This window comes from Melospiza melodia, chromosome 24 (genome assembly GCF_035770615.1).
Source record: "Melospiza melodia melodia isolate bMelMel2 chromosome 24, bMelMel2.pri, whole genome shotgun sequence".
In the NCBI taxonomy this organism is placed as follows: Eukaryota; Metazoa; Chordata; class Aves; order Passeriformes; family Passerellidae; genus Melospiza; species Melospiza melodia.
Genome location: NC_086217.1, coordinates 6,111,967 through 6,164,792, shown reverse-complemented (window position 1 = coordinate 6,164,792; position 52,826 = coordinate 6,111,967). Strand labels below are relative to the sequence as shown.

The 52,826-nt window shown below is 46.5% G+C and overlaps 4 protein-coding genes across 6 annotated transcripts; 1 reads left to right on the top strand and 3 right to left on the bottom strand.

Annotated features, from left to right (window-relative positions):
• Window positions 1–2,923: 2,923 nt before the first annotated feature.
• On the bottom strand, window positions 2,924–9,716 carry DHRS7C (dehydrogenase/reductase 7C). The gene is made up of 7 exons (XM_063175787.1): window positions 9,577–9,716; window positions 8,942–9,097; window positions 6,208–6,320; window positions 4,906–5,116; window positions 4,572–4,664; window positions 4,123–4,278; window positions 2,924–3,196 (listed from the first exon to the last, which is right to left on the bottom strand). The coding sequence occupies exons 2-7, from the start codon at window positions 9,093–9,095 to the stop codon at window positions 2,988–2,990; spliced, it is 936 nt and encodes a 311-aa protein (XP_063031857.1). The 5' UTR covers window positions 9,096–9,097; window positions 9,577–9,716; the 3' UTR covers window positions 2,924–2,987.
• Window positions 9,717–11,461: 1,745 nt separating this feature from the next.
• On the top strand, window positions 11,462–13,139 carry BLOC1S3 (biogenesis of lysosomal organelles complex 1 subunit 3). Its single transcript, XM_063175836.1, has 2 exons — window positions 11,462–11,502; window positions 12,183–13,139. The coding sequence occupies exon 2, from the start codon at window positions 12,186–12,188 to the stop codon at window positions 12,660–12,662; it is 477 nt and encodes a 158-aa protein (XP_063031906.1). The 5' UTR covers window positions 11,462–11,502; window positions 12,183–12,185; the 3' UTR covers window positions 12,663–13,139.
• Window positions 13,140–13,409: 270 nt separating this feature from the next.
• Window positions 13,410–16,320, bottom strand: CCDC61 (coiled-coil domain containing 61). 3 transcript variants are annotated; one of them, XM_063175833.1, is made up of 14 exons: window positions 16,263–16,320; window positions 15,702–15,862; window positions 15,539–15,621; window positions 15,286–15,443; window positions 15,090–15,218; window positions 14,920–14,995; window positions 14,756–14,838; window positions 14,556–14,668; window positions 14,386–14,464; window positions 14,214–14,278; window positions 13,998–14,067; window positions 13,839–13,902; window positions 13,683–13,749; window positions 13,410–13,595 (listed from the first exon to the last, which is right to left on the bottom strand). In XM_063175833.1, exons 1-14 carry the CDS (start codon window positions 16,280–16,282, stop codon window positions 13,498–13,500), a joined length of 1,266 nt encoding a protein of 421 aa, XP_063031903.1. In that variant the 5' UTR covers window positions 16,283–16,320; the 3' UTR covers window positions 13,410–13,497. The 3 variants fall into 3 exon arrangements, with proteins under 3 accessions (XP_063031903.1, XP_063031904.1, XP_063031905.1); XM_063175834.1 differs by having other exon boundaries at window positions 13,839–13,896; XM_063175835.1 differs by lacking the exon at window positions 16,263–16,320 and adding an exon at window positions 16,081–16,234.
• A 995-nt stretch (window positions 16,321–17,315) lies between these two features.
• Window positions 17,316–22,057, bottom strand: LOC134428862 (ADP-ribosylhydrolase ARH1-like). The gene is made up of 7 exons (XM_063175879.1): window positions 22,028–22,057; window positions 20,988–21,211; window positions 20,036–20,134; window positions 19,852–19,957; window positions 19,004–19,083; window positions 18,750–18,933; window positions 17,316–17,903 (listed from the first exon to the last, which is right to left on the bottom strand). Exons 1-7 carry the CDS (start codon window positions 22,036–22,038, stop codon window positions 17,528–17,530), a joined length of 1,080 nt encoding a protein of 359 aa, XP_063031949.1. The 5' UTR covers window positions 22,039–22,057; the 3' UTR covers window positions 17,316–17,527.
• Window positions 22,058–52,826: the final 30,769 nt, after the last annotated feature.

Below are 52,826 nucleotides of genomic sequence, written 5' to 3'. Positions count from 1 at the left end.
TCAGGCAATAAATGCAGTTTGAGCTTGTTCTGCCAGCAGGATCTGTACCAGGTCAGGCTATGGCCAGTGATTAGGTGGAGCTGATAACAGAGAAGCATCATTGAATCAGAAGAAAAACCATTAGTGGTGAGAGAGAAGAGTTTATGTGTATGTATTGAATATACTAAAAAAAATGAGAGTTCCTCATTGGCAACAGGTCCCAAAACTTTACTGCTGGAATTGTACAAATTCACTGCTGCAATTGTAGAAAAACAATTTCCTGTACCAAATCAGAATGCCATGTGTTCCAGTTCGTGTCCATTACCTTTTTTATTTCTACTGTGCATATTTGAGAAGAATCTGGCTCCATATTCCCTACACCATCCTCCTAGTTGGCTGCAGATAGCAATAAGGTTTCCTCTTTAATCTTTAGAAAAGTCTGTGTTTATCCTTTACAGTGCTCTGAAAGTGCCACCTTCAGTCCAGCAGGGAACAAAGCAGTGGCCAGAGTTTGGTGCCGCTCTGTTAGAAGCATTCTCAATCCCTTGACCAAAACACAAGATCTTTATTCCTCCCCTTGTTTCACTCATTTCTCTGTGATGGATATGTTTCTAACACATTCACCAAGAGAGGAATTATTTCTGATTCCATCTGACTTTCTGCTTTTTGTCTACCCTAACTCTTATTTTACAATAGATTTTTACCCATCTCATGCTGTTCCTGGGTGTGATGGAAGAATTTCCACCTCATCCAGGAACATACTTGGCTGATGCCTGCGAGTCCTTTGAAAAACCCAATTTATGCAAGTGCCTCATTTTATTTTTCTTAGCCTGCAGGTCACTAACACAGTCTCTCCATATGCTGCTTCCTCAGGGTTGTTTCTTACAGCGGTTTGCAAGCACATAAAGTGCTGTAGGTAGGCAAGGGCTTTTTAAAATAATTTAGCAGTAAGAATCCATCCAGATCCATTATTAAATCTCAAACTGTCTGTTTTTCTCATGCCAACCATTCCAGAAGCTGTATGTCTTCTGCTGGATATCTGGTAAATAAATTCACCTGATGAAATGCAAGATTCCTGATCCCTATTTGTAAGCCACAATTTTATATTCTGCCTCTCATTTTAACTTTTGACACCCAGTAAGTCCTGGAACCACATTATTTGAAAGCAGAGGAAAAGCACCAGCAGCATTTTTATTCTGATTCATTAGATCCAATCAATTTTGATGAATTTGGCATCTCAGTAAATTTCAGACACAGATTTACAGCAGTCCTGGTTACCAGTGGAAACCAGGTATTTAATGAGAGAAATAGGCACCTCTGGGATGCAATTCATGTTATCCTGAACTCATCTTATTATTTCTTTTTCTTATAATAATATTTTTATGTGCAACATATATCCACAGGTGAGAGCAAAACAGAGATCAACAAATGAAACAGAAAACTTCAGATTAAATAATAGATTTCCCCAGAGAGAAAAAAAATATTGTGTCTGAAATACCAGTGGAGAAACCTCATCTTCAAGATGAGAAAAAGCCACTGATTAGAGAAAAGTGTGACCCATTTAAAAGGTCATCTAATCCTTCTTTTCTTTTAGGCAGGATAAACTAAAGCTACATTGCTTTTTTACAGATGTTTCATTAATCTCTTCTTTAAAGCTTCTGAAGACAGGCATTTGAAAATTTCTGTGGCAATTTATCCTTTGTGCTTAACTATTCTTAGCAGAAAATGCTGTCCCTGTAAATCTCCTTGGCAGTAATTTTAGCACATTGTCCTACTCCAGCAGACATGGAGAACACTTCAGTCCTGCCTCCTCTGCAGAACATTGCAGGGATTTGAAAATCATTCAGATACAACTTTCTAGAGAAAAATTCATCTGGGTTTTAAAACTTTCTTGAAGGGTATTGGTGTTATTTCACCTCTCACTGCCTTCTGCTGTGGTGCCTAGAACTGTTCACAGTTTGGAAGGGAAATTGTGTGAAGAATTTCTGCTGATCTCTAGAACATGCAAAATGCAGTAGAAGGATTATTCAGCTTATTTTAACATGTAATCCACCTGTTTTTACAACAAAGAAGGACAATAATAGAAATCAGAGAAATCACAGAATGGTTTGGGTTGGAAGGGATCTCAAAGAGCATCTGCGTCATTTCACCCATGGCAGGGACAACTTCCACTACCCCAAGTTGCTCCAAGCTCCATCCAACCTGGACATGAACTCTTCCAGGGATGGGGCAGCCACAAACAATGTTGGTTCATGTTTACCTGGGATGTCCTGTGATGCCTGACCCTTTTCTGATGAAATTATGCTTATTCTGCATCTTGCTCTCATGGAAATGTGGAGGACTTGACTGTTGCTGAGTACAGAAACAAACAGAACTGAGATGACAGCAAATGCCCATTGGTTTGAGGGAGCAGAGCTCTGCTGAGGACCAAGAAAATTTTGAGCAAATGATTGTTTGACTTCCCAGTGAAGGAATAATCACTCACACCACAACAAAACCCCAGTGCTACACCAGAAAATAGATGGAGCTCCAGCAGGAGCTGCAGGAACTGACCCCTCCACCCCAGACCTGAACACCTCCCTGAGCCAGGTTTCCTGAACCCAGAAGAATTCATTTAGAGCTACAGCCAAAGGTTCGTGTCCCTGCAAGTGACAGATATTCCTTTGCCCTCAGAATTCCTGTCATGTTTGGTGATTGCATTATGAATGAGGTCTGTAAGTGCTGGAAGTTTCGTCAGCAATGGGACTTGTAGCAGTTTGGTTCCAATGGTACATTGTCATAATCCCTAAAACCAATTTGAAGATTATTTAAATTTAAATTTAGGAGCTAGTCCAGCTGACCCTTCAATGGTGTTCTGCTTCACCTGAAGTTCCTAAATTTATAGATGATTGTGTGTGTCAATGATAGTGGAGTTATTCTACTCACAGCAAGCAGCACAAGTCACTGACATTCAAAACAAAAACCTTTTTTTTTTTTCAGGTCAAAAGCAAAGAAATAACTGAACAAAATCAACTTTCCTCTTCTGTCTTCAGCCTTTCCCTAATCCCTGAGGCAACAATGGCAAAAAACAGCTCGGGGAAGAATGTTCTGATGTAAACTGCTGCTCTGGGGATGGGATTGGCCATCAGCACCTCCTGCTTCTTCCTGCTCACCGTGGCAAGGACCTCCTCTGCCACCTCCACGGGGTGCACTCCATAGGACACCTTCCTGAAAAAGACTGTAAATGAGAGAGGAATGAGAGCTGCAGACAGACAGACAGAGAGACAGGCAGATACCCTGAGGGAAGAGTGTTTAAAAGGTAATCAGCTAGTAAATCAGTCGAATCAGTTTAATTTCTTTAATTTCTTCTTCTCTATGCACTCTCAATCCCTTCCCCACTCCATTCTCCTGATCAATATGTGACCAAGATCTTTTCATAATTGAGGTAAAGTTCTTACAAGTCCCTAGGGGAAGGAGCAACCTGAGTGCAGTGGAATTTTCCCTTTGGACCTTTTGTGTCACCCTGATTTTTTTAAGATTTTCTAAGCCTTCTGATGTTTATATTGTTATAATGAACTTTCTCACACACTTTATGTTAATAACGTATTGTTTTGCATTCTTCTGTGGAAGAGGAGAAATTTGATGGACTGTTGGTTTGTCCAGTGTCATTGGAGAGGTGGCACTGTCACCCTCCAATCCACTGTCACTTTTGGAAATCTATAAATGTTGGAGTCAGAAAATAAAAAGTCCCTTTTTTACCTTGGAAAGAGCAGTGAGTCTGTGTCATGTTGTTTCATGTCCTATAGTGACACTGTTGTGCTCTCCTCCCCCTCCATGTTTGATGCCCTGATATATTTATTTTCTCATATAACATTGTCTCATTCCAGGCTCCTTCTCTTTTCACCAGGCTAATATTACCTCTATACAGAGGGATATAGAGGTATTCTTTATAGATATAGAATATATCTATATATAGATATAGATTCTATACCTATGTATAAATATAGAATATATCTATATAAAGAAATATAAAATATCTCTTTCCTTTTGCTCCTCATGCTTGTTCATCCTTTTTGCCATTTCCATCATTTTTCCTTTGTTTTTTAACCCTGGAAAAGCCTTCATCCTGTTTTATGTGCCTCATCTTCACCCACCCAAACTCACATTTCCAGATTGATGCCTCCCAGTTGCCTGGTGCTGGCTGGCGATGGTAGGAGCAGATGAAGGTTGGATTCACAGTGCTGACAGAAATATCAAATTCCTCCATTTCAGCTCGAAGACAATCAAAAAATCCTACAGCAGCATGCTTGGAAGCAGCATCTAGAAGTAAAAAGCACACATATGCATGGTTAGATACATGATTGCATGGAAGGAGGTGTATAACAGAGCACAAATATTAGGGAAAATGAGCATGGAATGATTAACCAAAATGCATTTCTAAGGTAGCATTTTAACTACGTTCAACTGAGTTCCAATTTGAAAAAATTTCAGCCAAATACTGTAATAATGCTAAATTTGGATGCAAATTAGCACTTTTAATAACCTCTGATGAGTGTCAGGGACTCCTCACAGCTTATGCATTAGAATTTATGGTTTTGCAATGTATCACTTACAAGCTGCACGAAATGGAATTCCTATTTTCCCTTGGATGCTATTAATTAGAACAATTTGGCCAGTTCTTCTTGAGATCATATTAGGAAGGATGGCTGCAAAAAGAGAAACACAAGAAAGAGCCACGTAAATAAAAGTGTATTTAGTGAAAAGGAGAAAAAAAAAAGTCTAAATACTGAAAGCAAAATATCATAAAATCCAACGGCTGGGAATTGTCTTCTAGACTTCACCTGAATTCTACATGCAGAGATGGCTGCAGTATTGATTAGCACATTTAATTGCCAATGTGCTTTAAGTGGTAACAGCAAAAAAAAGAAAAAAAATATAATAAAATACCTTTGGTTAATGTTATAGGTCCAAAATAGTTGGCATCCATGATCTTTTTATCAAGCTCCAGTGAAATGCTCTGCACTGCTCCTTTCACCTTCATGCTTGCATTGTTGATCAGAATATCCACACAGCCATAGCAGTTCAGGATTTCCTTGGCTACATCTCTGATGCAGCTTATGTCTGTGATATCCAGAAGAATCAGCTTTGGGGCATATGTCTGGTGAGCAAAAGACTCATTTCAGTGGGACTTGTTAGATAAAAACTCTATTTATATTTACATTTACATTTACATTTATAGTTATAGTTATAGTTTATAGTTATAGTTATAGTTATGGCTATTTTTATTTCTATTTCTTTCTATTTCTATTTCTTTCTATTTCTTTTGATGGATGAGCTACACACCCATGGGGACAGAGGAAAGGTAGGAAGGGTTTGTTTTGCTACAGGTCATACAAATGGAGTTTACTTTTGTATGATTTCTGCAAAAACAGATTTTATCAGCTGTGGGACAGAGGAATGAACTTGAAGTTTTTCCCTTTAATGTATTAATTAGACAATTTCATGCAGAATTTTTAGTCATACTTAATATTTTTGCCTAGTTGAATCTGTGCAGGCTAACATGAACACACTACTTTTGTGGTTATTTATGCAGATGAATGAAGCCCACTGAAAAAGAAAAAAGGCAAATATTTGTAGGTCTGATGAGCAATGGCTGCAAAATTTATGTGATGCCTTCAGGAACACCTGTGCCCTGGAACAGTCAGCTGAATGTTGGTCACAGAAAGGAAGCTTTGCCAGGAGCCTCAAGAAACACCTGCCAAAGAGCTAGAGTCCTGCATCTCCACGGTCAGTGGCCATGAGGAAAAGAGAATTTTCTTTTCTTTTTTTACTCCAAATCCCTTCTATCTGTGACTTTACCCCAAATACTGAAGAAGCTCAAAATGAATTTGATCTTTAGACCTGTCTCCCACTCCTTGAGCACATGAATGATATCAAAACCTGGTGGCATTTTTCCTGCCATTAAATGAAGCATTTGGATCCCTTCCATCCAAATGATCAGGCCAATTGCTCTGCTGAGGATTTCTAGCTGGGTGGCTTGTTCAGAACACAGGAGCACTCAGATGCTTCACAGCAATAGCTCAGGAGAGCAGGATTTTGGCATCATCTCTCTCTGAACTGTTTGCTGTTATTATAATGGTGATCAAAGCCATCACTGACAGCAAATCATGTCTCTTGTACATTTTTTTACTGGATTTAAAATTCCATTCTGTCCCTGAGCAAGGTTTACCCCAGGCTATGGATACCTACCGTGCTGGGGTCTGTCACACTAATTAAGGCATCATACAAAGCTTCCAACTTCTCCCATGTCCTGCCACACAACACAAGCCTTGCTCCTCCTGCATGAAACACACGAGAACATTCTAGGAGAGAAATACATTAAAAAAAAATTATTACAATAGTGGCAAATTGATTTTGTTTATTTTGTTTGAAATGGGATGCTGGTTTTGTTAAGGTGGTGAATCCATGCTTTAAAATTCATTAATTTGAAAATAATATGAGAAAAAAGAAAGCATTGACTTGTGATAGTACATAGGTGAGAAATAAATTAAATTTAATGTAATGGGATAATGCCTGTGTTGAATGGGCTACAGAACAACCCCAGTGCTTGCTGTCCTCCAGGAAACATTTCCTTCAGATTTCAATACCTACAGGAAATCCAGTTATTCCAATCTACCCATTTTAGATTTCTTAAATGATCATGTTAGACTCCTAATATCTGTATGGAAGTATTTATGGATCCAGCCTTGTAGTTTTGCAAACCTGTGCAGCTGGGAGCTTTTCTTTAAACAATTTTTTTCATTATTTAAAAAAAGTCATTTTAAGAACATCTTCCATTTTCTTTTTTTTTTTTTTTTTTGTTTTCTAGTATAGAAGGATTTTTAATTTAATGCCCAAAAGAGTATTTGCCAGAACACTTACAGCAGAATTTTCCCTATAAACAACAGTTGAGGCAATCTTGTGGAAAAAAAGGGAAAAGACTTCTATGTGAACAGCAATAAATGTTTAAAGGAAAACCAATGATGTTCTCCTCTAGAACTTCCCAGAACTTTTTTGAGTTCCAGCACTCAGAAGAAACAGGAACTAGGTTTCAATAACAATCACAAACCATTGAAAACACCTTCAATCATCATAGATTTGTTTCTCTTTTTTAACTTTGATGAATGTTGCCTTTAGTCCAGAAATTCTGGCTTGTAGGAAAAGAATTTGTCTGTTTCCTCAGAGCCCACATCCACAGCTGGCCCCTGCCCAAAGTCCCTTTTTGGCTCTCTTGGAGCCCCTTTAGGCCCTGGAAGTGGCTCTAAGGTTTGCCAGAGCCCTTCCCTGGGATGAATAACACACTCTGCCAGCCTGGCATCTTTGTCATCTCCTCTGGACCAGGGATGCTCTGTGGCTGCTCACCCAGATCAGCTGTTTAAACAGATAAATTATTACACACCCTTGATGCCTTCAGTTTTAGCTTTTATATTTTTCAAATCCTGCACTGCATTAGTGCAAAACTCTGAAATCCATATAAAGTGTCAGCTCCTGCCTTCACATTTTGGTCAGACAAAACAATTCCTCTGAGCCTGTGATCCAAGGACACACCACAGCCTCAGGCACCAAAAACTACAAACAAAATTTAATTTGGAGGGGAGAGCAAACTGTGGGAGTATGACTTCATTAGCTGAAGCTGTAATTGAACAATTAACCTCTGATATGCAAATAGACCAAACTTATATCTGTATAAAAAACTGGTGACCATCATCCATCCTGGGTGTAGCCTCTGTAACGTTCTTGCACTGCCCAAGGTGTAATTAACTATGGAAGGCCTTTAATAAATACCCACTTTATTCTCTTAACCTTGCCCAATATATATAACAAATATATAACATATACAATAATAAAATAGGTGGGCTATATATATATATACACATTTATATAAAATATATATAATGTACATATAATAAAAATAATAATAAATAGGTGGAAAATATATATAATATATTTATATATATAAAATTTATATATATATAATATACATATAATATACATATAATATACATATAATACGTACAATAATAAAATAGGTGGATCTATTGAGGCCTTCTAATAAATTCCTACTTTATTCTCTAACTCTGCCCAGCCTCTCTTCTAGGCAGCCACTTCTTCCTTGTCCTCTGAATTCACACTGCACAGGCAGCTCAGCTGGGAGCAGGAGTAATTTGGGTGATATTTAAAATATATATAGAGGGGGGAAGGGATAAAAATAGGGAAAAAGGGGTGAGCATTGCTGTTCACAAGAAGCAGGAACTGCTGAAGTGTCTAAGGGCTGAAAAGGAACATGTAAAAAGTAAGGTGACACCTGTTTATGCAGCCACCCTGCACTGACAGCCTGTGAAATGAGATCTTACAGTAGCAACGTGCTAAAAATAGCACTCAGTGTTCTTCTGAAACCTCTCTTCTATTGAATTAAATAAGTACAAAGCTCTGCAGCTCCTATGAGTTTACCAATATTATATTTATATAATATAAATATGTAGAATAAATATAATATTTTATTTATACTATACCTATAATAATATAATTGTGCTATAGATTATATAAAATATATTTATTATTATAAATATAAAAATAAATATGTATGAAACATAAATATATACTAGACATATAAAAACATATATTAAACATATATAAACATATATTAGCCATATTATAAACATAGACTTTTATTATTATAAATAGAAATATATAAACATTATTATAAAACTAAATATAAATATAAAACTAAATATAAAACTAAATATAAAACTAAATATAAATATAAATATAAATATAAATATAAATATAAATATAAATATAAATATAAATAATTATTATTAACTTCTACTTTATCCAGCCAGTTATGAACGCATCCAAGGCAATGTGTGCATGTTTGTCACCCAGAGCGTGGCTCTCTGGCTGCTTCTGTTCTGTGCCACTGAGAAGAAATGAGACAACTCACCCTTGCCCAGGCCAGAGATGGCATCTGTGATCACCACCACCTTGTTCTGCACTGCTGACTTGGACAGCAGCCACCGGACCGACTGGTAAATGTAAATAATTCCACTGATCCCCAGGAGCAGCAATGGCAGAGCAAGCACAGAAAGGATTCCCATGGCTGTGGGAAACACAAGATCACATGAGAGTACAGTAATCACAATACACGTTGATTATTTTTCAATTATTCCAATGTTTTCCGATCTAGAAAATGTACTGGCAGCATGCCAAGGCAGCAACTTGAAACACTAGGGAGGTGATTTTCCAATCAATGGTGTAATGTTGTTTTTTAATGAACAGGGCGATGTTGTTTATTTGTCTGTTTTCCTCATCTTTGTTTGGTCTAGGCAAATCTTGGTTCCTTTTATGCTAAATTACTGTATGGTGGCAAGACCATAATAAAAGAAAAAATATATATCTGTACTAATAGGTGTATGTATATTCTATTATGCCTTGAAGCAAAACATGAAATAAACACTGAACTTTAATCACATTGCTACTATCAGAAAACAGAGAGAAAACTTTTAATCCAAATTTCAGATAAAACTCACAACACAAGTCTTTTCTGTTCTAAAAGACAGAGAAAATACAATCACTTACCATGGCTATGAAGACTCCAGACACACACAGAGCATTCTATTGTGTTTTTGCAAACTTTCTCATTACAGATTTAATTAGGATCCTTCAGAGTTTCACTGAGCACTGATTTGTTGGGGCTGCTTGCCCTGAGTGAGAGTGGCTATGTATGGCTGGGGACAGAGGCACTCCAGAGTAAATTTAGCCTGCCCAGAGTGATCTGCATGCCTGACCTTCCCACCCCACCAGCACAGAAAAGCTCCTGGTACAGAATCAATTCACCTGTAATAATAATTTACTATTTAAAATTTTATACTACTACTACTATTATTATTATTATTATTATTATTATTATTATTATTATTATTATCATTACTATTATTAATAGTAATAATAATAATATCTAAAATATTATATTTTTATACAAGTATATAATTATATATTTTTATATATAAAAATATAATAATTCTTATATATAATATATATATTGTATATTTATATAATGATATATCATTATATGTAAAATATATATTTATAGAATTATGTATTTTATATATAATATAATTATATATAATGATATATAATATTATATACTTATATTATTTTATATATAATAAAAATATTATATATATTATTTTTATATATAATTGTATTTTATAATAATATATAGTTTTATACTTGGCAAAAATTAAAATTAATATTATATGTGCTATGGTTAGAAAGTGATGCTGTATTTATTTTCCTAAGTGGTGTGTTTTAGGTTATAACATACGGTTAAAATGAAACATTTCAGAAAATTGAAGAGAAACTATGCTATGTAAGATTGGTGTTTTTTACATAGCTAAAAAAACATGAATGACAGAAATAAATATGTTTCTCAATGCAAAATGGTCACAGTGTGCTGTAATGTACATCAGTTTCTGCAAGGAAATGTAAAAACATTGAGTCATGTCAGGCCACCTGCAGAAACAGAGAGGAAATCCAATTTTTCATCATCCCTAAAGCCCCAGCTATCTTCTCTTACTTTTAAAGCATCAGCTTTTAATAAACAAATGAGCAGTTCCCTATCAGCAGCTGAGCCAGTTCGTTCCTTTCATGGAACATGATGTGTTGTTTGTTTAATTCAGTCAGGGCTCTGGAAGCATCTTTCCTGCAAAGTTGAAACATTAAAAAGAAAAAAAAAAAAAAAGCACACACTAGAGATAGAGGACTTATATGAGTTCCAAGTGATTTGTTTCCAAATGAACTAGTATAAAGGTAGAATAAAGGTACAAGAAAAGCAAAAAAACAGGACTAGGACAAGGTCAATTGAGAGAACTATATAGCCTACAGTGTGTAAGACTGTAAGGATAAAATGCTATCATGTCCATAATGAAAAATTGTAAAGGAAAGCTGCCAGAGTCAGAAAATACAGAAATGCAGTGACTGCATTAACCCAAACACCCAAATCTTCAGAAGCACAGAAACCTGACTTTCAGAAATACCCGAGAAATGTGTTGCGCACTGCCACCTTCAGAGCACTGCTGGGAACGCCAGAGGAACAAGACTATTTAAAATTGTTCTAGAGGGTGATGCCTTATGCAGGCTGGCCTAGAACAGAGCCTGGGCAGAGATAAAGAATAAAGCAGGGATTTCTTAAAGGATCTCCTCAGTGGATCCACCTTGGGCAGCACAAGAGCCCAGACAGGGCTGCACCCCAGATGGACCAAAATGCTCCAAAATGCACGACCGGGCAAGGGGTCGTCCATTTTTATCAGTTCTGCTCCATTAGTTTATTGGAGTTAACTGTGCAGTTACAGATTTAGTTTAATTAGTCCCATCCTTGTTATTTTTTTCTCTTTATTCCACCTTGTCGGAATTGTTTTTGTTCCCGGGCCTGCTGCAGCCGCCACTTCCGGGTGCGGTCACGTGGGCAGCGCGTCATGTGACCTGCGGCGCTGCGGGCAGGAGGTGGGAGCGGGACGGGGGGGGCGGGTGGGGGTGTGGGGATCCCGCTGTGGGGATGTGGGGTCACTGTGGAGGTGTGGGATCGAGGGGACCCCGCTGTGGGGATGTGGGGGTGTGGGATCGAGGGGACCCCGCTGTGGGGATGTGGGGTCACTGTGGGGGTGTGGGGATCCCGCTGTGGGGATGTGGGGTCACTGTGGGGGTGTGGGATCGAGGGGGCCCCGCTGTGGGGATGTGGGGTCACTCTGGGGGCGTGGGATCGAGGGGACCCCGCTGTGGGGATGTGGGGTCACTGTGGGGGTGTGGGACCCTGCTTTGGGGCTCTGGGGTCACTGCCGGGGATGTGGGGTCACTGTGGGGATTTGGGATCGATAGGACCCCGGTGTAGGGATGTGATCGATGGGATCGAGGGGGACCCCGCTATGGGGGAAGTGCGGTCACTGCCATGGGATCGAGGGGACCGTGCTGTGCGGAAGTGGGGTCACTGCTGGGCTGTGGGATCCAGGGGACCCCGGTGTGGCGTTGTGGGGTCACTGCCGGGGCTGCGGGGCCCCGGCATCGCCGGAGAGGCCCCGCGGGTTCGAGGGGTCTGAGCCCAGGGGATCGGGAGGGATCCGCAGGGCCAAGGCCGGGTCTCCCCCTCCCCTCGATGCCACCCCCTGACGCACCCCTGTCCCCCCCAGGCCATGGCCGCCCCCCGCCCTCCGCGGGTGGTGCCGGGCGAAGCCTCCGAGAGCGACTCGGAGCCGGAGCTGCTGGTGGAGACGGCCGGGGAGGCCCCCGGGGCCGGGCTGAAGGTGCCGGGCGAAGCCTCCGAGACGGACGAGGAGGAGGAGGAGGAGCAGCAGAGGCCGAAGACGCCGCCGGTGCTGGCGGAGGAGCCGGCGGCCGTGTGGGGGGGCGGCCCCTCGCTGCTGCAGCAGCGGCTGCGGGAGGGCACGGGCCGGCTGCGGGGCGCGGTGGGCAGCGCGCTCCGCCACAGCTACGGCAGCGCCGCCCGCAGCCTGGGCGGGCTCGGCGGGGCCCTGGGCCGGGCGCAGGTGACCGCGGCTGCGGCAGCGCACTGCCTGCGCCTGGCCCGCCGCGACCTGCGGGCTGTGGCCGACACCATCGACATCGTCACTGCGTGTCACCTCCTGCCCGACATCCGCGGGCAGCTCTGAGAGGCACGGCCGGGGCACCGCCTGCAGCATCCCCACTGAGTGGCACCAGCGGTGGCACTGACGCCTGGCAGATATCCACGGGCAGCTGCCAGCAGCACTGCTGACCTCGGCATCGCCAGTGCCACAGCGGGGTCATCACCAGCAGGACCATCAGTGCAGCATCCTGCCGAGGTTGGAGTTGTGATGACATCGAGTCATGTTTGCAGCACCTCACGCTGACCCTGAAGATCTCACCATGGTGGCGTCATCACCAGTGTACCACCAGTGTACCACCAGTGACACCAAACAGTGGCTTTGGCACAGAGACTGCCAGCCCGGTGCCCCAAGACCTGCATGATCTGGTGACATCTTCACTGCTGGTCCCCTGCCAGCTGCCGCCATCCCAGAACTGTAGCCTGGTGCTGGCTCATCACCATTGTCCCCAAATGCCACTGTTTTATGTGACATGGAACTGAATAAAGCCATGGTGGTGTCAGAGCCATGCTGGGGAGCTTGGCCAGCACTGTGAGGACAGTAGTGTAGCAGGAGTGAGCACAGAGTAGGGTGACATGGGTGCTGGTGTCACATTGCAGTGGCCTTTGAGTTCACTAGTAGCCCAGGGGATGAGCTTGGTGGCCTGGGCTGTATCCCACATGTCCCCAGCACTGGTACTGTCACCTTCTTGTGATGTCCCTGGTGCCCTCAGTCCCAACACTGTGTCCCTCCCAGGGGACACTGCCCTCACCCCATCCCAAGAAGGACACACTCTGGGGCCAAACAAGGGTTTATTTGGGGACACACTTGTACCAGAACTCCAGAGGACACAGGTAGAGGAGGGTGTGTGTCCCTGGAGGGGTCACATGTGGGTGTTGAGGCTGTCCATGTACTCCTGCAGAGCCTGCAGCCGGGCATCGATCTCAGCCAGCTCAGCTGAGGGCTCCTTGGAACGGTTCTCTGGGGAGGCAGTGCAGGAAAAAAGGGCTAACAAAGGTCTGGGTTGGGGTGTCCCTCAAATATGTAAGGGCTCAGAAGGGGCCTCACCTTTACCAGGGCGCTTGCCAGCAGCCCTGCACACTGGCAGCTTGTGGCTGGCAGCTGGGCGAGGCGCCTGGGGGAGAGGTTGGGGGTCACCAGTGACCTCCTGGTCACCCTGCTTTGGGATGGAAGGGTGGGACCCCCAAAGGGGCAGCCACTCACCATACAGGGGCTATTGCAGAGTGAGGCGCTCAGGGGTCTCCGTGCTCGGGTCACTCTCCTGTCCCTGCCCAAAGAGCGGGGTTAAAGGGTGCCAGAAGGGATGCCCAAGCATCCTGACCAGCATCCATGCCCAAGCATCCTGCCCAACCTCAGCATTACCTGCAGGGCACGGGCTCTGGGGCTTTGCTGGCAGGGCTCCCTCCCTGGCGCCAGCTCCGGGAGCTTTCGGCTGCAGGGAAAAATGGGGATGGGGGAAGTTGAGGAAGGAGCCCCAGCACACAGTGGGTGCACCCCCAGCCCTCTTGGGGGGAAGTTGAGGAAGGAGCCCCAGCCCGCAGTGGGTGCACCCCCAGCCCTGTTCCTGTTCCCACTCACCAGACGAGCTGCGCCTGTGGCTCCTGGCTGGGCTGCTGCTGCCAGAGGCCACTCCACGCCGCTGGCTGCACCCAAGGGAGATGGTGGTGAGGGGGAACATGGGGCTAACGGGGGAAGGAGACCCCCCCAAAGTACCAGGGAGGGATGGTGAGGAGCTGTCAGCACCGCTTACTTTCTGAGCTCAGCCTCCTTCTGCCGGCGCTGCCGGGCCCTGACAAAGGCAGTGGGGTCGAAGCGTGGTGGGTGGGAGCCTGGCAGGGGAGGCAGAGGAGGGGTCAGGGTGAGGACGGGGTGAGCCGTGTCCTGTCTCCACTCCTGGGTGTGTCCCCAAGTGTCCCACACCTGCAGGTGACAGGGACTTGGGCGAGGGGCGGCCCCGGCTGCTCCTGTGGCTCTCCAGGGATGCTGAGCGTCGCTCCTGGGTGCGTGGGGCTGGGCTGGCAGATCTCTGGCGGCTGCCAAGAGGACCAGCACCATCAGGGGGGACAGGGGGACACCCCACGGTCATGAGGGTCCTCCTGCAGGGTTCACCCTGGCCTCACCCTCTCCTGCAGGAGGCCAGTTCAGCTGTCAAGTTCTTCACCCGCAGCTGCAGCTTCTGCTCTGATGCCTTTGCCTGGGCCAGCTTCGAGGGGGAAAAAAAGGCTCAGTGTGCATCTGGCAGCCCCTGTCCCTCCCCACAGCAGCTCCCACCCTCCCCGCCCACCTCTGCAGCCAGCTGCCGGTACTCGCGCTGGTGCCGGCTCTCTGCTGCCCGCTTCTCCTCCAGTGCCTTCCACAGCCTGTGGGGAATGCCAGGGGGTGGTCTGGGGGTTCCCTCCTCACCCTGAGAGACAGGAACCCCCAAACCCTTCTGGGTGCCCTGGCCCCACTCACGCATCCCGCAAGTGCTGGGTCTCCTCCAGGCGCCGCGCCCGGAGCTGCCCCAGCTGCTCCTGCAGCTCCCGCACCAGCGCCACGAGGTCCGGCCGGCCCGCATAGGGCAGCGGCAGCGGGTAATGGATCCTGGAGGAGAGCACGAGGTGAGGCTGGAGTCACTCCCCCGTGACCCCTGCCTGGTGTCCCCTGTCACCTATCGAACTCCACAGAGTAGACCAGGATGAGGTAGCGCTTGCTGTTGAGGGGGGAAGAGGTGGAAGGGGAAGGCCGGGTGACTGCCCCCACTTTCCGGCTGTGCAGGGTCTCCAGGTCGGTGAAGGTGAGCAGCTCCAGGCTGACGGAGTCGCTGCTCTGCAGGAAGTTGGAAAAGCAGGAGGGATCGGTGAGACACACACCCCACCCCAGGCACCCCCAAAACGCCGCGTGGGGCAGCAGCACGGCCACACCTGTGTCAGTGCCGACTCCAGCATGCTGCAGAAAATGCCAAACTGCTTGAAATTCCCCGTTTTGCGGGTCAGGTCCTCGATGACTGCAAGGAGCAGAGGGTATTTCAGTCAGAGGCAGCCGTGGGAGATCCCTCATCCCCCCCAGGCTCCCTCCAGCACTCACAGGCGGCATCGAACTCGCCCCTCCACAGGTCGCTGGTGCCGTGAGCCTCCACCTCCACCCGCAAGGTGCTGCGGGTCAGGGTCACCCGCACCGTGTGTGCCCCGGGCCGGAAAGCGCACTCGGCCTGCAGGTACCGCGGCTCCGCCATGGCACGGGGGGCTCTGCGGGCACACAGGGGCACCATTGGCACACGGTGCATCCCAGGCACACCCGGGCACCCCAGCAGCACACAGGGGAAAGGGGAGCCCGGCTGGAGGGCTCGGGAAGGCTGAGCTGCGGTGGGGTCTGGGCTGGTGAGAGCAGAACGGGAGCAGAATTATGGGAACGGACGGGGTGAGAAGGGGAGCCCACAGCCCCACGAGCGCTGAGCGGACGGCACCTCGGAGCTTTTGTTGACTCGGGCTCGATGGGGGCGGGCGCAGCGCGAAGGGGTGGAGAGAACACAGCGGAAGAAGGGGAGAGCCGTGGGTTTGGGCCTGCTGCCTGCGGGGCTGTTCGGGGGTACCGAGGGAGGGGAGCTGGGGGTTGCCGGGCCCGCGGTGCCGCTCAGCCCACAGGTACCGGGAGCAGCCGTGCCGCATCGGGGGAGCCTCACCGCCCGCCGCGATCCTCCGCTCCTGGCCGCACCCCGCTCCGCCACACTGCCCAATCTCATTGGCTGGCCGCGCCCTGCCCTGCCTCCTCATTGGCTGGTTGCACCGCTCTGTCCCGCTCATTGGCTGTCGGCGCTGCCCGTCATCGCAGTGCCGTTAGCCGCTCCGCCCTGCCTGCCAGCTTCCCGCTGCCATTGGTTGTCAGGCGAAGTCCGCCTCCTGATCTCGCTGCGCCATTGGTTAATGGAGCTGTCGCTCATTTTGGGGCAGAGGTGGAGCCACGCCTGCTTGCTGTAGTCCGCCCCTTCTCATGCGTCTGAGCGACGCGCCTGCCATTGATCATGGCCGCGGTCTGCTCTGACGGGAGATACGGAACGGAACGGGTCACTGAGTCTGGGGCAGGAGATGTGGGCTGGGTATGGGGCAGCACAGAACCCGAGGCAGTGCAGGAGGGCACTGACAAGTTGTGGAGCAACTGAACCTCGAACCTGATTTTATTAAGCAGTGAGAGACTGGGGGATGCCTCAGGAGGCCGCAGTACTCCACTAGAGGGCCCCAATGTTTAGGAGGACCCCCCCCCCCCCCCCAATTGCAACGTTTCCCCCCGAAATGGATGGAAGGGGCAGCCCTAAGGCTCCAAATCCCCCCCAGAACGTTGCAGGCGGGCGCCCATAAAACATTGGGGAGGAGAGCACATATAGTATTCTTCAGCACACCCCAAAATTGCCCCTGGGACTTCCAGCTTTGTCTCTTGGCAAGGCAGAGGCTTCCTTCACTCACAGGAGTCCTTAGGAAAGTGATGTTGGCTTGCAATTATGGTGGCAGGACGGAATCCGGCTCTGGTCAAGGGTGGGTGATTTAGTGCGGTTCTGCTGGGTTAAAGTCATAATTTATGTGCTGGTTTGTTGTTTTGAGTGGGTTCATATAGTTCCCACAGCCTCTCATTTAAATTCAGTCCGGGTGCAAGTCCTCCTGGGAGCAGGGGAAGTGGTTCTCGACGAAAAGGGATACAAATCCGGGAAAGGAGTACAAATACCGAGTATAATGGAAAGGGATACAAACACAGGGTAAAATAGTAACACTTAATAGCGGACACTAAAGCAAGTCCTAGAACTCTAACATTCAACATTTAACAACAAACCAACACTTCCAATTAAGACCCTATCAACGTCATTACCACCAAGTAGCAATTACTACTCTGAGAAAGCGCTCTCCTCTCCAGGGCTCCATTTCTCACCGCCGTGCCCCCCAGGCCAGCGTGTGCAGCCTCCGGGCGGCCTCGCTGAGGCGCCCGCGGTACTCGAGGCGCCGGTGCAGCCCCGGGGGCACGGCCGCCATCCCCCGCAGCAGCCCCCAGCAGCCCGCCGCGATGGTGCCCGTGGAATCGCTGTCCCCGCCGTGCAGCACCGCCCTGGCACACAGCTCCTGCCAGCTGTCCCCCGCTGCCAGCAGCGCCTCCAGCGCCACCATGGGCGCGTCGTGGCCGCTGCGGCCCGCCCAGCCGTCCAGCGCCCAGCGCAGGTACTCGGCGTCCCGCTCGGCTGGGGACGGCAGCGGTGGCACCCGCGGAGGGCCCCCGCCTGCCAGGAGCCCGCGGGACTCCAGGTACCTGCAGAGAACGGGGACATCCAGGTCACCGGGGACATTGCTTGTTGTCACAGACAATGGGGTAACCAGTGAGGCTGGGGGTCACTGGGCTGTGGCTCTCCAGCAGCCCCCTGTGTAGTCATGGTATTTTGTGAAAAATCCTTTCTTTGGGATTTTTTCTCCTGAGAAGCCGAGAAACAGCTTTTCTCCTCAGATACAAAATGTAAACAATGATTATCTGCTGCTGTGGAATGCAACAGGTGGATTGGTCTTATGTGGTTGTTTGTAATTAATGGCCAGTCACAGTCCAGCTGTCCAGACTGGTCAGTCATAAGCCTCTGTTATCTTCTTTTTCTATTCTTAGCTAGCCTTCTGATGAAATCCTTTCTTCTATTCTCTTAGTATAGTTTTAATAAAATGTGTTTTATAAAATAATAAATCAAGCCTTCGAGACATAGAGTCAACATTCTCATCTCTTCCCTCATCCTGAGACCCCTGCGAACACTGTCACACCCCTGTGACCCCAGATAACTGCAGGGACACTGGGGACAATCAGGAAACCTGGGGGTAGCAAGGCACTGGATACCAGTACCACCAAGAACACTAAATGCCCCAGGACCCCCAGGGACACAGAGGTCACTGTCCCCAAGGATGGCACCTCTGGCAGTGACATGAGGGACACTGGGTGCACCAGGGACAGACTGGGCATCGGGGTCACCAGTGACACCGCTGGAATGCCCTGCCAGGACTGTCAGAGAGCCTGGCTGGCACCAGTGGCACTAATGGACTGAGTCACCTTTCCAGTATCCTCCCCAGCCCCTCCTTGTGCCCCCAGTGTCCCCCCAGAACCCTCACAGTGCCCCCTCACCGGTGCCACGCGTCCCCAAAGAACGGCCAGGCAGCAGCATTGTCCTCCAGGGCCAGCCCGGTGCCCTGCACGTAGTCCCATGCCAGGGGCAGCACCCGCAGCAGCTCAGTCCCCCAGTGCTCTGGGGGCTCACCCCGAGCCCCCAGTGCCCCAAAGAGGGCCACAGCCAGTGCTCCAAGGTACCCTGTGGGGACAGGGGCTTCAGGGGGGTTCTGCTGTCCCCTCCTGCCCTCCCCTGCCAGGCTGGCACTCACCAGTGGGGTGGTGGTGGGTCATGCGCCCGCTCTCGATGCTCACCCGGATCAGAGTCGGCAGTTCTGAGGCATGTGGGTACCTGCACTGGCATCACACCAGTCCCCAAACTCCTGCTCCTGTATGTCCAGGAATGTCCCCATTCCCATTCCACCACCCTTGTCCCTGCTGTGCCCATTCTCCCAGCCCCATCCCTTCCACGTCCCACTCTTAGTTGCTCTGTGACCTGTGTCCCTCTTCCCTACTGCTGTCCCCATGTTCTCCGTCCCCAGCCTCCCAGCTCCAGCTCCACATGTCCCCAAGCCCTGGACCTTGTCCCCTCCAGCTCCACCAACCCCATATCCCCACTCCTCTCCCTCTGACATCCTCATGTCCCTCTTACCCTACTCCCATCCCTTCCTGTCCCCTTCCCTCCAGCTCTGACACCCCCATTTCCCCATCCCCAAACATCCTCATGTCCCCACTCCCCCAGCTCTGACACCCCCTTATCCCTATCCCGTGTCCCTCCCCATGTCCACCTTTCCACTCATTGCAGCACCCCCACATCCCTGTCCACATCACCCCAGCTCTGACACCCCTTTATCCCCATCCTGTGTCCCTCCCTGTGTCTGCCCTTCCATTCATTCTGACACCCCCACATCCCTGTCCCCACCCTGTCCCTCTGACGTCCCCTTATCCCCATCCCATATCCCTCCCCTTGTCCCCGCGTGGCATTCCTGTATCCCCCCTTCCACTCATTCTGACACCCCCACACCCCCATCACCCCAGTTCTGACACCCACATCCCTGTCCCCCAGTGCCCCCAGGTGTCCCCCAGTGCCCCCAGGTGTCCCCAGTGTCCCCGTGCCCACCTGAGGCCGATGGCCAGGCTGCGCATGGCAGCCCCGCAGCCGGTGCCGCGGGGGTTGAAGGGGATGCGATAGCCCTGGGGCTCCCCCGGCCGCAGCTGGGAGGTGCCTGGGGAGGGGACACGGGGCTGTGAGGCTCCCTGAGCCCCCCTGCCTCTGCCTGGCTCCTCGGGCCCTCCCTGCTCACCTAGGATGCTGCTGGGTCCGGGCTTGCGTCCCTCCATGTCCCCCATGGCGGCCACGTAGCGCTGAGCCAGCTCCTGCAGGAGGGGTTCCTCCTCCAGGCCTGTGCAGGGTGGGTGTGAGGAACCCGGCCAGGTTACCCAGGCTGGCAGGGAGAGGCCCCATGGACCCCCCAAAAATTAATGGGGGGGAATAACGTCCTCATTGCACCACTCCCAGAAATGTGGGGAAGGGAACACTGCCCCACAGAGCCTCCAAAACTGGAGGGGAAGCAGGATGGGTTTAGTGGAGAAATGGGGAATATCCCTGAGCACTGCAGACTGAGTGAGAAAGGGGGACCCTGCTGGGTTCCCAAAGGAGACCCCTGTGAACACCGTCACACCCCTGTGACCCCAGATAGCTGCAGGGACACTGGGGACAATCAGGAAACCTGGGGGGTGTCAAGGCACTGGATACCAGTACCACCAAGAACACTAAATGCCCCAGGTACCCCAGGGACACAGAGGTCACTGTCCCCAAGAATGGCACCTCTGGCAGTGGGAGGGGGAAATGTCCCCATCTCCAGCACCCAGTATGGGATGAAGGGGCACATAAATGAGGAAAAACACAGACACACAGTCCCCATGCCACCCCCACCCAGAGGAAACAAGGACACACATCCCCCCCAAGCCCCCTCAGAATCCCTAAAAGGTGGGGAAAGTGTGATAAAGATGCCCCAAAGCCCCCTCCAGAGCTGGACAATCCCATCAGTCCTCCAATTGAGTCAGGGATGCCATGGGGACCTCCCTGACACATCCCAGGCTGTAAGGGGACACCCAGACACCAACCCAAGGAACACAAGAGGCACCCCCCACCCCTTAGGGGACAAACAAGGACACCCCCTCCAGCGCCAGCCTGGGGCACAACGGGGACCCCACCCGCAGGGACCCCTCCCTTTGGGTCACGGCGTGCCCCACCTGTGGCCAGCCCCTCGGCGGTGGCGAGGTGCAGCACGGTGTCATCGCTGACGGGCCACTCGGGGGGCTCCAGGCTGATGGCTGCCAGCCCCCCCAGCTCAGCCAGCTCGCCGTGGATCTGGGGGCCCGAGGTGCAGTACTCCCAGAGGGCACCCCGATAGCCCAGGGCATCCCCCACCCCGCTCAGCACCATGGCTGCCTCGTAGGCCTCCACAGAGGGCACCCTGGGGGAACAGAGTGCTCAGGGGGGGCTGGGGGAACCAACCCTGGGGGAACACAGGGCCCTGGGTGAACCCTGGGGGAACACAGGGCTCAGGGGGTGCCGGGGGAACCCTGGGGGAACACAGAGCTCAGGGGAACCCTGGGGGAACACAGGGCTCAGGGGGTGCCGGGGGCTGCCAGGGTGTTCAGGGGAACCTGGGGGAAAAGAGGGTTCAAGGGGTGTTCAGGGGGTGCCAGGGTGAACCCTAGGGGAACAGAGGGCTCAGGGGGTGTTCAGGGGGAACCCTGGGGAAACAGAGGGCTCAGGGGGTGCCAGGATGTTCAAGGGGTGCCAGGGGTTTCAGGGGGAACCCTGGGGAAACAGAGGGTTCAGGGGGTTTCAGGCAGGGTGTTCAGAGGGAGCCCTCTCTGATCAGGGGGTTCAGGGGGTTCAGAGGGAGCTCTCTCTGATCAGGGGGTTCAGGGGGAGCCCTCTCTGATCAAGGGGTTCAGGGGGTTCAGGGGGAGCCCTCTCTGATCAGGGGGTTCAGGGGGTTCAGGGGTGAGCCCTCTCTGATCAAGGGGTTCAGGGGGTTCAGGGGGAGCCCTTTCTGATCAGGGGGCTCAGGGGGTGTTCAGGGGGAGCCCTCTCTGATCAGAAGGTTCAGGGGGTTCAGGGGTGAGCCCTCTCTGATCAAGGGGTTCAGGGTGAGCCCTCTCTGATCAGGGGGTTCAGGGGGTTCAGGGGTGAGCCCTCTCTGATCAGGGGGTTCAGGGGGAGCCCTCTCTGATCCGGGGTGCCAGCAGCAGGGGCAGCCCAGGGATCCCGGTGCACTCACGGCTCCTCCATGGTGCAGCAGCTGGGAACGCCTGTCAGGGTCAGGGCACGGGGCCAGGGCTGGCCAGGGGCCCTTAAGGGGACCAGAACACCCCGGGGATGTGGGTACAGGGCTGGTATCCCCAAAACAAGAGGGAGAAAGCAGGGAGGGACTCCAGGGGCAGAGGGAAAGAGAGGTCCAGGGGCCTCAAATCTCTTTTTAGGGTCAAAGCTTTAAACTGTGGTAACAAAGCATCCTCTGAGGGCACAAAACCTAACTTCAGGGTACAAAGTGTTTTCAAAGTTTAATTTTTAGGACCCCAAGCCCTCTTTTTAAGATCAAAACCTTCTTTTGGAGGGTCCAAAGTCCTCTTTTACCACTCAAAGGTTCCACTGGACTGCCTGAAGCCCTCTAGTCAGCACCAAAACTTCACTTCTTGGGGCAAGAGAGGTTCACCTCCATTGCAGGGCCCACAAGGTCATTTGTAGCATCTCACCTATTAATGTTTTTCATGCCTAAAACCTCCATTTTGGGGCGAGAATCCTAATTTTTGGGCTCCCAACCTCTCTTATATCAGCTGTTGCTTTTTTTACGGCACAGAGTTTCATGTTTTGAATCCAAACCCTCATTTATTGGACAGAAATCCTGCCTAGGCTACAAACCTACATTGGGATGGTTCTAAACCCCCTGTTTCCTCTTGAAGCTCTTAGTTCTGGCTTCCTAATCAGGCTCCTTTTAGGCTACAAAGTCTCATTTTGAGCATCCAAAGAATGTTTCAGCTCACAACTTCTCTTTTTGTGAGTTCCAAGCAGGGTTTTTCCTCTCCAAAGCCTTCTTTTCAGGCAATTTGGCTTTTTTCCCAGTTAAAAAAAACCCAACCAAACAAACAAAAAAACCCAACAACCAAATCTGTGATGGTGTTCACAGGGGTCTGAGGATGAGGGAAGAGATGAGGATCTGACTCCATGTTTCAGAAGACTGATTTATTATTTTATGATATATATTATATTAAAACTATACTAAAAGAATAGAAGAAAGGATTTCATCAGAAGGCCAGCTAAGACTAGAATAAGAAGGAATGATAACAAAAGCTTCTGTCTCGGAAGCTTTCCTTTCAAGCCTTCTGATGAAATACTTTCTCCTGTTCTTTTAGTATCGTTTTAATATATCATTTTCTTTTAATATAATATATATAATAAAATAATAAATCAGCTTTCTGAAACATGGAGTCAAGATTCTCATCTCTTCCCTTTCTGACCACATCAGAGCAGTCTGCTGGTGCTCTTTGTGCAAGCTGCTCCCTGCCAGAGACACTTTTGGTACTTCCTGCATTCCTCTTCTTCCTCTCTGGCATTGCACAAGTCCCATCATCTGCTCCTCCCTCCTCCAGGCGGGCAATCTGCCCTCGTCGCTGCTGTGGTGGCACGAGTCCCCTGAGCCAAGCACCGCCCCGGTGTCCTCTGCCAGCTTGCTGTGTGTCCTCTCTGCCCCAGCATCCAGTTAGGAAAGACATTGAGCAGGACCAGCCCCTGACCCTTGGGAGATGCTGTTTGTTCCTGGCTCCATCCCTGTCGTGGCGTCACTGAGCAGCCCCCTCAGGGCCTGGCCCTCAGCCCTTTTCAGCCACCATTGCCACGTCCAGCCCACGGCCCTTCCAGTGACTTAAACTCCATATTTAAAATTGCTAGATGGGCACATGCAAGCACACAGCTCCCACAGTCCCATCACACAACCATCACGCTGTGGGTATTTCCAGCAGCTGCCTCAAAACCTGAGAAGGAAACGCTGTGTAAATTATTCACACAATGTCACAGCCCACCAGTCAGAGGCATGATGTTCACTGGAAATTGTCATCAGGCTCAACAAAGGCACTGGATGATGTGTCTGGGAATTCTTTATGTTTTATTCTTGCCATAACTCTGGCAACCAGCCAAATATTTAGGCCCAAAAGATGTTGGCTAAAAACCCTTGAATTCTACATTAGGCTTTCACGAGTGGTGGCTGACAAGCCCTTAATTTTGTATAGCATTACTTTTCAATAATTTCTCAGCTCCCACCACAAGCTCCTCAAAAGGACTGGCTAACAAGCCACAAAACACTTCCACAAGCTCCCACAACAAATTTTAGTGTGGAGCATGGGGCAGAATCATTGCCATGCTTTGCCCAGACAAAGCAAAGGAGGAGATAATAAACACAGAAAAGGGAGAGAGAGAACAAAGCTCATCACCAGTCCATAGATCCCATGTTGGTTCTGCTGTGGATAGTCTGGAGCAGGGATTGCAAGACAAAAAAAGCCAGAAAGAGGAAAAAGAGCCAGGGGATCCAATTGGCTTCCCTTTAGAGTGAACTTGGTGCCTACCTCTGACACAGCCTAAATTGTTTGTGCTGTTCTCTTCAGGAATGCACAGCCAGCTCTTCTGGCCCTTTTGAGGAATTTGCCTCAATCTTCTCCAATGACCTTTCCTACTGCAATAACCAGAATGTTTGAGACAAAGCATGCTTAGATCTGGTCCTCCACAGCCCAACAAGGGGTTTTAATTCTGGCTTTGGCTCTTCTGCCTCTTGGTTCCAAACAGGTGGGGCTTTGTTCACTTCAGATGCTGTGCTGCTGCAGCATCCAGGCTGTGCCTGTCTCACATGCACCTCTGGGATGCTCAGCCCTCCACACTGACAGGTAAGAGTTTGTGATCTCCACAAGCTGGCTCCAGAGGCTGTACTCCTGCCACGAGCACCTGCCCAGCTCCCTCTCTACAGGCAAGGCTTGCACCCAAGCAAGGCTCGGTGCAGGCACCTCCTGGCAGATCCTGTCAGAGAGCCCTGGAGCTGTGGCACTCCTGGCAGCAAGGTCCAGGCCTAAAGGACTGCTTCTCTTCCTCCTCCTCCCTGTTAAATTGCCACAGCTGGTGCTGCTCACGATCCAGCTGCAGAGATCACTGCCCCACTGTGGGGATCTGCTCCTGGCTCTCTCCCTGGCATGGCTCCTCTGACTGTGCATCACTTTAATCCTGCCAGGCACAGCCTGGGCTGCTGCAGAACCTCCCTGACCCACCGTGGAATGGGCACTGGGTGGTGCTGGTGAGGAAGGCGTTGTTTCTCTCATTTTCACATCCGAGCACCTGGAGGAGAAAAAGGGTTATCTCTGCTCCAGGCATCCCTTGTAGGTTCCTCTGGGATTCAGGGATTTTCTTGGAGCCACAGAGAGAAGATTTCACCAAGGTCACCAGTGGTGAGTTTAATTAAATTCTTCCCACCATGTCTGCCACTGTCAGAGCAAGTCCTCATCTTTTTACCTGCTATGGCCTCCACTTCACAGAATCCTAGAATTTGGATGAAAGAAATCTCATTCCAACCCCCCTGCCATGGGCAGGCACACTTTACACTATCTCAGGCTGCTCCAAGCCCTGTCCAGCCTGGCCTGGGACACTTCCAGGGATCCAGGGGCAGCCACAGCTGCTCTGGGCACCCTGTACCAGGGCCTCACCACCCTCACAGGGAAGAATTTCTGTCTAATATCTAAATATTCCCTCTTTCACTTTAAAATATTTTCCCCTTGCCCCATCACTACACTCCCTGCCAAGGAATCTCTCCCCATCCTTCCTAGGGAATCCCTTTAAGTCCTCTTCTCTCATCTTCAAAGGGCAGACAAGAGGCACTTTGCACAGGGCAGCAAATCCCTAAATCCCAGCAGGGAAAGGAGAACTGGCGTGGGATAGCAGAGAAATGACAGCATTGAAGGGTGCAGGAAGGAATTGTCCCCTGTGGCAGAAACACTCAGGAGGATGAGGAGACAAGGAGCTAATCCAAAATAAGGAAATGTTTTCTGACCACAGGATCCTGGCTCTTACCTGGCATAAAACAGCAAGTAGGCTTGCTGCCCTAGAACTGTGTGGATGTCACAATTATCCACAGACTCATCATCCATCTTGTACCACAGCCCATTGCTGGCCTGCAAGGAAAGGCACCCAGCTCTCAGGGTTTGTCTGTGTCAGAAATGACACAGCTAAAAGGACATACAGATAACAGTGGCATACTGCATGCTTTTTCAGAAGGCTAATAACAATTTTATCAGGAACTCATTCCTTTTTATACTCTAGTTCACTACAGGGGGACCTGATTGGTGCTTTAATCAAAACATCTCACCATTGGCTAATTAAGAAACCACCCTTTTGGTAAACAACCTTATGAGGAAAACAGAACAAACAACATTATTACAAACAGCACCTGTGGATTGTTTCCATTTAATTATCATTATTTGTCTCCAGCTCCCTAAAGCCTCCCAGACCAGCTCATGGGAAAGCTTATCTAGCTTTTTCTCTCTGACCAGACTGTCATATCGACACCTCCACAGCACCAAAGACAGAAAACTGCCAACCCAGGAGCACACAAATCCAAATCCAGCCCCGAAGGAGACCTTCTCCCCCCAAACCTTGGCTGCCAGTAACTCTGCTGGGGAAGTTTGTCTTTCCCAACACACGTTTGTCCCTGTCAGGAGGGAAGTGGCCCCTTACCTTTGCATAGCACAAGAAGTGTCCTTCAAGGCAGGTGTCCCCACTGTGAACCACGATGGCATAAAGGGAGCAGAGGAGGGGCTCTCCAGCTGTGTCTGACATGTATGGCCGAAGGTCCAGGTACTCAGGATACTCCACGAACTGCAGAGAGACCAAGAGGGCTCAGACATGATCCTCAGCTACCACAGTAAATATCCTTCAGCATGTAATGGCAGCAAACTGCTCTGACTGAGTGCTTTGGCTGAGAACAGAGTCCACCCTCGTCTTTTCATGGGAATTCTCCTCTCCCCAGAAGGGAGCACAAAAATCCCAAAGTGAACATCTTGTGGCAGAGCTTTGGGGAATCTTCTTCTTTGTAAAGAGAAAGTTGCCCTCCAGTTGCATGCGCACCTTGCTGATCTTTGTGCCAGTCCACTGGTCAGCCCTTTCCAGGCACAGCGTGAGCACTCGGGGTGCACGATGGACTGTGACCTTCTTGGAGGCAGCAGCCTTCTTCTTACACCTTGAAACCAAGCACAAACCCAGCTGATCCTCTCTAATATCATCCCAATCATTCAGAAGCTATGAACCAGCATTAGCCTTTTAAGCTAAAGAAAGAGGGACTCCCCCCTCCTTAATGATACGCCTCAACTAAACCCCAACCTCTGGTTTTTCATCATGCTCACTTCATGACTCACTTTCTCTTTAATCATCGAACCCAAACTCCTGGCCTTCATATCAATAAATCCCCCCTCTAACAAACCACCCATTGCTCCAAGCACTATCCCCTGAACCTGACCATGAACTTAAGCTTCTTTGACCAATTTTCAAGCCCATCCTTCTTAGGAATCCCACTAATCCTCATCTCAGTAACATTCCCAGCCCTCCTATTACCATCCCTGGATAACAAATTAATTACCAACCGACTCTCAACCCTCCAACTATGGTTTATTAACCTAGTTACAAAACAACTAATGCACCAGACATGCACCCCATCTTCCCCCCAAGAAGGCCAGGCAGCCTTTCCCCTGTCTCACACATCCTTATGCTATTTTAAGGTTATTCAGAGGCACATTAAAAGAGTCTTGTTATTGTGCATTAAACGTCCTTGAGAAGATGAGTTCAGTGCCATGCAGCCCCTCATGCAGGATCTGGTGTTTTTGTGTTGTGTGGAATCATCTTACTTGCTACATCTGAAGCACTCAGTCTGGTCCAGCTGCTTGGGTGTCACACAGTCCTCCAGAACTGTGGTGAGGGACGAGGCTGCCTGGAGGAGGGAGAGAGGAGCTGCAGGAAATTCTCTCACCCAAACACTTCCCAGGACAAGAAAACCCAGGCAGCTGATGCTGAGGAGAGCCAGCACTACCCCAGGAGGAGGGAGTGATGCTGAACATTTCCCTCATGTCCCAGGGGCTCCCAGAGTCATCAAGGGCTACCGAAGGCATGCAGGGGTGTGACGGTGCTCACAGGGGTCTGAGGATGAGGGAACAGACGAGGATCTGACTCCATGTTTCAGAAGGCTGATTTATTATTTTATGATATATATTACATTGAAACTATACTAAAAGAATAGAAGAAAGGATTTCATTAGGAGGCTAGCTAAGAATAGAAAAAGAAAGAGTGAATAACAAAAACTTCTGTCTCAGAGAGTCTGAGCCAGCTGACTGTGATTGGTCATTAATTACAAATAACCCCATGAGACCAATCACAGATGCACCTGTTGCATTCCATAGCAGCAGATAATCACTGTTTACATTTTGTTCCTGAGGTCTCTCAGCTTCTCAGGAGGAAAAATCCTAAGGAAAGGATTTTCCATAAAAGATGTCAGTGACACAGGGCCATCAGCAGTGAAAACTGATCCTACCTACGAGCCTGGGAGCCAGGTGGGTGTTGAGGGAGGGCAAAGGAAGGAGTAGCAGAATATGCCAAGGCTGCAGAGGGGTTAATGATTGCTATTCCAGCCCAAAGCAACACCATGGGGAGAGCAGTGCCATGGCCTCTGCAGGACAATGAGGACTCTGTGCTTGCCCCTTCCCACTCACCACCAAGCTCCCTTGTGCTCACAGTACAGGTTTTTAAGACAAATGCTTTGGTTCTGGAAAGCTACAGGGCCCTTGGGAATGTCTTGAAGCTCAGTTGCAAACCTCTTACTTTGATATCCAAAGAGACATCCAGGAAGGCCTTGTAGGAATCAACAACTGCTTGGCAGCTCAAGCACGTGACTGGAAGGAAAATCAAATTAATTGACTGTGCTTGTGGGGTTTCCTACACCAGCCATCACAGCACCAGCTGCTTGTCAAAGGTGGACAGAAGGGCACAGACAAGCCAAATAAAGCAGCAGTTGTGGAAACCTACCTCTAGATTTCATGAAGCCCCCAAATATTTGGTGGACGATGGTAGTTTCTTCTGAAGAGACGTCCAAGCTGGAAATAAATGGCAGGGCAGAGAGTCACCTCCTCGGAGGGTTTAGCACTGAAAGGTCTGGACATCAGTTTTCCTTGATGGGAGCACATCAAGGAGTCCAGTGGGGCTGGGAAAATTAAAACTTGCAATTTGCTGGTGCTTACTGGCAGCTCAGACAGGCTCTGTGCATGGCATCGAGCGTGCAGCGCAAGAACTCGTAGGCGTTCTCCTGCCGGCCATACTCAAACTCCTCCCCTATGACTGAGAAAGAATTTAGTAGCTCTCCCCTAGAAGGAGGGAAGACAAAGAAGAAAACCTTTGGGAGTGCCTGAAACAACTTACATTTGAGGTCCCTGAGGACAGCGCCAGGCAGGATGGCGGTGGCTGAGGAGGACAGGACCTTCCTGACGTGTGATTCCATGGTGCACATCATGCAGAAGCCTTGCTGCTGGCCTGAGCAGGGGAGGGAGCAGGGACAGGAGCTTCCTAATGGAGATCTTGAAGTTCTAAGAACAGTCTCCACTTCTTTACTCCCCAACTGCCAGCGTCCCAACAAACCCAGGACATTTGAGTCTACAGAAAACATTCCTCAGAGGGAAATGTTTCTGTGCAGAAATGTTCTGTGCAATAAGCCAAGAGAGTTCAGCTTGCAGGGGTAGAGACTTGGGGCTAGAAAGAGGTGCACCTTGATAGGACAAACATCTTTTAGCTGGTGCTCAAAGGACATGAGCTCATGGGGCCGACAAAAAGGGATGCTGTTCTCCTTAACCTCATTCCAGGTTCTGGGACTCCTTGGGATGTGCCCAAGAGATTTACAAGGAGATGTTCCTAAAAGCACTCACAGAAATGTTTCTGTGCAGAAATGTTCCCTGCAATAAGCCAAGAGAGTTCAATTTGTAGAAACTTGGGGCTAGAAAGAGGTGTTTTGCTGAAGGTGAGTGCACCTTGATGGGACAAGCATCTTTTAGCTGGTGCTCAAAGGACATGAGCTCATTTGGCTGACAAAAAAGGGATGCTGTTCTCCTAAACCTGACTCCAGGTTCTGGGACTCCTTGGGATGTGCCCAAGAGATTTACAAGGCGATGTTCCTAAAAGCACTCACAGGACTGGCTGTGCTGGTAGGAGAGCAGGTAGTTGGCCAGAGGGGGTGTGTAAGTCAGGCACTGCAGGATGACATTGATGTAGCACGTGTTGCCCAGGTTGAACAGTCCTGCTCCAGGTCTCTGTCTTTGCTGCCAGTCCATGGAAATCTTCTCTGGGGGAAAAATCCTTTGTGGCAGAGCCATTCCTTCAGTAATGTCTGCAGGGAAACCATGTTTGAAAAGGGGTGAGACAATTTTTAAGTTGTTCCTTAGAACCATATTCAAATGTTGAGTTGTCTGCAGAAGCACCAAGGACACCAACTCAAACATCAGGGAAATCCTAAAACCCTGCTGACATCTACTGGCAGGGAAGCAGTTTTGGAAAACTCTCTGTTCCCCTGTGTACTCTGCCAAAAATCCATCAAACCCACTCTGATTTCTGGGCCTTCCTTTCCCTTTGGAATCTCGAATTTCCAGGACTCACAGGAGGTGTTCCACTTTGCAGTCATCACTCCTCTCAGGAACAGAGGGGAAACCTTTGGGTGACAAAGCTCCAGAAAGATCTCCTCCAAAAAGATCAGCTCAGCAGCAATCCCATCACTTGAAGGGAAAGGGAATAATTGTAGCTCAACAAACTTATTTAGAAACCCCAAACATGACCCACAAAGCACCTTCAGCTATCAGAAAAAGTTTTGGTGGTGCTTGTGGCTGTTGTCAAGGATGAAGATTGCTTGGAAAAAGGCAGGCCCACAGTGGAAGGAGCCTAGATATCCTGAAGGCCAGCTCAGCCCAGCCAGCTTTCAGTGGCTCTCTCCTCAGGATGCCAAACTCTGGGCAGGTGAGATCACAATTGCTGGGCCAGGGCCATATCTCTGCCTCTTTGTGACATGAGGCCACATGGGGCCATGTCCCTTTGAGGCCACAGAACGCCCTGGTTTCACAGCCCAGGCACTTCTCACAGCTGGGAGTCCCTGGAGCAGGTGCTGTGGGCAAAGGGCTGTTTGTCTGTCAGCAGAGCTCTGTCGGAACTCAGTGCATCCCTCTGGGTGTCCAGAGTTACTGAGGACCCCGTCAGGGGGCTCGGAGACCCTGGCACACAGCCCAGAGCACCTGGGGATTTGATTTTGACCCTTGGAGCAAGTTGCCAACTTTGTATGAGGGTGTGAAAGTCACACGGGTTTGAATGGTGTAATAACAAAATGATCACAGGGTGAAAATGTAGATTTTGGGATTTTTGGTATGGGGGTTATGGGGACAAGATGGAGGAATCAGGGCGTGTCCAGCCTTTCTTCTTCTTCTTCCTCTTCTTCCTCTTCTTCTTCTTCTTCTTCTTCTTCTTCTTCTTCTTCTCCATTTTCTGCTGTGATGTTGGCACTTTGGGATTGGTTTAGAGTAGAAGGGCACTGTCTAACATAGGTGATGGGTATTGGGGATTAAGTGTAAATATGTTATACGTAGTTTGTAGTATAAAAGGACAACACAGAGTGCCTGTGGCTGCCCTGCTGAGCAGATCCCGGCTGGGCAGAAAGAAAATTTTATAGATAAGAATTAATAAACAACCTCAAGACTGAAAAGTGAAGAGTCCAGACTCGTTCTTCAGCCAGAAGCAGAGACATCCTGCACATCTTGGGGCTGCAATTAACAACCAAAACCCGAGAAGCTCTTGCCTCTTCCAGGAGCTCCAGCAGGAAAGGATTCAGTTTGCTGAGAGCTGTAAATGAGCCTGGTCATGGTTCAGGCGGGCACACTTGGAGTGCTGGGGGTTTCTGTTCCACCCTTCCCAGCTTCTTCCAGGTTTTTAACCCCCTAAAAATTCCTTTTGGGAGGAAAAGCCTTCAGCTGAGGCAGTGAAACATCCTTTGAGGGCACAAACCTAACTTCAAGGCTGTCACTATAGGACATGAAACAACATGATGTGCACACACTGCTGCTCTCAAGGTGAAAGAAGAGAAATTTATTTTCTGACTCCAACATTTATAGCTTTCCAAGAGTGAAAGTGGATTGGAGGGTGACAGTGCCACCTCTCCAATGACACTGGACAAACCAACAGTCCATCAAATTTCTCCTCCTCCATAAAAGAATGCAAAACAATGAGTTATTTACAGAAAGTGTGTGAGAAAGTTTGTTACAAGAATTTCAACATCAGAAGGCTTAGAAAATCTTAAAAAATCAGGGTGACACAAGGCCCTCACTTTCATTTCCAAAAGCCCATTTTTAGTTCTCACAGACCCAGTTTGAAGACTTTTAGAGGGTCCAAACCCTCTTTTACAGCTCAAAGCTTCCACTAGGATGCCTAAAGCCCATTAGTCAGCATCAAAGCTGACTAGACATTGACATTGTTTCTTAAATCCAGAGAGGAACTAGCAGCTGCACCTCAAGTTTGCAGAGAGGCTCTGTGAGAGTGAAAAACTTTCTTAGCACAAAATAATTCCTGTTGCCCTTTGGGTGTGATGTAAATAAGAGTTTGTACTTAGAAGGGGAAGATCAGTGTAAACTTTCAGTCCTGACACTGCTGATTTGAAAGCAGGAAAGTTTGCAGCTTGGCTCTGTGCTACCCCCAAAAATGGGGGAATTCTGAGCTGAGCTCTGAGTGTTTCCTTATTTTGCAAGTTGGTTTTCTGGGCTTTTTGAAGAAAAGTGAATTCCAGCACTGCCTCTTCCCTCTAGAACATTTAGTGTGGGACCAACTGTTGAATGTTCTTAGTTTTGTCTCTGTGAGACTGAAAATGCCTGAAGGTGCACAGAACTGTGCTGGGACAGATAAAAACTTGGGTTTTTCCTGGTGAGAGGAATAGCAGATTTGTCTTTACAAACAATCTATGGGCCTGCTGGTAGATAAAACTAGCTCTGGAAGATAAAAGAAACAATGGGAAAGATTCCACTGATGGATGAATGAAAAAAGATATTTGCTTTTACAAATAAACTTTAGGTTTGCTGATAAATGAAATTAGACATTGAAAGATGAGAGAAATAATGGGGAAGAAAAACTCTTAAATTCCATAAGAATTAAAAATTAAAAAGGAGGAACATTAGAGGGGAATCTTTGGGATCAGGTGCTTTGGGAAGTCTGAACCTCTAAAGTACCTCAGCCAATGCGGAAAGAGAGAGGGAAATGCAGCTGGGAAATTGGGATAAAAAGGAGGCTGCATCCTCCAAAAATTTGAGAGATCCCAGGGGAATGCCCCATGGCCTCTCCCTTTATTGGAATAAAGCCAGAACGGACTCCTCTGTCTCCTTTTTAGACATAAACCTCTGGTGTTTGTAGATTAATTTTCCTGACTCTGGGCACTGTCAGAGCTCATCACAACAACCACACGATAGCGCTGCCGGCTCGCAAAAGGAGGAAAAGCACCGAGATCAGCTGGGAAACACCCGCAGGGCCGAGCCAAGCTGGAAGTGCCCCTGCTCTCAAATAACCTTTGTCAGGACAGCCAGTGTTCCCTGCCCTTCGCCTTCCAAGTACAGACTCTCATTTACAGCACACCCAAAGGGTGGGACAGCGTGAATTAATTCCTGGCCTCTAAGAAGTCTTTTCACTCTACAAGCTTGAAAACATCCGGTGAAAACAGAGCTGACAAAAGTGCTGAGAGAGCTCCTGCTGCCTCCAGCTTCAGCTGTGCCCATCAAACCACCCTGGTGTGCTCACTTTCCTTCTCAGCACTGGGTCCTGCCATAATCCCTCAGTTTCACAGGGTCGGGATGCAAACAGAACACACCAGGCTCTGCTCACACACTGAAGGTACCAGGACTAAAATCTCAGCAGCCTGGAGTTTGCATTCCCACCATAACACTTCAACAGGTCTGGCCCACAGAGCTCCCTGCTAGGAGAAGCAATTAAATTCACCAAGGACCACCCAATGCGTGCATCAAAACTGGTTTCTTTGCTGAAGAGAGGAGCTATAGGAAGAAATGGGATTGTCTCCTCCAAAATAGAAAACATCTAGCGGTTGATCCCATAAAAATGGTGTTACTGAGCTTCACCTGCCCTGGTAGGGCAGGCAGGGACAGGGAGGCAAGGAGAGGCCAGGGGAGAAAGGGCCGGGCAAAGCAAGGCAGGGAATGGGTACACAAGGGATGGGCAGGCAAGGCAAGGACACAGAAGGGTAAGAAAGGAAAGGCAAGGACACAGAGGGGTCAGAAAGGCAATGCAGGGACACAGACGGGTCAGAAAGGCAAGGCAAGGTCACAGAGCAGTCAAAAGGGCAAGGCAAGGACACAGAGGGGTTAGAAGGGCAAGAGAAGGCAGAGAATTGGCACACAAAACCATGAAACGCAAGGAACAGGCAGGTAAGGCAAGGCAAGGACATAAAGCAGTCAGAAAGGCAAGGCAAGGACACAGAGGGGTCAGCAAATCAAGACAAGGACACAGAAGGGTCAGAAAGGAAAGACAAGGACACGGAGGGGTTAGAAAGGCAAGGCAAGGATACAGAGAGGTTAGAAAGGCGAGGCAAGGACACAGAGGGGTCAGAAAGGCAAGGCAGGGACACAGAGGGGTCAGAAAATCAAGACAAGGACACAGAGGGTCAGAAAGGCAAGGCAAGGACACGGAGGGGTTAGAAAGGCAAGGCAAGGATACAGAGGTGTCAGAAAGGCGAGGCAAGGACACAGAAGGGTAAGAAAATCAAGACAAGGACACAGAGGGGTCAGAAAGGCGAGGCAAGGACACAGAGGGGTCAGAAAGGCGAGGCAAGGGCACAGAGGGGTCAGAAAATCAAGACAAGGACACAGAGGGGTCAGAAAGGTGAGGCAAGGACACAGAGGTGTCAGAAAGGCAAGGCAAGGCAAAGAAGAAGAAGGCAAGGCTTTGAAAGGCAAGGCAAGAAAGGAGCAGGCAGCTGAAGGTTTGAAAGGCAGCAGAAAGGAAGGGAGTGGGTAGACAGGGCAGGGAAGACCAGGGGGGGCTTTGCAAGGCAAGGAAATGAAAGATAGGAAAGGACTGAGAGTCAGGAGGAGCAGGCAGGGCAAGGCAAGGTGAGGGAGGGAAGAGCAGGCAGGTAAAGGGGAGGGGTGGGTGAAAAAGCACCCAGACAAAGCCAGATGTGTGGGCAAGGCAAGACAAAGCAGGGGGTGGGAAGGAGTGGCAAGGAAAAGCAAGGTTTGGTAGGAATGGCGAGGAAAGGCAAGGCAATGGATTGACTGCAAGCCCAGAGGTTTTAGGAAAAGCAGGGCAGAGAAAGGCAAGACCAGGGATGGGCAGGCAAGGCAAATCAATGGCAGGGGAGTAAAAACAAGGCAAGGACGGGGAAGAAAGAGATAGGAAAGTCATGGTCTCTGAAAAATGAAAATGAGATTTTTTATTTTTTTTTTCCACAAGAAAGAAATCCTGTAACCCCAGTGTTGCAGGTGCAGATGGGAGCAATCCTTGCACGTACTGAATTTTGGAGCTGGAATCCCAATTTCAGCCAAGAGCTTCTGGATGAGAGTGGCAATTCTGGAAAGAAATCTCATGGCCCTGGAGTTCCAGGTGTAGATGAGAAACATCTCAGGGAAGGTCAAGGCCAGCTAAACCCATCTATTTTTTTCTGGGAGCAGTCCTTGGAGGTACTAAATTTTGGAGATGCAATAAAAATTTTGGTTTCCTGGATGAGAATGAGATTTTCTCTCCATGGGAAGGAAATAGCACAGCCCCAGGGTTTCATGTGCAAAGGAGAAACCCATGGAGGTTAGGGTTAAAGGGTTAGGGTTGCATTTATGAAAGGATTAGGGTCATGATTAGGGGTAAATGAGGGTTAGGATTAGATTTAGGGAAGGGGTAGGGTTTGGGATAGGGTTAAGGGTGGGTTTGGGTTTCAGATTGTTTATGTGGTGGTTTGGTTTAGGGTTGTTTAAGGATAATTTTTAGGGTTATGTAAGGCTTGGGTTTATGGTTAATGTTGGGATTAATGCTATTTTACATTCCAAATTAGGGTTAGGGTTAATTTTAGGATTTGGGATTGGTCTAGGTCTGGGTTTAGCATTAGGCTCTTGTAATGAATCAGGATAGGGTTAGTGTTGGTGTTAGTTCAGGGTGATTTTTTGGTTATGGTTAGATTTATGCTTTTGCAAGGTTTAAGGTTTGGGTCTTTTTTTTTTAGGACATGGGTTATGATTATGTTTTGGGTTATGGTTCATTTTGGGGTTATTGAAGGTTTTGGGCTAGGATTATGTGCGGTTTATGGGTGTGATTAGCTTTAGGCTAAGTTTAGGCTGAGGCTTCAGGTTACCATGAGTGCTGTTATTATGTTTAGAGTGAGATTAATATTTAGGGTAAAGTTTACTGTCAGGTCTGGTGTTGGGCTCAGTTTTATGCTCTCAGTTCTGGAGAGTTGAGGTATTATAGCGGGAAAACAAAAAGTAAACTCAAAATTGTAAAAATCACCTTGGGTGGGAAGAATAGGAAGAGCTGGGTAGGTGAGCCAGCTCATTAATTAAGTGGTTAATTAACTCATTAGCTTCAGGGGAGTCTGGGGCTGCCAATTGCAATGTGTACACAGAAATAAAAGGCCACTTGGAACAAATGCCCGTGGCACACTGGGTCTGGGGCTGTGCTGGTGGCACACAGCAGCAGCTGCTCATTGGGGTCTCAGCTGAAACCCTGCCCGGGGACAAATCTGCAGGGGTGACATCCCCACAGGACCTGCCCATGGCTTCCAACAGCCTCTTCCACCCTTGGGGCAGCACTTGAGTCCCAGCTCCCAAATTTGGGTGAAAATAGGGGGCAGAGAATCAATCACCCTGTGCTGGCCAGGGCTTCTCCTCGCTGCAGGGCTGATCCTCCCCAGCCTCTGCTGCTCCTTTGGCTTTTCACCCACGGCTTAAAGCATTTTTTGATAACGTGGGGCTGATGGAGCTCAGCATCCCATCAGCAAGCGCTGAATGGCAGCAGAACATCCTGGGGCAGGGATGGAGGAGGGCTCAGGCTGCAGCACCAAGAGCAGGAGCTGTGCAGCCCCCTTGCCTTCCCCTCAGCAAATATTTATGCTTGAAGCTTCCTCTCTGAAAGGCCTAATTGGAGTCTAGGTGAGCTGGCACACTCGAACAGAGCCTAATAGAGACATTGCAGTGCTATTAGCACAGATGGTTGTCATATGTATGCAAATGAGGAGCAAATTGAATTTGGTGTCCCCTCTCGCCAGCTGTCCCATCAGCACTGGCTCCTGCAGCAGCGCGAGGCGCTGCCGCTGCTCCGCTAATCTGTCATCGCAGATTAATTACAACCAACACATTAATCTTCATTTGTTCCCCCACACAAAGGAGCTACCCCGTGCTTTCAAGTGCACTCTGATGGGACGGGGTGCCCCAACCTGGGAAAAGAAGGAAGAAAGGGAAGGAGGGCCGGGCAGCTTCATTAGTGCCAGCCCCAGGGCTGGGGCTGCTGCGGCCCGAGCGGGGCTTTGGGGCTCCTTCTGGCAGAGCAGAGCCCACAGGGGCACGGGGAGCCCCAGCCACCTGCCTGCAGCTCCGGGGACCCACACTCTGCTCCCCACTTCGCCAGGGCACGCTGCTCCGCTCGGCTTTGTCCTCAAGTGACAGTGCCTCGGCTTTCCGGGGTTGAAATGGCTCCCAGAGTATTAAAAAGTCTCTTTTCCCCAGCCCCGTGACCAAAAAAAAAGTTGAAATTCATCAGTTCTGCTTTTCAAGGTTGTTTTTTTTCTTTATTTATTCCATTCTTTCTCTGACCTGCTGAGATCTGTCCAGCAGGTCGGGTTGTGGCACAGTCCCTGCCCTTGGGGTGGTGTTGGCTTTACATACTAAGATATATTTACATCTACTGCTTTTTATTCTAAGATATAATTAGAACTACTGCTTTTTATACCAATAAATAATTTTAACTACCTTTACTTGATTTACAATAATTTTCCAATACCTATCACCTATGTTAGACAGACTGTCTCTGCTCTAAACCAATCCAGAAGTGTCACCATCACAGCAGAAGATGGAGGGCAAGAAGAAGAAGAAGAAGGACAGGACATGCCCAGATTCCTCCATCTTCCTTCTTGAACCCCCATTCTAAATCCCCAAAATTCTACTTTTTCACCCTGTGTTAAATTCACTATCATTCTACTCAAACCCTCGTGGCTTGTAACTCTTCACACAAAGTTGGGGATTGTTTCCATGGGCTAAAATCAAAGGCACAGGTGTTTGTGACCCCGTGCCAAGGTCTCTGAGCCCCCTGCCAGGGTCTGGAGCCCTCCAGGGCAGCCAGAGCAATGTCCTGGGTTCCTACATCAGTGTCCCTCCTTTCCTGAGCTGGCAGTTCCCAGGGAGTGCTTGGTGTCAGCACAGAGCTTTGCTGCTCCCCAGTTTAAGGGCTGTGCTGGGCCAAGGGGGCCCCTCAGGATGCTGCAACCCTTCAGCAGTGGCACTTTTACTGCTGCCCTGGGTGGGAAAAGAGTGACTTGCTTCAGTCTCACCACTAATTTTGACATTTTGATGAAAAGCAAAATAATTCTTTCTGTTTCTTGGGGGGTTTTTTTCCCCCCAAGTGAAAATATTGCAGCTAAGACATTTTACAGGCTTCTGGAGTTAGCACCCACTATGTTTTTGGGTAGAAGTCTAGTCTGTAACATTTTTTTCACCCCAGTTTTCTGCTCTTTATTGGAGTAACCTGTAGCTCTGCTGAGTTCTCCATTAGCTTAGTGTTTGGACTGCTGTCTGCTCCACGTGTGGTCTCTAATGCTGGCATCTGAAGTGTCCCGATGACAAATGTTAACCATGTCTGTTTAATCAAGCTCAAATGCCATGTGTCCCATGGGATGGAGAGATGCTGAAGGAGCCAAGGTGAACAACTTCAACCAGCTTGAGGCAGCAGGAGCTCAGCAGCAATGGACAAACCAGCACTTCCAGCCATCCTGGAGGTGTTTCCACATCTCTTTTTGATCCTAAAACCTATTCCCCTTGCTGGGCTGCTCTACCCCACCACTGTCCAGGATCCACCATTCCTTTTGAGGCCCTGTTGTCCATTTTGGGACCATTTTGGTTAATCTTGTGTTTTGTAGCCTTTTGGCTCTTGTTCTACCCAAGGTAGATTCATTGAGGCCTTTTAATAAATCTCTGCTTTATTCTTTGTCCACCATTCACTTTGAGGCCCTGCTGTCCATTTTTGTCATCATTTTGGTTCATCTTGGGTGTGCCCCTTGGGCTTTTGCACTGCCCAAGGTGGATCCTTTGAGGCCTTTTAATAAACCCCTGCTTTATTCTTTAACTCTGTTCTAGGTCAGCCTTCTGAAGGCATCACATGTCACAGACATCTTTTATGGAAAATCCTTTCCTTAGGATTTTTTCCTCCTGAGAAGCTGAGAGGCCTCAGGAACAAAATGTAAACAATGATTATCTGCTGCTGTGGAATGCAACAGGTGGATCTGGGATTGGTCTCATGTGGTTGTTTCTAATTAATGGCCAATCACAGTCAGCTGGCTCAGACTCTCTGTCTGAGACACAAACCTTTGTTATCATTCTTTCTTATTCTATTCTCAGCTAGCCTTCTGATGAAATCCTTTCTTCTGTTCTTTTAGTATAATTTTAATGTAATATATATGATAAAATAATAAATCAGCCTTCTGAAACATGGAATCAGATCGTCGTCTCTTCCCTCATCCTCAGACCCCTGTGAACACGGTCACAATCACATGCCATCAGAAATCAAAGGGGACAGCAGAGATGCCCTTGAACAGCCAAAAATGATGTTTCCAGAAGATCCCTTGCACACCAAGTTGCACTTGAGCCTCTATTCAGTGTTCTGCTCAATGAGCAGTGCTTTCTGTGACACACAGAGTGTTTCCTCTGGTTGTGGTGTGCAAGCTCAGATATTCCTTCTGTCTGGCAGGGTTTGAAGCTGGGAGTGTTTCTATTAACTGCAGTCTTCATCCTTTCATCCCCAGCCCTTAATCCATGCTGGATGTGTGGGGGGAGTGCCTGGCACAGGGGCAGCATTTGGGGTGTCCCTGAAATTTGTGTATTTTGGCTGAAGCTTGCTTGTGGGCAGAAAGGCTTTTGGGGCGTGAGGCTTCAAAGGGTCTTTGAGTAGTTGTGCTCAGCACTCTGTAAGGGTTGTGTTAAAGTGTCCCCTTTTTTGTCAAATATGTGTCTAGACAGCAAATTCGTAGTCGTGGCCGAAATGTTTCCCTCCTGGCCTCATAAAAACATAGCATCACCTTGAAAACATCATGCTCCTGCAGAAAAATTGCTGCTCTGGAGTTACAAGGAGCACTTGAGCATCACTGTGAGTGGAAAAACAAGAAACAAAAATAATGTCTGGTTTTCTAGGGAGGTTTTGGGCAGCACGTGGGGCATGGAAGGAGCATGTGATATAAGAGAGGATTCCCATGAAAATACAAATTATTCTGTGCAATAATGTGATTTAAGAGGGGAATCCCATGAAGATACAAATTATTCTGTACAGTAGTACAGACCCCAACTAAATAACTATTTAGTGCAATACAACAATCAGCCTTATCAGAGGCACATCCTGGTTGTTCTTTACAATTGTTCTTATTTGATAGAGTGAGTGTAGAAGCAGGTACCCAAAGTACTGTCTGTGGGAATCCATAAAATCAGAGGGTTTTGGGAAAGCTGCAAAAGGCCTCAGAGACAGCAGAACTGTGGTTAGAGCTAAGCAGCAGCCATGACATTGGTCAGCAGAAAAATTATGTAAAAAGTAGAAAAGTAGACAAATAGAACAATGGTCTGTGTATCAATGCTTGTCTAGAATAACTCCCTAAGCTACAGAAAAGTTTATCAGTGAGATATTAGGGAGTTCTAAGCTTAATAACAGAGCTCTGTGCATTGTGTTTTAAGGCTCACAAGCAGGTATTGTATTCGAAATAAGCAAGCATTGTTTAACCAAAGGTACCTGTGCTTATAGTGGTTGGATGGAACTACTGTCAATGTGCTTTTGCTTTGTGTGATTGGTCAAAAAACTTTTAAAGTGAGTTGTGACATTGAGTTCTGGGTCTGCTGCCTGAGATGTGAGCTGGTGGCATCTTCCCATTGTCATAACCATGGAATGAGAGTGATGCTGGAAAATGAAACAGCTTGAGAAGCGTTCCTAGCAGTCCTGTCCCATTGGTGATTTGTACAGCCAGTGATGCTGCCCAACAATCCAGAGCCCCAGAAAAATCAGATTTCTCCCCTTTTCCCTGCCCATCCTAGCAGGAAGAGCCGGTTCACCCTCTCCTCTGGTTTGCATAGGCAAAGAAATGCAAACACATCCCAGGAAGGGGCCGGTGCCACCCTGGCCCAGGTGCCGCTGTCCCTGCAGCATCGGCAGCTCCCTGCCTTTGTCCCACGCCGTGTTTGCATTCCAGCCTCGATCCGTGCTGCCCGGGCTTTATTGGGATGCAAACACACAGCGCAGGTGCCCGGCCCTGCTGTCTGGATAAACAAAACTCTGATTTGGGATCCAGCCCCACCTGTGCCCACTGGTAAATGAATGGGGAGGGCAGGGGAGGCAGCTGCAAATTCAAGGCTTTTCGGTGACCCCCAGAAGTGTCTGGATGCTGCCCAAATCTCTGCTAATTGGCCTCGGGAGACTCCCCCATTTGCTGCACCCTCATCATTTTTCTGAGCCTGAGGGAGGGGGGGAGGAGAAAAATCCCTGGATGGAGTGGTGGGGGTAGAATTTTGTATTCACATTCAAATGTCACAGGTTTGGGTGGCAGCAAGCAGCTCCTGAGCCTCCTGAGCCCACCTGATGCTGACACCTCCAGCACAGACAAAAGGATGGGACTGGGGCCCCTGGAGGGTTCCAGGCAGAGCTGGAGATGGGGAGCAGCTGGGAGGAACCGTAGCTGGGTGGGTTTGACAGCGAGTAATTCAGGATTGCGCTTTGAAAGAGCGAGGTTTGGGGCCTCCACGCTGCTGCATGACAATGAACTGCCAGCCCCAAGGTGGGAGAGGCCTGGGAAATCCATCACTCCTGGGCAAGCTCACCCCATCCCCACAGGCTCTGCCAGGAGCTCCGAGGCAGCAGAGCGAGAGATGGGCAATGCCATGGGGGACTCTCGCTGATAAATGGCAAATATCACGGATATATGTTCAGAGGAGTTCTATAGATTTATAGTTATTGTTTGATAGATTTATCGTTATGTTTAATCACAATTCAATGGCAAATATCATGTATATATGTTAGGAGGAGTTTATAGTTATGTTTTATCTGAATTAAAACACAAAAATCATGCATATATGTTAAGAGAAGTTTTATAGATGTGTAGTTTTTTTTTTTTAGTTTTATAATTATATTTTATCACAATTAAAAGGTAAATATCATGTATGTATGTTAGGAGAAGTTTTATAAATGTACAGTTATTGGTTTATCACAATTCAAAGGCAAATATCATGTATTTGGCAAATTTGGCAAAGGCAAATATCATGTTAGGAGGAGTTTTATACATTTATAGTTATTTTTCATAGATTTATAGTTATGTTTTGTCACAATTCAAAGGTAAATATGATGTATATATGTTAGGAGAAGTTTTATAGATTTATGGTTATGTTTTATCACAATTAGAAGGCAAATATCATGGATATATGCTAGGAGAAGTTTTATAGATGTATAGTTATTATTTTATAGATTTATAATTATGTTTTATCACAAAAGGTAAATATATGTATATATGTTAGGAGTAGTTTTATACCTTTACAGTTATTGTTTTATAGATTTATAGTTATGTTTTATCAGTATTAAAAGGCAAATATGTATATATATTACGAGAAGTTTTATAGATGTATAGTTATTGTTTTTTTAAATTTATAATTATATTTTATCACAATTAAAAGGTAAATATAATGTATATATGTTAGGAGGAGTTTTATACATTTATGGTTATTTTTTGATAGATTTATAATTATGTTTTATCAGAATCAAAAGGCAAATATCCTCTATATATGTTAGGAGGAGTTTTATACATTTATAGTTATTTTTTATAGATTCAGAGTTATGTTTTATCACAATTAAAAGGCAAATATTGTGTATATATGTTAGGAGGAGTTTTATACATTTATGGCTATTGTTTGATACGTTTATAGTTATGTTTTATCACAATTCAAAGGCAAATATGTATATATGTTAGGAGGAGTTTTATACATTTATAGTTATTGTTTTAGACATTTATAGTTATGTTTTATCACAATTAAAAGGCAAATTTCGCGTATATATGTTAGGAGAAGTTTTATAGATTTATAGTTATGTTTTGTCACAATTCAAAGGTAAATATTCAAAGGTAAAAATGTACATATGTTAGGAGTTTTATAGATTTATAACATTGATAGTTATTGTTTTATAGATTTATGGTTATGTTTTATCACAACTAAAAGGCAAATATCATGTATAGATGTTAGGAGAAGTTTTATAGATTTATGGTTGTTTTACCCCCCCTGTGTTGTTATCAGGGGTGCCCTGGGTTTAGGACATTTGGGAGGGTCAGATTGTCACTGTGGAACACCTGAGCTCCAGTCAGGATTTAAGGAATGATCTCCACCACTGGACAGGGAAGAAGGAGTCAATGGACAGAGGGGTTGAAGGGTTAAAAGGTGAAACCTCCATTGTGTGGGTGAGCACATGGTGGGGAAAATCCTCTGCTCTGGGTGCTGTGATATTCTCTCCATTCACTTTTCTGTTGTATTTTTGATAAGCTTTAATGGACCTTTTACATTTTTAGAAGTGAGCAGCATCTCTCACAGCAGGGAAAGGTTTTCCCTGGGTTCAGCTCCCACTCCAGACCCTGGAGCCACCTCAGCCAGAAGAGCAGATTGGGGCTGATGGGTGCTGAAGGTCTTCTCTTCCTCCTGCCAATGTTTGGTTTGGGTCCCTGTGCCCTGACCCATCCCCTTCCTCCCTCTGGTGCCTGCTGAGGTTATTGGTGACTTCTCCCGTGGGGTTTGTGTCAGCAGGCTCCATCTCTGCCCTGTTTATTGATTTGCTACCAATTTGCAGCTTATCAAAACCTCACCAGCAAAGACAACTCCCCTTACAGCAAATATTGGAGATGGGGTCTGTGCAACCTGCTGACTTTTTGTTTGATGTGACCACCCTCTTCCCAAGATAAGATTTCTTCTGAGTTTAATTCATTGCCCGCAATAAAACTTAAATATATATTTTTAATGTTTTTTTTGTTTTGCTTTTGTCACTTTGGGGGTTTTTGTTTGGTTGGTTTTTGTTGTTGATTTGGGTTTTTTTGGTTGTTTTGTTTTTTGTCAGGAAAACATTTTGTTTGTCTCAGCCTGCTGCATTTGATTCTTTCTGTTTCCTCTTTTTAATTATTAGACACAAATATCTTTTGAAGCAGAGCTTGGTTTCCAAACGAAATGTCGAAAAGTTTTCCTTGAAAATACCAAGTAAAATGTGTTTTTGTTATTTTCCATTTTGGCATATTTCAGAGGAATATACCAGTATTTCCATTTGGTATGTCTCATGTTTCTTCCTGATTTTGTTGCCAAATAACCCAATTAATTTAATGTGAGCTTGCTATTAGTTTCATTAAATTCTAATTCAAATGTTTTTAAAAAGAAATGCTTTCTCTGAAAACAGAGGCAGGGGGAGGAGGCAATGCTTGTGGCAGGATTTTGAGTATTGCCTTCTGACGGCACAGCACAGTTTATGGAAGGTGGAAACTGGAGTTGTAAATATGAAAAAAAACTTTTCATCTCTAACCAGGCAACAGTTTCTCTCAGGCAAATCCCAGAGATCTTACCAAGACCCCAGGAAGGGGCTGGAAATGTTCCCACACCATAAATACACTTGACATCTGCCATGGAACAGTCTGTTGTGTGAAATGGAGCCAAATTCCAGGAATTGTGCATCCATTTTCTACTTTGCAATGCTCTGTGTTCACTTGCTGCTTTCTTCCAGGATTTTAAATACTTTTTTTTTTTTTTTTTTTTGGAATCTTTTCTCCAGCTGGTGCTCCAGTGACTTTATCTCCAAGGAAAGGCTGTGGTGGGGAGTTTTGGATGCTGCAAACTTTGTGGTTTCTGCCAGAATGACAAACTGTGACGGCGTTCACAGGGATTCTTGGGATGAGGGAAGAGATGAGGATCTGACTCCATGTTTCAGAAGGCTGATTTACTATTTTATTATATATATTATATTAAAACTTCACTAATAGAATAGAAGAAGGGGTTTCATCAGAAGGCTAGCTAAGGATAGAAAAAGAAAGAATGATAACAAAGGTTTGTGGCTCGAACAGAGAGTCTGAGCCAGCTGACTGTGATTGGCCATTAATTAGAAACGGCCACATGAGACCAATCCCAGATGCACCTGTTGAATTCCACAGCAGCAGATAACCAATGTTCACATTTTGTTCCTGAGGCCTCTCAGCTTCTCAGGAGGAAAAATCTCAAGGAAAGGATTTTCCATAAAACAACTTCTCCAAAGCCTTGTGGCACCTCCTGCGCCCTGGATGGGAATTTGGGGATGGGAATTTGAGATGTGGCTCCTTCCTGCTCCAGGCAGAGGTAAAAGGATGTCCCAGAACCTCCTCTCACACTTCAGACTCGAGCTTTAATGGCCTTTCAAGTGTCTGCTGTTTTCCGGTCTGTGCTCTTTGTGCTCAGCACCTGGCATGTAGAAAATGTGCTGGGAAGGACAAATAAATCATTCTGATCATCCTGATGGTCACAATAAATCACACAGGCCATGGGAATTGCTCCCAAAGAGCCTGGGGAGCTGGGTGTCAGGTTTTGATGAGGCCAGACCCTCAGCTCATGGCAGGTTTTGGTGCTTTACACCAGAAAAACCAAAACCCCGTTCCTGTGTGGGCCAGGGATGGAGGGAGGAGCTCAGGGTGGGCACATCAGCTTTGGCCTTGCTGTCCCAGCAGGTGTGGTGGGGACATGACAGGTGAAACCAGCCAGCTTGGGATTTTCTGCTTTTAATGAGGGCAGAAAGGAAATAAATGGACTAAAGAAGAGAGCAGGGTTGCCTATCCCAGTGAACTGAGAACTGTGACCAGAGGAGGAAAAAAAACTTTTTAAAAAATTTAAAAATATTAAAATTTAAAATCTTAAAATTTCTATTTTAATTTATATCTAAATTTTTTTAATTTAAATTTTAAAAAATTAAAAGTTAAAAATAAAATTTAAATTTAATTATTTAATTTTTTAAATTTAAAAAATTTTAAATTTAATTTTTAAAAAAATTTTAAACTAAATTTAAATTTCTTTTTAAATTTCTATTTTAAATTTAAAAATTTAAAATTAAGAAATACATTTAAATGTAAAAATTTCAAATCTAAATTAAAAAAAATAAAAATAAAAAAATTTGGGGAACTGATAACACAAGATTTCCATTTGGCTCCTGTCTTTTGAGCCTGTTCTGCTTGGGATTTTTTTGTTCAACCTGACTAGAAACCTATTATTTTGTTTAAATGAAAGATGATCCTGATACCTGGCTGAGGAAGCCATTGCAAAACAAACCTGCCAGCTTGCAAAAGGGAATTGTAACACTGGGCAAAGAGCAGCTAAAGATTAAAAATCCTGCTCATCTCATAGCCCCAAGCTGTTATTAAGCACCCACAGATAAGAGGCAAAGCCACAGCTCTCCCTTCTGAGGTGACTCATGAGCAGGAATGCTTTTAGCATGTAAAGTTTTCATTTCAGCGATTCCTTCTTTGTGAAACCATGGGCAGCTGCCTGTGCTGTTGGACCTGTTTGCTGTGGGTCTCTGCCTTGCTGGGACAGCATCAAAGGGTTTGCTCTGGGCAAGGTTTGGAAATAATTTAGATCTACAGGAATAATATTCCTGACCCTGGTGAGCTTTGTGTAGTCTCAAGTGCTTTGGCTTGACCAGCAGCTTCACTCAAGGTAGCCACAAAACACATCTCCATGTCCCAATCCAGAGAAAGTGTTCTGAATGGGAAATACAGAATTTAATTATTCTGGATTAATTCAGAATTAATTAATTTCAGCTTGAAAGGATGATCTGATTCAGGAAAACCAACAGGAGCTGGCTGTATAGTTGTAAATGACCTTTCAGGTGGTGGTGTGGCATTGGCTTTCCCTTCTTCACTACCACTAAAATGTAGCTGAAAGAAAAGAACTTTAACCATCTTTAAAGTGGGTTGTGGAAACCCAGGGACCCTGGGAATATTTCTGTATCTGCTCTGGGGTGCCCTGACCCCCAGGGCAGCACTGACTGACCCTCATCCATGGAGAAAGTTTCCTAAACTCCAGAATAGATTAGAATCCACAAAAGTGTGAAATAGATTATAGAGAGCAGTGTAGGTGCATCACTTGGTGAGAAATTGAGGTTTTGGGGTTTTTAGTGTGTTGTGGATGGAAGCAAGATGGAGGGCACAGGGTGTCATCCTGGGTTTCTTCTTCATGCTTCTTCTCCATGGGTTTGGGTGGCATTTTGTAATTGGGCAGAGAAGTCCCCATTGTGGGCTCTGTTATTGGGTTAAAAGGGAAAATAATCCAGGTGTCAGTTCTTAATTCGACAGTTTAGCTTTAAAAGACCTTGTACCAAGAGATTGTTGGCCATTTTGTGCCTTGCTGCAGAACTCGCCTTAATGAGACTGTTTTACTGATAAGAAATAACAAACACCTGAGTCCCAACATGAATTACTGTCTCCAGTGCCTTCAATCCAGACTCAGAAAAACCCACAACTGGGTGGGTGTGAGAAGGAGCCACAGAGGAGAGACCTGAGGTGTGAACCAAGTCTGGGTAAAAGGCAGCAGAGGGTAAATGGAACACTTGACTCCCCTGCTCTGTGCTTCTGGGAGCGTTTCCTTTTAACTGAGTGGCATTTTGTGCTGAGCATAACCTCTTGCTTCCCTTTGTGAGTGTGCTACCCCCTTTAATCAGGGGGATGTGTGACAGTGTTCACAGGGGTTCTTGAATGAGGAAAGAGATGAGGATCTGACTCCATGTTTCAGAAGGCTTGATTTATTATTTGATTATATGCATTACATTAAAACTATACTAATAGAATAGAAGAAAGGATTTCATCAGAAGGCCAGCTAAGAATAGAATAGCAAAGAATGATGACAAAGGTTTGTGGCTTGGGCTCTGTGTCTGAGCCAGCTGACTGTGATTGGCCATTAATTAGAAACAACCAACATGGGCCAATCAAAGATGCACCTGTTGTTATTAACACTATATTATATCACATTAATACTATATTATAACTCTACTGTATTAAAGAGATACTCTACTGTGGGAGTTTCAGTTGTGGATTTCTCTGGGTCTGGATTGAAGGCACTTGAGACAGTAATTCATGTTCAGATCAAGTGTTTATTACTTCTTATCAGTAAAACAGCCTCACTACTGTGATTTTGATAGTTTTTCTTTAGAAGGCACAAAATGGCCAACAATCTCTTGGTACAAGGTCTTTTAGAAACTGACACCTGGATTATTTTCCCTTTTAACCCAATAACTGATCAAGTCCAGAAGCTAAAGTTAGATTCCTGTTGTGATGAATGGACATTACACTGCTTTTGATTTCACTTCAATTCTCAGGACAGGAGGTAATGTGGATTTCATATAACATGCAGGATATTTTCACTATTATTGATGGGTAACGTGCCCAATTCACTGATTTGGGTCTTTGAACATCACATCTAGATATTTAAGATTACCCAGACCTGGAAAGAAGCTTTTTTGCTTCCTCTTGGCCCATTCTTCCTATGTTGCAGAAATAATGGAGGAGATGGAGGTGGAGAAGTCTGGCAGTGTGCAGGATCAATATTTTTGCTGTCCCAGACTCTCTGAGGATTGCAGTAGATCTTCAGCGTAGTACCAGACACTGTTTTTGCCTTTGTGTTTTTCATTAGCTCTCTGATGGCCTTTCAAAGGGAAGAAACACACTGAATATTTGTACAAAAACACTCTTCTCCATCTGGAGGGAGGAAATGATATTTTTTAATGCCTGTGATTAGTCTGCAGTAATTTGTTTGTTTGCCTGTTTGCTTGGTTTTTTTCCCCTCCCCAAAATGAAAGCCCAGAAAATCTTCATTTTTGCTGCAGCCTGAATTGCAACCTTTTGTTTCCATGCCTTGGTAATGGAAGGTTTGTGTTATTGCTGCTACAGCCTTTTTCCAGACATTAAATCAGTAATTAATGCTCTGTTGCTGGAATGTTAGCAGGTTTGAGCTCTGATCTGTGGCAGAGTTTCTCCATCAAAATATGAGAGAGGCCTTTTGGTGCTTGCTCTGGGAAGCCTCTTGCATGGGCAGTTTCAGAATGCACTCAGCTAGAAAGGGAGCATAAGGCAGATTCTCCAGCCTGGTGCTCAGGGTGGGCTTTTGGGAGCCACAATTGCTCAGTTCCAGCCCCTACTCCAATGAACCTGACACTGAAATGCTGACAGTGGAAGCAGCTTTATTAATACTGCCGGCTCAAAGCCTTTGGAAAGCAAGTGTCAATCCTTTAAATGTTGAGATAGTGGGAAATGCAGCTGAATCTTTGGCTAGTTTTTATTTCCCTTTTGGTTTGTAGCTTTTGAGGGACACATTTTCAAACTCAACATCATGACCAGGGCTAGGAAAAGATGTCAGGATAAACCCTTCCTCTCTCTTCACTCCCTTGGAGGGAATTTTTCCTCTTTATTTTATCAGCCTTTGTATCAATTTTTCCTCTTTATTTTATCAACCTTTGTACCCCTCAGCAGAGGAAACACCTTTTAGTGAAGGCACTTCCAACTCCAGGGCAAAAAGAACCATTTCCTCCCCAAAACCCTTGTCTCCAAAGGGGACATTCATACCTCCCTTTTGCACTTTGCTGACTTCAGCTGACCAATTTTCAAAGGAATAACCTTGAGGTGTGTTTTAGCACAGTTCCAGACTGAAATGATTGCTCATCTTTAGTTTGCAGCAGAGCCTGACCAGATTTGCTCCCACTGACCTTGCTTGAGCATCATTGTCAGGTTATTTTTCCTGCTTTCTCTCTGTATATCAATATTGAATCAACAACTCGCCATTAAACAAACAGGTCCCCGTTGATCTGGAATTTAAATTTCAGCTTTAACCTATTGCTTGGAAAGATTCAGTGATGATTCTCAATTAAAAAATCTTTCAGTGATGAAGAGATATCAGAGCCTGCAGGGTTACAGTGAAGCCCACGGAGAGGATCTGGGGAAAATATATTAATTAATATTAGAGAAGTGGGGTGTCACAGGTAGTTAAATGAGCATTTATAAATTTATTTCTATTTATTTATATTTATAATTTTGTTTATATTTATTTATAAACAAAATAATCAGCCTTTCCAAAAGCAACATGGCATCTCCATTTCTTTAGAAAGAAATGCAAGGAGCCTTCCCTTTGCCACTTGTGGTGCCAAAATAATGAGGTGAGCTGGGTTAGAAGAGTGACGTGGTTAATTGTAATCTTGCTTTTAAATTCACTACATTTGAAGAAGTCCTTAAAGAATTCCTACAGATGCCCTGGTGACTGATTTCAGGCTATCTGCAGTTCAAAACTGCTCTGACATGCTCCCAAGAGGGGCCAACATCATTTGCTCTTATTTTGAATTACTATGAGTAGTAGTAATTACTTATAGTAATTAAAAATAAGAATTATAATTCTTATTTTGAATAAGAATTATATTTATATAGAATATAAATATATATAATGTATAATATATATTATATATATTTATATAGAATATAAATATATATCATATATAATATATATTATATATGATATATATTATATATATAGAATATTATATATATATATATATATATATATATATGAGTTTTCTTATTTTGAGTTTGAATTTTCTTATTTTGCATTACAGGGTCACGTTCCAGAAATAAGACCACTCTTGAAGAGGCGTGACTGCAATTTCAGAAAATAATTCACACTGAATATTTCAGCCTTTGCAGGCTCAAAAGGAATGGAGAAAATGAAAGAGTCTTTAAGCAGCAGCCACAAGCTCACCTCTGGCTTCCTTCATCCCCAGCTGTAACCTTCACAATGTTCAATTGTTACTCCTCATGTGGATATTTTAAGGAATGGTCATGCCCATGAATACCTTTGTTCCAGCCCATGTCCTGCTGAATGGTGTGATATGATACAAACCATGATTCATAAAAGTTTCTTGGAAGTGGCTCAAGAGAGATTTGGTGTTTTCAGACAGCTTTTTGAAATGTTAATGGCTGTTTAAGAGCAGCACTGAGCGATTTCAGCTGGGGATGGCTCAGTTGAGGAGGTTCTTGAAGCAAGTTTGGAGGAGTCAGAGAGACCCAGAGAAAAGAGGAAAATGGTGTTTTGCTTAAACAGTTTGCAGGAACAGGAATTGCAGCTTCTTTAGAAGGAAAAATATTCCAGTACATTAAAAACCACTTTAAAAATCAAGAGACTTTCTTTAGACCAGAAACTTATTTATAAGTATTAGTATTAACTTATAAAGTATTATAACTAAGAAATAAGTTGACTTCTAATAGAAGAGTGTTGAGTTTCATATCTCTTATGCTTTACTTTTTATCGAGACTAATAATAGAATAAAATCTTTAAAATAATAGAATAAAATCTTTTAACTCTTACTTAACCTATATCTAACACCCTAACTGTGTCTGGCTCACATTTCTGGGACCAGAGAAAAAGGCACAAGGATCAGGAGGGTTGTGTGGAGAAGGAACCTTGCTGCTGAAGGAGCTCAGCATGCCCATGAGGAGGTGGCTGTGCACGCCTGGCAATGGTTTATTGGCAATGGTTTATTGCCAATGGAACCAACGTTCCCTGCAGGAAACACTGCAAAAATAACCTCAGGAGTGCCCAAAACCCAGCTGTAAAGTTTTCCAAGGCTGCTGGTGCATAAATAACTCATTGCAAAAGCTGGATTTAAAGCCCAGAGAGTCGTGGATGTTCCTCAAGGCCAGAGAGCAAAGAGAGGCAGGGCTGGGGCTCAGTTTATTTCATAGAGCTGGGAAGTCTGGGCTGTATTTACCCAGCTGGAAGCAGCCTTCTCCTCTATTTCTGCCCAGGTTTTGCCTCAGGTGCATTCTCTCCCATTAGGTTTAAGTGGCTGGAAAAGGCCAAATATGTCTGAGGTCACTTTTGGCTAATTAATATGTGCTGATTAATTAGTTTGGGCCTGAAATTAGCTGAGATTATTTTTTTTTTCTTTTTTTTTTTTTTTTTTGGAATTGCGTAGGCAATAGATTTATGAGCACTTCTTCTCCAAGGCAAACAATAAGTCTGAAAATGCTGATTTTGGGGTGCATTCACCCTGAAAATTGCTAATTGGATTTCTCAGAACTTCAACAGTAACCATTTTATTTCATTTAAATGCATCTTCTCTTTCCTTCTCTTCCCTTCTCTTCCCTTCTCTTTCCTTCCTTCATTTTCCTTAATTTTCCTTTCCCTTTCTCTTTCCTTCCCTTTCCCTTTCCTTTCTCTTTCCTTCCTTCTTCTTCCCTTCTCCCTTTCCCTTTTTCTTTCCCCTGGTAGCTCTGACTGTTGCCCAGAGCCATCAGAACCAGTCTGGCAGGAGGCTTCTCACCCTTGATAGACTCTTCTCACATGGAAATTTATGTGAATTTGCAGGGCCCCCATCAGGTGAGTCAGATGTTCAGGGCTGGGAAGGTGTGTCCTGCAGAGGGTCTGTTTGTCCCAGAGGAGACTGACACACAGAAACAATCCTTCAGCACATCATGCAGGTGGAAACCTCAGAGAAGACTCTGCAACATAAAATCCTTCAGGATTTGGTTTATTTTTGGCCAAAAATTAAGTCAATGATGTTGATGCACCCCTTCATTCTATTTAATTTCATTTTTGGGAACTGGCTGCCACTGCCTGACCTTGTGTGTTCCCACCAGAGCAGCATTCCCAGGGCAGCAGGAATGTGCTCCACGTTTTCCGTGCCGTGTAGCTGAGCCCATTCTGGACTTTCCAGCCCTTTCAAATCCTTCCTGCACCACTGGCTTG

What these genes read in the sequence shown, in the direction of transcription:
- LOC134428862 (XM_063175879.1), bottom strand. An exon ending in CGCCGAGGGGCTGGCCACAG is followed by an intron (nt 20,135 to 20,987) that starts GTGGGGCACGCC and finishes CACCCTGCACAG; the next exon opens with GCCTGGAGGAGGAACCCCTC. An exon ending in AGCCTGGCCATCGGCCTCAG is followed by an intron (nt 19,084 to 19,851) that starts GTGGGCACGGGG and finishes ATGCCAGTGCAG; the next exon opens with GTACCCACATGCCTCAGAAC.
- CCDC61 (XM_063175833.1), bottom strand. Translation starts at nt 16,282, where the DNA reads ATGCGGCACGGCTGCTCCCG. An exon ending in AAGGAGGCTGAGCTCAGAAA is followed by an intron (nt 14,279 to 14,385) that starts GTAAGCGGTGCT and finishes CCTTGGGTGCAG; the next exon opens with CCAGCGGCGTGGAGTGGCCT. An exon ending in TGGCAAGCGCCCTGGTAAAG is followed by an intron (nt 13,596 to 13,682) that starts GTGAGGCCCCTT and finishes CTGCCTCCCCAG; the next exon opens with AGAACCGTTCCAAGGAGCCC.
- BLOC1S3 (XM_063175836.1), top strand. Translation starts at nt 12,186, where the DNA reads ATGGCCGCCCCCCGCCCTCCGCGGGTGGTGCCGGGCGAAGCCTCCGAG.
- DHRS7C (XM_063175787.1), bottom strand. Translation starts at nt 9,095, where the DNA reads ATGGGAATCCTTTCTGTGCTTGCTCTGCCATTGCTGCTCCTGGGGATC. An exon ending in AATTCCATTTCGTGCAGCTT is followed by an intron (nt 4,279 to 4,571) that starts GTAAGTGATACA and finishes TTTTACTTCTAG; the next exon opens with ATGCTGCTTCCAAGCATGCT. An exon ending in GGAGGCATCAATCTGGAAAT is followed by an intron (nt 3,197 to 4,122) that starts GTGAGTTTGGGT and finishes TCTCATTTACAG; the next exon opens with TCTTTTTCAGGAAGGTGTCC.